General features: G+C 44.4%; 1 protein-coding gene across 2 annotated transcripts; it reads left to right on the plus strand.

The window, feature by feature from the left end:
* Window positions 1-34314: 34314 nt before the first annotated feature.
* On the plus strand, window positions 34315-49244 carry Fam50b (family with sequence similarity 50 member B). 2 transcript variants are annotated; one of them, XM_048429550.3, is made up of 3 exons: window positions 34315-34359; window positions 46402-47474; window positions 48572-49244. In XM_048429550.3, exons 2-3 carry the CDS (start codon window positions 46483-46485, stop codon window positions 48582-48584), a joined length of 1005 nt encoding a protein of 334 aa, XP_048285507.1. In that variant the 5' UTR covers window positions 34315-34359; window positions 46402-46482; the 3' UTR covers window positions 48585-49244. The 2 variants fall into 2 exon arrangements, with proteins under 2 accessions (XP_048285507.1, XP_048285437.1); XM_048429480.3 differs by lacking the exon at window positions 48572-49244 and having other exon boundaries at window positions 46402-47490.
* The last annotated feature ends 22845 nt before the right edge of the window (window positions 49245-72089 follow it).

Below are 72089 nucleotides of genomic sequence, written 5' to 3' on the forward strand. Positions count from 1 at the left end.
CTGCTTCCTGTTGTCTGGGGCTGCTGGAATCTTTGAGGGACTCTGAGAAAATTAAGATAATGGTCAAGTCCTAGGGGAGCTAGCTGTTGTCCAGTTTTAGTGTGATGGGACAATGGAAGGCTTATCTGAAGTCCTGCCTGGAATAGCCTGTGAGGCTGGACCATCTCTGGAAGCTGTTCTGGATGCAGAACTCTGAGGAAACTGCTGCAGAGGCACTCTGAGAGACTGGATCACCTGGACCACCCATCTTCACTGGTGTCTGGTCCCCTTGTTCTGAAAACACACAAAGTTTGAAAGATAACATATGTATGTATGTGTGTATATATATATATGTATATATATATATATATCTTCATTTACACAAATATGGAACTGCAGTGTGCGCAAGCCAGTTAAAGATGATTTTTTTTGTCTGTTTTATGTTTGAGCAAGTAAAATATATGTCACCTGTCTTGTAATTATTCTGGGTTTATTTCTTTATGTCTGCAGCCTGAATTTTCCTGGTGTCTTCCCAATCAAATCTGATCTCTACCAACCTTGAATGAATCTTCATCCTTTCGTTTTCTGTGGAAACAAAAGCATAACCTCTTCCTTAAAGTAACATATTTTTTTTGACTTTCAAGTTAAGACATTTTAAAATATATATATAGGTTGATTTAATTTAGTAGTTTTTACAATTTAATGTCTCTCAGCAACTATTGTTTGCTCATCAGCAATCAAAAAATTTAAAGTCAATACAACACCGTGCTCCCAATTCCCTGTGTATTTCCCGTCTCTACATGACTCATTCCTTTTTATTATTTATAAATGATTTGCATTTTCTATGACTGCCTATTCTCATTTTCTTGTCTTTCTTAAGCCTGTGCACATCGGTAAACACACTGCCATCTGTTTAGAGGTTTTTCCATCTGAACCTGCTTTACAGTGAGTGTATCTGTAGCCTTCTCCGTCCGCATGAGCAAAATCTTAAACCACTGAGCAGCTTACTTAGCTCATGGTGTGCTGGCAGCCCAAGCTCGCAGCAGTGGCCAAGAGACATGTCTCTGTAACCTTAGCGACACGAGAGATTGTAGGACTCGTAAGCCACATTTGACTGTTTTTTGTGTGTTTGGACACTTTTTAAAAGTTTTCTCAGGTTTTATATGGAAATACATGCTCCCATCTCAGATGCCATTTGTAGGTGGATACGATCATATTTTGTTTGTGTTTTAACAAATAAAGCTTGCCTGAAGATCAGAGGGGAGAGCTAAGCTGCTAGAGGCCAGGTAATGGTGACACACACCTTTAATCCCAGGACTCAGGAGACAGAGACAGACGGATCTCCATGAGTTCAAGGCTACCCTAAGCTACACTAGATTGATTCAGTCTCAAAGAGAAACACCGCCAGGTTATGGTGGGCCACACCTTTAATCTCAGCACCAGGGAGGTGGAGATGGGAAGTGATATGGCTGGGTGGAGAGAGGAATGTAAGGCGGGAGGAGACAGGAGCTCAGATGCAGTCTGGAGATGCAGTCTGAGGATGCAGAGGACACAGTCTGAGGACAGGATAGCCCCTTTAGTCTGAGCATCAGTATAAGTAAAAGACCTCTTGAGTGGCTGGCCACTCTGCTTCTCTGATCTCTCAATTCTCACCCCCTAATATCTGACTCTGGATTTTTATTAAGAACAATTAGAATCGTACTACAGGCAGATTGTTCTGTCCCTTCTACCAACTCCCAAATCACAACATGGAGACTTACTAATTATGAAAGCTTGACCGATAGCTTAGGCTCGTTCCTAACTAGTTCTTATAAATTAAATTAACCCATATCTTTTAATCTACATTCTTTTATGTGACTCGGTTACCTTTACTCTTTACTCCCCATGCTGCTTCCTCTCTATCTGACTGGCAACTCCACCTTCTTCATCATGTTCTCTCTGCCTAAAAAATTCTGCCTAGCTATTGGCTGATGAGCTTTTTATAAACCAATCCAATGACACATCTTCACAGTGTACAAAAAGATTCTTCTACAGCAAAGGAGAAGGAGATGGAGGGGGGGAAGGAAGGGAGAAAGAGTAAGGGGATAGGGAGAGAGAGGTGGGGAGAAAGAGGGACACAGGGAGATAAGAGAGTTGGGCCTGGTATTGGCTTTTGAACCTCAAAGCCCATTCCCAGTGTCATACCATCGAATCCTTCCTGAACCAACTAGGAATCAAACATTCAAATATGTGAACCTATGGGGACCATTGTCATTCAAAACGTGGTAGGATAGTTTCACACAGAAGTGGGTACCTTAACATGTCAGTAGTACTAAGGTTGAGAAACCCTGAGGTAAACCAAATATCTCATACAGATATTTTTAAGCTCTTTAGAGTGAGTGTGTGTGTGATTCAATCCATAACTGACCTCCCATTTAGCTTCTTTCTGGCATTGCCTTAAGTTATACATTGGATCCGTTACATGATAATAATTGATGTTCAACTGTAAGGTGATTTTGCTTTGAGGAAGGGATGAGAGCTACATGTGATAGGAAATGAGGCACATGAATTTTAAATTGTGACTATTAATCAACAATTTAATGATTAATATTGGCAGCAAACATTTTCTGGAAGAAGATTAGGAGAAAGAGGGAGGGAGGGAGGAAAGGTGCACGTTGTCTAACTATAGAGATGCACTCCATGAAGTTGCGTCTGCCTCTGATCTTTCATCACATGGTCTCCAACTCAGAGCCTGCACAAAGATGCTTAATAAATGCTGGCATGCTGAGTCAAGTAGTGTGTCAAGGAGTTTTGAGGAAAATCCTGACCTCAGAGGGCTCAGTCTTTACTATTAATAAAAAAAATCTTTAAAATTACTCCATTTCCTCTGAAGTGTTGTGAAATGATGTTTATTTTGAGTTATTGTATGCAGATTACAGAGTGGTGTGTGCGTGTGGGTGTGTGTGTGTGGTCTGTGCGTGTGTATGAATGTATGTGTCGTGTTCTTTAGAGTACCCAGATTTTCAGATCACATGTGAACCTATATAAATAATTACACAATGTATAACTTCCAAGGTCATAGTGAGGACAATACAAATTTAAAATATCTAGGGAATATTGCTTAGCAGGACACTTGTCCCTCTGCTAAGGTTGTGATAGAGGAAGAGGAGGAAGGAAAGGAAAAGGAGTAGGAGTCTGTGCAGTTTAAGATGATGGCTCAGGTTGTGTCCAAAAAAAGATACCAAGCTAAGCAAGAAATACAATTTTTGAGGTCAGGACCTGGGGTTCAAACAAGAAAGTCTGTGGGTCCTGCAACTGAGTGTTAGAGCTGAAGTTCATGTTCCTGGCCATGAACTCTGCCAACTCTTGTCCAGTTATGGGTCCTTCCAGACCTGCTGTCTCCTGGGAAGACTGCCTTCTCTTCTCCGGCCTGCGCCTTAATTCATTTGTCTGCTCTTTAATTCCAGGTTTGAAGGAGAAGCTGAGGGTCCCAGTGAAGACGTGGGTGCCCCAGAGGGAGGCCTTTCACTTTGTTCGCCGTAGCTCTTAGCTGGTGCTGGATGAACCTTAAGGCAGCAGAATCTAAGCCAGCATAGATAAAGACCATACTGGGGATGGCTGTGAACATTGCGGTTCTTTAAAGTAGTGATGGTGAATTGCTGGACAATAGCCTTGACCCTCCTGACCCTTCAGATGGCCCGCTTGCCCTGTAAGTCACACCTAGGAAAGGTCCCTCATGGAACCTCTTGTTCTACAGTATCTGATCCAGACAGTCACTCTCCCTGGGAGTTCACTTCTACCTTAACTGGCAAATGGTCCAGGCAGTAGTAGCTCTACAATCTCAGTTCCTCTTCATTTGCCTCGGGACATGCTTGCCCAAGAATTCCATCCCTTGCCTTTGCTAACCTTCATCAGGGACCTAGAGACAAAGTGACTGAAGAGTCTTATAGTTTCTCAACAAATGATAGCAAAGGTACCTGTAACCCCAATTACGTGTCCATCACTTTTGTGTTTATATAAAATATATAAATCTGTGTGCTGTGGTTTGGACGGGATTTGTGCCTGAAGATTCTTATGTCCTCAAGGTGGCAATTCCGGAATGAGATAGAACACTACAGAGTTTCTTAGGAGTTGCTTAGAGCAAGGTAGTTAGATATTACTGAGGTTACCACCCACATAATGCAGCCCTTATGGGAACCCTGTTAATTCTCTTAAGAATGGGTCTTTATGAAGCATCAAATTGGCCCTTCCTTGATCTCTGGCTTTTGTTCTTATCATGTGGTTTTTTTTTCTTTCTTATGACCTGTTATATATGATGGTCACAGAGACCCTCACTACAGGTGAGCAAATTCCAATTCCATCTTTTAATAATCCCTTAAAACACCCACCTCTCCACTACCATTGTCAGTTGAAGAAACAGAGACAGATTCCAACCAAAGCCCCACTTGACACAGCTAGTGATTACATAGGAAAAAAACAGATTAGATACACTTTGTGTGTTTATCTGAAAACGTAAACTTCCACTTATAGCATTTCTGCAGGGAAAAAAATAACTTTGCTAATTGCCAAAAAGTGCTTCTTAAACTTTAACCCAAAGTCAATTCATCTGCCTCATACTTTACTGATGGCAACCGGGGCTCCATGAAACATTAGCAGGAAAGCTTTTCTTCCACCCTTCCAATCCTGTCACCCAGCCATTACCTCCTCCCTCACATCCTCCCTGTCTCTCCCACCTCAATGACCTGACGCAGTCCCAAAGAAAGTTCTTGGATCTCTTTCTTCCTAGACAGAGCTTTTGGAAGGCGCGTCTTTCTTAGTGGAGGAAGCTACCGAAAAGAAGCTCCCTGGAGTGTGCCAAATGGTGAAGTAAGAATTACTCAGTTTTTTTTTTTTACATAACAATAAAGCCAGAGCCAGCAGCACTTCCTAGGGAGTTATTAGTAATAGGAAGTGAATGTTCCAAGAGCAAAGCCGATGGCAGGATGCCCGAAGGGTGTGGATGGAGGAAAACTGAAAATGTCTTCGCAAGTGGGACCTTGAAGTCCTGAGTAAGAATGACAGAAATGGTGAGGTCACTCACTGTTCGTGAATGAGTAGATACACAGCTACTGCAGGTCAGATCACAGTGATGTCATCGTCCTGTGTTAGAAAGCATGATCGGTAGCCTGGTACAGAAGAGTAATCCCACCTGTAATGCCAGTACTTGGGAGCCTCAGGCAGGAAGACTGCAAGTTCTGGGTCATCCTCGGCCGCACGGCAAGACCCTGCCTTAAAACAAACAAATGAAAGAGCACGGCCATTTTATTCAAAATCATTATCAAATGGGCCATCATTTCATGTCCTTGGGAACTGATGTTTATGACAAGGAGTACTCAGACTCTCTTTGGTACCTTTCAAGCTGAGATAACTGTGAGTCAAAAGGGTTTGCCAATGAGCAGGGACCCAGCACAGTGCCACAGATAAATTTTAAGGGTTTGGAGAATGCGTCATTTGTGTGTTATGGCTACAAAATCAAAACAGAGCTCCGGAGGAAGAATGGCATGAACAGCTGACTCACCTCGAGGCTGGTTATGGTAATGGCCAGCTCTGGCAGGAAGAGCTGCCCCGGGGATAGGAGGGGCAGGTTGGACAGCGTGGTGCTGAACTGGGCGTGCATTAAGGCACATGTATACACACACAATTTGTGAAGGTGCTTCCTCCAGACATGTCCTTGGGTCCTGGGGACACTTGTGGATCAGAGTGGGCAGCAGATGATTCTCCTGGTCTGAGCTCCCAGGGGCTCCCGAGGCTCCCGAGAGGATGTAGCTATGGAGAACAAGCCATCATCAAGTGGAATGTGCTTCTCCAGGTCACTGCAGAGAGAAAGACAGTCCATCCTCTGTGTGGACAATTTCTACATCTGTGGATTTAACTAATGACAGATGGGAAATATACCGAAGCCTGCAACGAGCAAATCTGTATGAACTATACAGCAGAAAATTATTCATATAGCATTTACATGGCTTTATAAAAGATCTAGTCACGATTAGTGTACATGAAAGGATACGCGTAGGTTAGATATAGATATTACACCATTTTACACAGGGGGCTGGAGCATCTGTGGATTTGTATCTGGGGGTTCATAGAACTATGTTTCCATAGATGCCACAGGATGACTGTAGACATCATTCTATCAAGAGAAAATAGAAACAATGCATATAGAAAGGTGACTAGTAAGAATACACAGTTCTAGTTTCTTAGACTTAGATAGAAGGACTTGTAAGGAGCTGATAAAAATCTCTACCACGTGACTGTGTTATTGGGAAAAAAAAAGAATTAGGTTATAATAGATAAATGGAAGAGTCTGTTCCACTCAGTATCCACAGTGCATGGGAACAGAGACCTGTGGATGGTTGAAGCATCTGACAAATGCTGAAATAGCCAGGGATCCCAGGACTTAACAAAGTTCACACTAAGGTTGGCAGGTCTCACACCCAGGAACTGCTGAATCCAACCTAGATCCTCTGTACCTCATACCTCTCCCAGAGGTAATGCTATTTACTGCAAGGCCCACTGGGATGAGACCCAGATTCTCCCTAACATTTAGTGATTTCCAGATACCAGGTGTAGAAGAATGGGGGAGAGGGGAGCCCAACAAAACACAACGACAAAAACCACCTGGTCCTATTGAATAAATGCAATTAGTTTTATAGTGGCATCCACCTCGCTGGGGGCTAAGTGGTTAAGAGCCGTTACTGCTCTGGTAGAGGCCTGGGGTTCAGTTCCCTGCATGGGTGTACAAGCGCTGTTTCTCCAGTTCCAGGGGCTCTGACACCCCGTTCTTCCTTGGACTTCTGCACACACATGGTAAAGACAAACTCCTTCAAGCAAATACACATATAGAGAAAGAGAGAGAGCACGGATAGTCATTTGACTCCTCCCACTTGCTGACGTCACGGTCTTCTGCAGGCTCCTCCCTCCCTCGGCTCGCTTCCTCTGATGACTCAGCAGAAGCAGCTGTGGCTGTGGAGAACCCTTGTCACCGTCCCAGAAACAGCTTCAGGCCATTTGAGCTCAGCAGCTGAACCTGGGGTTTAGAAGAACAGGAAACCCCTTCCAGAAGTGTCAGAAATCATCGTGATGCTGTCTTCAAACACTGCAGCTTGCTACACTGCATCCCCTGGGCTTGTCACAGTGGAGGTTGTGAGTCAGAAGGTCCCAGGGTCTGAGATGGCATTTCTGCCAAGCTCCAGGGTGAAATGGGACCTGCTGGTCTTCATTCAGTTAAGGGATGAAGAAGTCCCTAATCACATGAGCTCCATATCCCATTCCCCACTCTCCCGCCCCCACTCCTGTCCCCTGGAGTAAAATTCCTACTGAGGCAGAGATGGAGCTTGAGTAATCTCTCAAAGGCAAAGGTAAACCTGAGTGTCTATTCTAAGTGACTGCAGCCCCAGACTATTGGCACAGGGCCTTTTACTGTATTGTCTCCAAATGTTGGTTCTTAGTGCTACGGAATTGTCTTTTCAAACCTGGAAAGTTATTCTTTGAAGCAAATTCACCAATTTAGAATTCTCACAGAATGATATAGACACTTAGACACTAAGAACTTATCAAGAAATGTGTTTATGTAAGTAAGTATGTATGTATGTAAGTATGCACATGTATGCATGTATGTATGTATAAAAGCATGTGTGCACATATGCCTGTAAGTATGTACACATGTATCTAAGTATGTGTGTATGTATGCATTGCTTACTTTTCTCATTGCTGTCACAAAACACCCAACAAAACAACTTAAGGAAGGAAGGAAGGGTGATTTTGACTTGCAATCTGAGGACTCAGCCCATCATGGTGGCAAAGACTGAGATGGCGAGCGCCACTCTAGCTGAGGCGGCAGGAGGGCACAGCAGCTGGTCACACTGAATCCTGGCAGGACGCAGAGAGAGAACTGATGCTCAGATGGCTTTCTCAATCTGTCTTTTTTAAAAAAAATTCAACCCAGGCCCCTAACTCATGAGAAAGTTCCACCACATTTAAGGTAGGTGCCCCCTTCACTTAGGCCTCTCAGAACACAGCCTCCAAATCATATCCAGAGGTGTGTCTCCTAGGTGATTCTAAATCCAGTCAAGAATACTATATATATATATATATATGTGTGTGTGTGTGTGTGTGTGTGTGTGTGTGTATAGTATGAGTGTGTATGTGTGTATACCATCGTGTATGCAGACATGTGCTGTATACAGTGACCATAGCACACACTGGTGGTCCCATGAGTCTATCATCTGGTGACATCATAGGTAGCCTGATTTTTGTAAGTATGCACTGTGATATTTGCCCAACAGCCAAGTTACTTAACTACCCAGCCTTAGGCCATATCCCTAGCACACGATAAATGGGGGATGTGCGAGGGTTTGTGAGACTAAAAGAAAAGAGCAGGCAGAGCTCATACAACAAGGCGGTTTTGGCAGCATCAACAACATCTAAAAATTTTGTGATATATCCACAAATTGCCTACTTAATTAGAAATGTAACTTCTATGACACGGGGTTTGCTATGTAGCCCAGGCTGGCCTCACCATTCTACACCTCCTGCTTCAGCCTCCTAAGCGCTGGGGATTCCAGACATGTCCCACCACACCCAGCTTAAAAAAAATGAGTCTTTAGAACAAAAGAATCATTTTTCACTGACTTTGTGTTCCTCCCAGAATAAACAGTGCTCGCCAACTCAAGAAGCTTTCCCAGCCCTCTGATTTTCCTCCACACAGCTGTCTCCTCGCCACTGCTCCATGACCTCCTGAGATAAGGGAGACACACACCTGGACTCAATGCAAGTTTGTGTGATTCTGAGCAAGTAGCCAAACCCTTCTGAGCTTATCCCTTCCCTGGTCCAATGCAGAAGATACTGCAGTTCAAATGCCATTTTCTCAGTGGAATGACCTCCGAACATCCACTTTCCTCCGGTCCAGGACAGTTTAGGTCAGCATTGTTTGTTTTAATTCTTAGGAGATATTGTTTCCCAGATGCAATCTTGCATAAATTAGTATAATCATTTGACCCCCCTAGAATTTAAGCTCCTGTTTGCCAGCCTAATGCCAAGTACATAGAGGGTGTTTGGTTATCTGGTGGGTGCTGAGTTAGATGTATAACACAAGAATGAATACGGATCTTACTGGGTTAATTGGTTATGGAGATTGTCATTATGGTAAAGTAGAGAGGCCTGCAAATTAGTTTCCTTTCTCCTCATCAAAAGTTCTCTTTCCTTGAATCTGGGCAGTCCCAACCTTCACTTTGATCAACAGAACGAGGCAGAAGTAATGCTATATAACTCCTGAGATTGGATCTCTATTAATCTTCAGTTTCTGCTTTTGCAAAGTTGGTTGGAACAGGACACACTAGCTATGCAGAGGCCACAAGAAGCAGAGCTAAGCCCGGCTATCGCCCAGTGGAACTCTCAATCAGCAGCCAGTGCCACTGAGGCAACGTGAATGGGCAACTATGGACACCTAGGCCTGGGGTATCTTCCATATGTCTGCAATCATAGCACCTCATGTGGAAGATCCACCTTGCTGAGCCCAGCTAGCCCCATAAGACAGCAAGAGATAATAAATGGAATATTATTATTTTAAGTCATTTCATTTGATACGTAGCAATGTATTAACTACCAGATGTGGGGGGATGAGACAAAAATCCACTCATGATAGATTTATCAACTGATAAGTTCTTTCCTATCTGTCTATGATTTTCGACGTGAAACTACCTCCACCACTTCATCACCAACGCCACTCCTTGGTCTAACTCCCTGGCCCCCTCTCCTCCCTCTGCTATACTTCTCCTACTAGGACCTTCCCATAAGTCCATTCTATCATGCATGGCCAGCCACAGTCCCATCACTGACACCATGGAGCCTTCTTCACCATCTCTCTGTGCTTACTGCTTGCTTCCTGCCAAGAACTGAGCCGACCACAGCTAAACCTGTTGTCATAGAACTCTGCCAGGTATGACATGACTGTCTTGAATTCAGCACTGTTGTGATTATATAGTCGAGACCCTCACGTTATTGACCTACTAGCATTCTCCTATGAAAGGGAAAGAAGGATTATGAGCCATCAATTCAGGCCCACCCACCCCTCTCTGAAGATATACAAGAAACTGATGAAGGGGAGAGAATTCTACAGTTGTGGAGGTACCAGTAAGTTGTCCATTCTCCTAAAAGTCATTCCAATAAGCTCATCAGTTCGCCAAATTAGACATTGATGGGAAATTTTATTTGGCCTGTTCTTGGTGTCTTATTTGGGGTGACGATATTTTTGTTCATACCATTCCAGGAAATTACACTTTGGTTCCTGAACAGAGAGACAACAGGCTGAGGGAAGAGTTTTAGAATGGTTGCTTTGCCCCTGCTAGGGGTCATAAGCCATGTAACTGAAGATAAGCCATCTGAGTGAATAACATCTCCCAGGTAATATGGCCATCTTTCTCCATATGGTACAGAAAGGCATACCTCCTTGTTGTTGTGTTGAGCCTGCATTAGGTGACAAGACATGTAACTAAGACTAAGTTTATGTCCAGTGGAAAAAGTTAGGGTGAAAAGTTTGTGGGAGAAATTCAGATGGGACTGTTTTCCCCTTTATAATCCTTTATTAAGGATTATATAATATCCTTTATGGGGATATGAATGTGGTCCATCCTGGAAGAAGAGGGTTGCCTTAAGACCAGCTAACAGACCAGAGGTTGGTGTGGGAGGTCTTTCTGTCTATGTGTGGCTTTTATTGGTTAAGGAATAAAAAACTGGCTTGGCCTATAGCATGGGAGGAGGAAGGCAAAGTCAGGGAGACGCCATGTAGCCACCAGCAGGAGACAGATGCCAGAACTTTAGCCAGTAAGCCACAGCCACATGGTGATACACAGATTAATAGAGATGGGTTAAATTAATATGAAAGAGTTAGCAAATAAGAGGTTAGAGCTAAGGGGCCAAACAGTGTTTAATTAATAGCTTCTGTGTGGTTATTTTGAATCTAAGCTAGCGGGGCAGCTGGGAAAAAACAAGTGGCCTCCTCCACCAAGAGGTTATACTGTAATCCTTGAAAGTAACATATATGCAACAGGGTGTAAGGAAGCAAGTGCAGAAGTTGCACTGGTCCTACTCTGGGTGATTCCATGAGACAGCCTCAGCTATCTGCCCAGAAAGAGCTCATCTGCATTGGAGAGGGAGTACAGGAAAACCATGAGACATGTGAACGGCATCCCCCACAGTCGCCTCCAATTGGGTATGGAAATTCAGTAAACGAGAGGATGAAATGGTGGTACCACTGGATTGCTGTTTCTTATGGCTGGGGTGGAGCATAAAGAAAAGGCAATTCAGATTAGGTGGGTGCTAAATGGACCCCCTGGGATCCAAACTGTTGGGAATAATCGAAGCCTGAAGATCAAGGAAATGAGGTAGAATGTGAGGAGAGAGATGGGACTGTGTTCGCCAAGAGTTAAGAGAAGTGGTCTCAACAGAGACCCCCAAGACACGCATGAGGACGCCACGGCTTTGCCAAGCCTCCCTCCCCTCGAAGTCATGATTTTACAAGGGAGAGGCTTTGGAAGAGGTGAGGGATAGAGACTAGCAGTTTGTCAGGTTCACAAGGCGCTGTACCAATCGAGAGGCGATCAGAACGGGCAAATGCAGAAGACAGAGCTTGTCCGGGTCGCCCAAAAGCGAGCGTAGCAAACCTACGACTCCAGGGAAGAAATCCAAATGCTGGGCATGTGAGCTTCTGGGAAGGTGAAAAGTCTGAAGGGAAGTTTAGAAAGGTGGTGCAGAGGAGCCCAGCTGTGCCCACTGTTGGGGACAAAGGAGACCTCGGCAGTGGGAACCGCCTCACTGCTGATGGGGTGGCCAAGTTACCAGCTGATGAAGACCATACGGGTGACTGAAAGTCCCAGGTTGAACTGTGGACTTACTGATATTTTACTAATGGGCAGAGTACAAGATTAACTAGATACTGGGCTAAGTAGATACGGCATGGTTCCTGGAAACCTACAGGAGCACCAGGGTCGATGCGCATCCATAGCTAGATACAGATATGGAGACAGCGCAGTAACCATGACAAGGATTTAGTCTGTCCTAGGAGTGGGCAAATATCCTCCTTGGGAGTCTGTTATATACAGTTCTCCCATGGAAGTGGAGATTTTTCATCAAGCCGTGGGCCATTTCAGCAGCCAGGTGTGGCCAATGTGAAGTCAGCCAGCAGCTGTCCTACTGGCCTAGAGCCTGTCAGTGACAGGCCCGCCAGACAAGCACCACCTAACTCGTGATTGTCCTCAGGCCCGGGAACACCCAGCCAAGCTTAGGCCTTCTTGGGTGGAGAGACCTGTAATAGCCCTGCAGCAGCTTTCCGGGATGAGGAAGCAGGATGGCTCACAGAGAATGAGTGTGAAGTACAGAGCTAAATAAGGCAATGCCTCCTGTCCATTCTGCTGTATCTGACAGTGCTCGATTGCAGAGACGATTGGTATAACAAGTAGGACCTTTTCATGCTGTATTAGACCTCGCTGACTCTCTTAAGTGTTTCCTTAGTTAAACTTATAGAACCTATAAATCTTAAGATCATTGGCACTTGCTTGGAATGGTTGGTAGTCGGCCTTCAGAAATGGTCTTTGTAAAAAGGTAGCATTGCAGAGAAGATATCATGCTAGCTTCAGAGTGTTGAGGTTTAGAAAAGCATCTGAAAGATGTGCAAGCACCCTTGAACAATCAAGGATGGGAAATCAGCCCATGCAGGGCACAGGAGCCAGGCACAGCTCTGAAGTCTCAGGAGTTCTATGTCTGGGTAAGGTGTAGATGATATCCAACAAAATGATTGAAAGATATCCTACAATAGCCTATGTCTGTGGACATTAAAAGGATAGTTAATGAGTCTGAAGACAGTGGGTGGAAAAAAGACATTCCCCAAAGTCATAAAACTAATGAGCACAAGTTTCCGTGCCTGCATGGGCTGTTGGCTGGGGAGGCCACTGAGGCCCCACACACAATGTAGGCTACAGTCACTGAGTCACTGCTGGTGCTTATATACTAGAACTAGGTGCAATTTGCCTCTTCTGAAGACACCACAGACTTTGATGCTAGGGTACAGAGAAGTCAACCTGGCGTTGAGATGAAAGCTCCTCCCTACTGTGTATTATTTGTTTCTTGAGGGTGTTCTGCAATGTATGGGAGGATTATTGCCAATTTTGGCCCCTTCCTAGGTCCTATTCAGCTGTGGAGACAGTATGTGAACACAAGTAGCATGCTAAGCAAACTGTGTCCACAGATGAAATGGTGGCGCTCTAACTGCAGTAAGTAGACGTTTGTTCATGCCGCACTTGTGATCCCAAGGGATACTGCTCGTAGGTCTCCTAGCTATAAAATATGGCTATCTCACCTCAAGGTGGCCTATTCATCTTCCTAGGATGGGACCAGAGCACCAAACACTTCACTCTTCTCATAGTCTCTGCCCTTGGCTTTTACTTGTGAATCTTCACCAGCCAAGTTCTTCTGCTGGTTAATCTGGTGATGCACTCAGGCTATCTTCCCGCAGTTGCTATAAGCGCTAGGAATCTGGTCTTCTAAGCATCTCCTTGCAGTTGCTTTGCTTGCTATCTATGAAGGACCAATATAAAGCACAGAGTGAGAATTAGATGAACGATATATATATATATATATATATATATATATATATATATATATAAGTGTAAAGGCACTTGGTGTTGGCTCTGTGTAAACATTAGAAGCTGTTATTGATATGAAGTTGGCAGGTTGTTTTTCACTTTACATGAACTAAGCCTTCTGCTCAGGTGTCCTGCTCTCCCCCTAACACCTCTCTCTCGGGGCCCCACTCCCTGAATCACTGGAGCTCAGTATTTATTTCTTAGCATGTACTTAATATTATTGACTCTAGTAGACTCAGACTTGAAAGTTTGGGGGGTTTTGTTGTTGCTGTGCCAAATTATATTTACTAGAAAGTAATTTTACTTTCTAATTCTGATGGAATAAAAATGACCAAAAAGTCTTTCTCCATCCCAAGAGCTTCTGACACAGTTCAGCAGTGGAATATGGCAGAAGGGATACTGCGCGGGCCCAGGGAGGACTTCGGAAGACCTCATGACTTCCACTGGTGCTCCTGAACTGTCCTCCTGGGATGGATTGACAGCTGATTATCAGCCACAGAGTGACACCAGCTTTGGCCAGCCTGGATGCACACTGCGGAAGACTGAAGCCACCAGAGTGACTCAGATAGTCTGCCTAACTGAACTCAGACCAAATAAAATCTTCACCGTGTAAAGACTAGGCAGCCTATGCTAAATTGCGGCATTATGGATAAAAATTGGGCTTATGTAGCAATAATATACGAGAGAGAAATTATTTCCAGAAGTAAGGAAATGACATAACAGAGATCTGTACATGTATGATGTCATCTTTGAGAAGTTAGTCTAGAGGAGTGAGAAGCCTGTTTACAACAGTAGGAAGAATGGAAAAGAGGGCCCTTGTGAAGGGCAGAAGGCCACAAGGCTCTAAGGTTGGTGAGGGGATAACACAAGTTAGGTGGTAGAAGAGAAACTAGAAAAAATGTCCCCTGAGATAAATTAGAAACAACAAAAAGCATTTAACAACCAAAGTAGCTAAGAACATCTCTTTGTAGGCTACTGAGGTCCTGCCCTTAGCAGCAAATGACAAGCTGCTACATGACAGGTGAGCAGAATTGAAGCAGGGTTGTAAGAACATAGAGGATTCAGAGCTTAAAGAGTCAGAGAGTCTCTGGGCATGGTAGCACACGGTCTTAATCCCAGCGGCGAATCTCTATGTGTTCAAGGCCAGCCTGGTCTACAGAGCTAGTTCCAAGACAGCCAAGACTACACAGGGAAACACTGTCTTCAAATACACACACACACACACACACACAGTGTCATGAGTAAAACTCAACTAAACACAGAGGTGCTGGCCCATCTCAAATCAAATGTATACTGTGGTTTTCAGAACGTGGAGCCAACTCTGTCTTTCAAAGAGACCCAGTGAGAACAGCAACATCTTAGACTATAAAGTCCATGGCAGATCACATTGTAAAGAGGCATACATATGCTCAATGCCATGAGCACACCCACACCGCAGACTGGGAAAGAGCCTAAGCCCCATGGATCTCTCCTGTGGGCAAGGAAGATCTCTCAGAAAGTAAGCTAGAGGTTTGCCCCTGAGGTGTGTGGGATGAAGGGCTCTGCACCTGGGCATAGAACTCAAGGGCCCAGGATGATTACATGTTTGCAAAAGGGCAAATGATGTAGGCCATCGGGTGAAACATACAGTTTGAAAAGACCACAGACACTTCGCAGCCTTTCCCAACTAGAGATGGCATTTACCACCACCACCCAGTGATAGACAAGAGATCTACTAATGGGCTGTGTCTGTAGCCCCTTGCTTTCACGACTAGAACTCCTAGAGGTGACTCTAGTGTCTGAGCAAGGCTGTGAGAGGTCTCACGGTACACAGTCTTGGTACTACCACACAAGAACCCGAGCTTTTGTGGCCTCATAGGGAACTAAATCGCCCTGGCCAGCACCATGGCTGACTGTCAGATGTGGGACCGAGGCCTTCTGTACTCACCGTGGCTGCAGCTGCAGTGATGACCCCAGGCAAGGACATCAGAAGGTTTCCAGCTGTTCGCTGTCAGTTGCTGAATCATGGGATCTGGAACAAAGTAAGGAGGATTTTAAGCTATATTGCTATTATGTTGCAGGATGCCTTGCTACATGACAATACATCATTAAGATTTAAGAATCTGGATATGGCAGCACACAGAAGCCTGTATATCAGCAATCTGGAGACAGGGGCAAGAGATTTTTCAAGTTTGAGGCCAGCAAGAAAGAATATATATATATATTTCGAGAGAGAGAACAGAAAATGATCTGATGTATTGTCCCAGTGATCTAATCCAGAATGTGGGGACAGGTGGCACTGTCGTGTGATTTCACTTTCCCTCACCCTTTCCTGGCTCTGGGGATGCTGTATGTAGACTTAGGGGCAGCCTTGGAGGGAGTTTTCTCCTGTACTGTTACCCCAGTTTCCCAGTTTCTCCCAAAGAGGGTCAGACTGTAAACAAAGACAGAGATCTAAAAGATTGGAGCTCTGATTTCCCACAAAAGTGCAATTCTCAGGTTTGCCACCTGTCAGCCATAACTCTAAAATCTGTGATAGTCATGCTGAAGCAAATCTTGCAACACAGATTCTGACTGAGTGTCCTAGGCCAGCTGAGAGTCCACCCTTCTGATGGATGCCCAGGCAAGCCCCTGCTCAGTGTCCAAACTCATCACGGAGTAGGGATAGCCAAGAGAGACTGTCTGAAGCCTGGTCCAACCTGCTCAGCCTCGGCAGGGTTGCGTGTTAGAGCTACCTGTGGGACATCGTACAATGCTGGTGACATGGTGCCATCCCCAGGGTGCAGCCTGTGATAATACAACATGTTTCCTTGGTAACTCCTGCTCTGAACCCCATGGACTGCTCTTGACCCCGATTGAGGTTCTATATTGACAACATTGAGAGCAATTGGAACCATCTTGAAGTCGGCAGGGGAAGGAAGAGGCTGCCATGACCGAGGCATGCCATCCAAGGAGAAGCAGAGAAACACAGGGGTCCAGGCATAGTAGAGTGAACACTCTTCCAGGTCTCTGAACAGTACTTAGCCTCTCTCTCTGCCCCACCTCTTCACAGATAAATAGAGCCTTCCAGCTACCTCTGTGGGAAGCACACAATCTGGCTAGGAGAATCAGTAAACGGAACTCTTATTTACGTGCAGAACATCAGACAAAAATGGCCACAGAGCAGGTTAAGAGCTTCAGTGACTGGGATTCATGTTTGCCAGATAAAAATCCAGATTGATAGATGTCCCTTCTGGGAATACTCGAGAGACCCTTGTACCATCTAAAATGGTTCAATATCAGTAACACTGCCTTCTGCCCCTACTGTAAGGCCAGGACCAAATGGCTTCATTTTTAAAGAACCCAACTGTAAAAATCTAAATGCTTCCAGAATTTAATATACTTCTCAGAAAACGCTTTGTTGTTTGAAATGAAAGAACCTCATTTGAGACAAATTTTTAAATTGATTTTATTGGACTATACATTTTTCTCTGCTCCGCTCTCTGCTTCTCCCCTCCCCTTCAACCCTTTCCCATGGTCCCCGTGCTCCCAATTTACTCAGGAGATCTGAGACAAATATTTTTTAAACCTCTTTTATTCTGTAGCAGGGTGTGTGGAATCACATCAGATCAACAAATCTAGGGATGCAGTAGATTTATTTATTTGTTCATTTTAAAAAGACATCTTTGTAAATAATCCTTGTAAGGCTGGACTTTGTTCTATCATTCATGAAGTACACAGTGGGAGAAAAATAAACAATTTCAGCACTAGGGAGTTACAGACACTAGTCTGGGTGTTGGGGGTTTTGTTTTCATTTTGTGGAGGGCCGGGGCAGGAGAGGACACCGTAGCTGATGTCTGCTGGGTGGCAATGACGATGTGAGTGAGAGACCGAATTAAGCTGTTTTCTACCATTGCAGCAAACACCTGAGATGCCCAGTTTAAAGAGAAAGGTCTATATGTCAGCTAGCAGCCTACTGTTGGTTGGCCCATTGTTTGGGGTCTTGGTTTAGGCAGCAGGTCACGGAAGGTAGCATGCAGGGAAACAAAGCCATTTACATCATAGCCAAGAAATGAGAAAGAGGAAGAAAGGGCTCCGGGGCTATATCCCCTTCAAGGGCATACTCCCAGTGTCCTGAAGACCTGAAAAGTGAGCACCAGTCCTGTCCTCAGCCATCTCTCTGACCTTGGTTCTCAGCATTCGGCAGTGTAAGAACTGCCAGAGGAACTCTGGTAAGCAGACTCCTGGTTTGCCATGTTCTGGACAAGGGATCAAAGACTTCATCTTTTACCAGCACCCAGCCCACCCTAGGATTCTGCATCAGGACACTAAATCTGATTTAAGTTGCACTGCATTGAGCTGACCAGCACTGACTGCTGTCCTGGGGCATTGTATGCACGTGTGTTCTGAGGCACAGAGCACAAACATATTCAGAAATGCTGTTGCATCCATGTGCTGTGTAAAGCCCACTCTCTGCCCACAGAGACATTAGCCAGTGAAAACAAGCATCTTACTATACAGATTGAGAGGAATAGAATTTCCTATGGGCAAATATATGTAGTGTCACCCTGTGCTCACTTCTGCTGACTGACACCTGCCCTACATGGTCACACAAAGTCCCCCCTCATTGTCATGACCACGTTAAGTGAGACCGCTGTCAGGTCTTCCTCGATAGTTGGAAATTACATCTCCCACAGCCCTGTAAACATCCTCGGGCCTGTTCTTTACGGTAATTAACATTTGGTGAATACTTTGATGGTTGCACGTGAGCATTCAGAATGCCACGGTTGGTTCCCTAATGGCCCCAATTCCATGGCTCTGTGGCCAAAGGGCAAGGTTTTTGGGTCAAACTGTCCTGGCTGAACCTTGAGTTTTCTCTGTATTTGAGTGAGTCATTTTCTCACCCTCTGAACAGATGGAGCAGTACTTCACTAGAGGATGTTATGGGAGTTAATAAAGGGACAGAGGGACAACCTAGTCTTTAGTCGGCTTTCAGGGAATTCATTCCCTCCCAAGTGTTGACTGAGCACCTGCTGACTGCATGCATCCCAATAGATTGCGATCTAGAAGTTCCTGGGAGCCACAGTGCAACCGTGAGTGAAGAAGATACAGGCACCCCGCTTTGTTTGGCACAGCCTTCCCTGTGATGGTAGACATCATTGTGATCATTATTGTTTCCAGGCCATTGATCCCCTAGGGCGGTATTGAGGTTACCCACATGTGGGAAGTAGGTAAGGATACTAAGCTACGTACAGACACTCAGGCCCCTTGTCTAGGCAAGTGCTCACAGCTCTGCTTAAGTTTATTGGAACTGATCATAATCCTTGTGTCTGTTAATACAACATTGTGTCTGTGACTCTTTGGATAAATGATAAAATACAAACCCATCACATATGCCCCTGAGTTTGATCTCTCGGGTGGGAAAGGAGGCAAGGCTCCCTGAAAATGCTTATCTTTCCCAGGAGAGGGACATGGAAATCTCCCACACCGAACTGGGATCCCATGCAGAACCCACATAGCCAGTGGGTGCACAGTAGATGAGGCCCTCAGGGCTGCATGGCTCCTTTTGTTGTACAAACTTTCAAGTATCCCATTTAGAGCCAAGTGGCTGTGTCTGAAGAATTGCGAAAGAAAATGCCAGAGATACTGAGGGCTAAAGGAAAGAAGGAAATATTTTGGAGGCAGAAAAAGCCAAGAAAAAATAGTTTTAAAATCTATTTCGAATAAGCACTAGTTACTTAAATATTTTGTGTGTATAGATTTTCATTTATACTAAGGGACCTGTCTGACTCCATTTTGAAGACAGGGACATTAGGCTGCATTTTTAAAAATAATTTTCTTATTTACTGTGAGAGTTGACCTGCTCTGTTTCCTGGAACCTGACCTTCCCCAATCCATGACCTTGATTTGATTTTGAGACTACCCTTATCCTCCCTTACCCCTCTCTAATCACATGGTGGGTGACCATGTGATTTTTTTTCTAAGATTTTTTTGTTTTTACTTATTGACCCCTTGTCTCCCTTCTGTAAAAGGACTCTTGTGATTTTCCTCCTTAAAAGGAGTCCAAGAGACGGATTTGGGGTTGCTCCCTTTAACCTGACTTAGGAGGCAGTCACTGGCCAGCTCTTGGGTGCATCTTATAAAAGTCAAGCTTGTTTCAAATTCGGCTCAAATTATAGTCGTGGTCCTGTTCTCGCCGTTTGGATTAGCGGTAGCCTAGTCACAGGTTCTGGAAAAGCTATATGAGACAATCATACCTAATTCCCACAATAAAATCTGATTCTTCACACTTAATAAGTGTGGAATAAATGTTAGAAGTCTATTGGCTTGAAGTGGGGCCAAGCTGCCCAGAAACTCTCATGTGTGGTCTTGCCCAGTTGGGCTGCAGTTCTGGGTGACCTGTAACAGTAATGGGTGAGGCCGATGTACTCAATGGCTTGGCAATCCAGAAACCATAACGGGTGGTAATTAAAATCGCACACATCAAGCACCCGAACTGTGGTTAAGAAGGCGTGTGGTAACGAGCTAGCTTCACCTTGCACTGTAGCAGAGCTGGTGGTGGATGAGGGAAGAGTTAGCCCCAGGTCAGTGCAGAGCTGGAGGGCCTGTGAGACCTGTTGGGAAGCCGAGAACAGAGGCTGCGGCTCGGGCCTCTCCGGCGGCTGGTGCGTTTCGTGCGGCTATGGCGGCTGGTGTGGCTCATGTGGCTCGTGCCTTATTCAACTAGACCGTCACTTATCAGGCCTCTGCACAGGGCAGAGAGGAGACAGAAAGGCGACTGCTCCGACTGCTCCGTGGATGCATTGAAAGCCCTGGGAATGGGAAGGGAGGGACAACACTGAAGACTTCCTCTGGCTCATTGCTGGTTTTCAACCAGGGAGCAGGCAACTTTTTATTTTTATTTTTTATTTATTTATTTATTTAATTTATTTATTTTGTAAAAACAGACAGCAAACACATTTTGACCTCTGAACTCTGAGATCTCAGGTTCTCAACTCTGCTCTTGTAGCACAAAGGTTGTGTTCCAATAGAGCAGGCTTCATAAAAGCCAGCAGCCGCTGGTTGGCCTGCTCCTGTCTGATGTGGACCCTTCAGCTAGAGCCAGGCAGAAGTTAACAAGCACTGTCTCAGTCCCTGCTGTAGGCCTGTTTATGTGCAATGCTGATACTATTGGGTGATGTCAGTAGCTACACGGTGTAGTCCCCTTGCCTCTGGCCTTCCATTCTGACACTGACCTTTGCTGGCTGACTTTGGGTAAGACGTGAGTGTATCTTGTCATCTAGAAAACATCCCCACCAAAGCTGGATGTGGTGGTGCATGCTTGTGATCCGACCATTTGGTAAACTGAGGCAGGAAGATCCAAAGTTCAAATTAACTTGGGTTACACAGCAAGACTGTCTAAAGAAATAAAAACAAACAGAAAGCAAACGAAGCGAAACAAAAATATCTGCCTCTGGGTGGTTGAGAAGAGCCTCAAAGTCAGCCTCCTTCTTCTGCCACCCTCTTCCCTATCCAAGCAGGCATTGCTCCCACTCGCTAAGAAGCAGTCTGAAAGACTGGGTAAGCCAGTGCTCATCTGCAGCCCGAGAACTTAAGAGATGAAAGCCAAGGACCAGGAGCTTGAGGCCAGCCCAGGTACAGGAGCTCCTCATACCTGAAGGCAAGGGCAAAGCCCAAACAGCCTAGGAGGATTTGTGTCCTCAAAGTTAAATTCTCAAATGTCCTCCAGTCAGGACGACCTTTATTCAAATGCTGTTTTCCAAAACTCCTTTTTAAAAGCTGCCTTAATAAAAGCACATTGTGTGTCTTGGTATTTGTCCTGAGCGTTTTTCCACTGGCATTTAAAATGAAGGGTTGTTGTGCCTTCTTTCATTTCTTCTCGCGTTCTTGGCAACAGTGGATCCGTACCGATGGTTCACCCTTTCCGGGCCCTCGGAGTTAAAGACTTGAGAGTCAGCCAAGAAGCCAAATAGCTTCTGTCTCTTGTTGTCTCTCTCCAAGATCAGGACAGCATGCCAAAGGGATGACCTCACCACAGAGCAGCCGGCCCTCTGCTTCCTGTTTCTTTCCTCCTGAGGAGCCCTGAATCATATCAGCGGTATTGCTGGACTGGAGGCTCATTTCCCCATTCTGAGAATGTCTGGAGTTGGAGGAGGTGAGAGCCAAGTATAATCAAAATAAATCCCACGCTGTTTTCTCCCTGCAGGGTTGGACCACGTGGTGCACGGTCCTGAACGAAAGCACACCATCTGGTTTGATTCAGCCACACACCCTGCTCCCAGGTCACACCCTAGTGATCTCTTGTGACATGCTGAACACTCACTGTGCTCTGGGCAGGTTCTGTAAGTGCTGACTCTTGGCACACATGGACTATGTGCTCCAGGGGAAGGTTTCCTTGAACATAAACCCAGATTGATATTTCAAGACTATTATGAATTAGAGAGTACACCAGGATCAAGGTTAGATTTTCTTGGTTTGAAATCTCCACCCTTAGGCAGAAGCTTTGATAAGGAACAAAGAACCTGGACACAGAAATTTGAAACTAAAATACGTAATGACTTAAGGTTAGAGAGATGGCTCAGTGGTCAAGAACACTGACTGCTCTTCCAGAGGTTCTGGATCTGGTTTCACAACACCCACATGGTAGCTCACAACCATCTGTAATTCCAATTCCAGGGGTTATGGCCTCTGTGGGCCATACACATATGCTACATAGACATGCATTCAGGAAAAACACCCATACACATAAAGTAATAAATTGAAAAAAAATAAAAGGTCAATGTCTTACAGTGATGAGATTGGTAGAGGATGGATCAGAGGCAGGAGCTAGCCACATACTCACTTCTCTGGAAGAGACTCTTACCTGTTCACAAACACACATTGTCAAATTTATTGAGCACTTACTATGTGAGAGACTCAGCTCTGAAGATTTTGCATATACTAATTCATTTCACCTTCATCATAAGCCTATGAGGTAGATACAGTGGTTGGCTCCATTTTATAGATAAGAAAAGAGGGGCAACAAGCAGCAACTGTTTTAATATCAGACAGATGGCAAACCCATGGGAGTCGCTGCCATGCATGCCTACAAACTATTAGTAACTGATGAATGCTTTCCTAGGATATTTTAGTATTTGTCATGTTTTGAATATGAAATGATTTCATAGATTAATAGAGTAATGTGTGTCAGGTGATAGAAGGCTATGTTAGACACCTTTGTCACCGTGACAAAAGACTCAAGAGAACAGTTAAGAGGAGAAAGACTTGCTTTGGCTGATAGCTTCAAGAGGCTCAGTCAATCCATGGTTGCTTGGACCATGGATTGGGTGGAAGATCATGGTAGCAGAAGCACCTCGTGATGGGAAGGAAACAAGGGAAGAGGAACAGGAGGCTGGAGAGATGGGTCAGCAGCCAAGAACGTATTCTTCTCTTGAAGAGGGCCCTAGCTCATTTTCAGCACGCACTTCTGATAACTCACAATTGCCAACTCCAGGGCCTCTAGTGCCCCCTTCTGGCCTCCACTAGCACTTGCACTCACATGCACATACCCACACACACACACACACACACACACATATACACATAACTACAATTTTTTTTAAGAAGAAAGAAGGGATCAGGAATCACAAAGTGGGTTCTCCAGTGGCATACTTCCTCCCTCTATATCCTACCTCTCTTAGAGATTTTATCTCCTCCCCAGAAACTCTACCAACCACATACCAAGTGTTCAAAACAAAGCAATGGCGGTGGTGGGGATCATCTCATACTCAAATAAAGAGTACAATATTGTAAGCATGCATATAAATTACTAAAAGCTATGCAGTTTCAGAAATACCATGGATGTTTTAGTATAATGCTATAAGATTAGTTTTGAGTTTGACACTCATGTTCATTAGAAGCACACTGTCGTGACATGAAAATACATAACTCAACACAAATGTGATTTAAACACATACAGGGGCATGTGATGCCAACACTTGACATTTCTAGGGCTTGAATCCACACCTGTAGCTGCTTCCAGAAAAAACCTCTGTAATTCCATAGGTGTGACAGTTGCAAACACATGTACCCTTGAGACCACTAAGTGATGCTAGCTTGCTTTCTTTCTCTTCTACCTTCCTTCCTTCCTTCCTTCCTTCCTTCCTTCCTTCCTTCCTTCCTTCCTTTTCTTTCTTTCTTTCTCTTTAGAATATTGGCCAGGCCAGACCTGTCTATTTCTAACTGACTTCTCTCTGTACCTCTTCTGTAGATAATAGTTATTTGTAGTTGTATACTAAATATGGTCGTTGAATTCTGCTATTTCCAGCAACAGTATGTCTAAGCATGGAAGTGCTCACCAATCCAGAGACCTATGCAAGCCAGACAATGGATCACTTTAATGAAGAACTGTGGGTCCCCCTTCCTGTCACCAATGAGCTTTGTAAGCTTCATGTTTCATCTGACCATAACACCTGCCTCTCCAGAAGCCATGCCATATTCTCTCAGGTAAGCAAGCTGTGTTTGTTTGTCTATTTATTTATTTATTTTTGAGGCAAGATTGCTGTAGTCCAGGATGGGCTCACATATGCTATATAACTGAGTGTGATTTTGAAGGTCTGATCCTCTTGCCTCTACCTTCTGAGTGTTGGAATCAAAAGCATGTACCACTCTACCCAGCTTTGTGTGCTGCTGGTGGCTGAACTCAAGCCGAGACATGCACTCTACCCACTGAGCTACAACCCCAGGCCCTGCTATGCTCAGTTTTAAGTGAGAAGTTGTAAATCACAACCATGACTTTTGCAATCTTTTGTACCTTCCAAGTCTTCCCCTCTTATTTGCAACTTGTTTTGCTGTGTGTGGGTGGTGAAGTCCACTGCAGTTGCTTGCATGCTGTGCACACAGTTGCAGCTCCTGACAGTGCCTGGCATATGTTAAGCAAAATCTCCTTCCAGACAAAATCATTTGCTTTTGTTCTTCAATTCCTTTGTTTTCAGCTTTACTTCTTTTATAATTTTTTTTTCCCCAGCCAAGTGTGGTAGCGTATAACTGTAATCCAGGACTTGGAAAATGAAAGCAGAAAAAGTTCAAGGTCATTCTTGGTGAAGGTCATCATTCTTGATGGGTTTGAGGTTAACCTGGCCAACGTGAAATAGAGTCTCAAGAATGGAAAAAATTTTCAATTATTTTTATTGACACATGCTTATGAGACATTAGGTGGTGCTTCAGTATAAGCCTAGGCATGTGCAACCTTTGGACACTGTGATACGGTGCTGTCTTCTTTAAAAAGATCAAGCTACAAAAGAAACAACTGCAAAAAAACATTATCTTCCTTTAAATAAGTGTATAATTTTGTGTTGTATCACATTCATAACTAGCCTAGGCTGGTACCTACAGGCTATAGACAGGGTGTGATGATTGGTTCGAAATAGCTGGCATATTCATCACCTCAGACACCTACCAATCCCGTGCGATGAGGAAATTTGAAATGTTCTTTACTGGTGACTTGAAGACATTCCATTTGTCACTCAGTGTGATACAGCACAGTAGACATTATTTTCCTACCCAGCTGAATTTCTGCATTGTACACATAACCATCCTTTCTCCTTGGCTCCTTCCTATCCCTCCCAGATTCTGCTTTCCTGTGATTGCCGTTTTTGGTTTATATGTGTGAGTAAGAGCACGAAGTGACTGTATTTCTATTCCTGGCTTATCTCACTCAACTTAATGCCCTCCAGACTCATCTATGCTATACGAGAGGGCTGCATTCTTTCACTGCTGTGTATATAGGTCTCATTTCCTGTATCCATCCATCACTTGGCACCTAGGACATAGTTACCATTTTTTAAAGTAAATACTTTGGTAACACAATAGTATGGTTATACAACCATCAACTTTCCCTCTCAACAGGCTTTTCATCGTCCCAAATGGAACCTCAGTGTCTAACAAATGCTCTCACCTCATTCCTTTCCTGCCCAGGCCCTAGACACCACCGCTAGACTTTCTGTCTCTATAAATCTGATTATTCAAGGTGTTTTGCATAAGAACCATTTATTCAGTGCCATTTTGTGATGGGCTTATTTCACCTGGTACCACACCTGCCTAGTTCATTGTCTTAGTCAATGTTCTATTGCTGTCAAGAGACACAACGACCTTGGCATCTCTTATTTTTTAAAATAAGGCATTTAATTGGGGCTTGATTGTCGTTTCAGAGATGTAGTTCATTATCCTCAGGCAGGGAGCTTGAAGGCATGCAGGCAGACATGGTCACCAAGACTTCTACATCCCAATCTGAAGGCCACAGGAAGAAAGAACCCCTGGGCCTGTCTTGATCATTTGAAACCTCAGAGACCACCCTCAATGACACACTCTCTTCAACAAGGCCACACTCCCTAATCCTTTCAGTTAGTGCCATTCTCTGGTGACAAAGCACTCAGATACATCGCCTATGAAGTCCATTCTTATTCAGGCTTCCACATTCATCATGTCACAGCACATGTCAGAGAATACTTCCTTCTTTTTTTATTTTTTACTTTTGAGCTATATATTTTTCTCTGCTCCCCTCCCTTTCTCTCCCCTCCCCTTCAACCCTCTCCCATGGTCCTCACGCTCCCAATTTACTCAGGAGATCGTGTCTTTTTCTACTTCCCATGTAGATTAGATCCATGTATGTCTCTCTTAGGGTCCTCATTGTTGTCTAGGTTCTCTGGGATTGCAAAATGTAGACTGATTTTTCTTTGCATTATGTCTAAAAGCCACTTATGAGTGAGTACATATGATATTTATCTTTCTGGGTCTGGGTTACCTCACTCAATATGATGTTTTCTAGATCCACCCATTTGCCCGCAAATTTCAAGATGTCATTATTTTTTTTCTGCTATGTAGTAGTTCATTGTGTAAATATACCACATTTTTTCTTATCCATTCTCTGGTCAAGGGGCATTTAGGTTGTTCTGGTTATGACAAACAATGCTGCTATGAACATAGTTGAGCACATGTCCTGTGGTACAATTGTGCATCCTTTAGGTATTGCTGGGTCCTGAGGAAGGTTGCTTCCTAATTTTTTGAGAAAACATCATACAGATATCCAAAGGGGCTGTACCAGTTTGCACTCCCACCAGCAACGCAGGATTGTTCCCTTTAACCCACATCCTCGCCAGCGTAAGTTGTCATTAGTGTTTTTGATCTTGGCCATTCTTACAGGTGTAAGATAGAATCTCAGAGTTGTTTTGATTTGCATTTCTCTGATAGCTAAGGATGTTGAGCATTTCCTTAAGTGTCTTTCAGTCATTTTAGGAGAATCCTTCCTTCTTTAGAGCCATTGCATTTACTGTCTACATGTCATGTGTGTGTTCATCCAGCAGTAGACACCTGAGCACAAGTTACTTCTACTTCTTAGCCATTGTGAATAACACTTTGTGAACACGGATGTATAAATGCCCAGTCCCAGTTTTCAACTCTTTGCAAGTAGATGCCAAGAAATGAAATTTCCGCAGCACACAGGAATTCTAGTTTTGTTTTTTAAGGAACCCCCATACCCCTGTGCTTAGTTTTGTAAAGATGAACATGGGATTGGTGGGTGCTGTTGCCTATTCCTCTGCTCACAATAAGTCAACATTTCCTGACAAATCTGAAGTCAGGGGGAACCTAGGGGGGTGCAGTTTTGTGTTGCCTTTTTTATTTGTCTACTTTTCAAAAAAAAATTCTAAGTGAACCCTAAGATCTCCTTAAAGATCTGATCAGAGGAGAGTCTATTATGAATATCATACAGTCAGCATTATAAATGATGGAAAAATAATTAATTGGGCATAGCATGCTGCTTAAAGATTTTAAACATTTAAGATCATTGCTTTAGCAGCCCCCTTATCTTTTATTTTGTCTGATACAGTTTCTTGCTAGGTAGCCCTTAATGGCCTTGAGCTTACATTGTGTTTCTTCTGTCACCCATGCTAGGAAGCCTACTCCACTGTGCCCAGTGACTTTCCTTTGGTTTGTTTAATACAATCAATCTCTAGCCCTTCATTTCCAGAGTCATTCACTTATTTGATCACCATGAATCCCCTGGCATTTGTACCAGGGCCAGGCAGCAGTGAGTCTGGACTCACTGTCTTCCTCCATGACAATCTGTGTCCCTATCACATAGCTGTAACCTACACAGCATGTGCCAGGGTCCCCAGGAATGAGACACTGGGAGAGATATGTGAGAACAGGCAAGAGCAGACGAAGTCATGGAAATCTTGAGAGCCTGTCCCACACTTCTTTTCTGTCCTCTTACACTGTGGTGATACAGGTCTCCGGTTCTCTAGAGCTTTCAGATTAGTGAGAAAAAGAAGAAATTTGGATTTTTGTTTAACATGAATCTACTAAGTTTAACATGAAATTTCCAATTTTTGAGTGATAGTCATTTCTTCAGGCATACGAGTTAGGAGCATCACAGCCCCCCCCCCCCCATTTGCAGGTTAGTGAGGCCCAGGGGACCTGCTCCAGTAGAGCGTATAAGTATGCTGTGCGCAGCTTGTCTTTCCAGTGTGTTTGTCAGGAATGAGTGAACAGAGAGACGGAAAGAAGGCTCAGCAGGAAGCTAATGAGGCTGAACTTCATGGGTCCAGCTTGCCCAGGCCCATGAGCTGGGGCCATGTATTTCGCAATATTTTTTGAAGTAAGAAACCAGCCATAATTGATTAGGATTCTTGTCTTTTCCCCATGTCTTGGGTGTCATTAAACTGTGTAAGGACATTCTTCAAAAGAGTCAGGTAGAAGAAACTTTTAGTGTGAGAGGAGAGAAGTGTATTTTTGTGGGTAACTCAAGTAGGGCCCTGGGTCACAGGATTGCTCCACTCAGATCAGTATCTGATACAAGAAGTGAAGGCCTTGAGCCTAAAAAACTGGCCTGGCCCAGAGCCCCTGCCCTATATTCTGTGCCATATGAGAGCCCTAGAATTTCCTGTCTGATACTGGGAACCTGTCTTAGACTTGCATGGACTTCTTACCTGCCCTTCTTAGAAAGGCAAACTCCATTTGCTGGTTCTGCTCCTCCAACCTCAGTCTTCAAGAAGAGATTATTCATGAGAGGTGTGCATGCAATGTGGGTGTGCTTATGGTGAGGAACAAGAGCTTGGAGTGTGTAAAAAAGTCAGGGGTTTGCCTTCTGTGGAGATGCTACATCGAAAATGTACCTGCAAGGACACTATGAAGGCATAGTTTTTAGGGAAAGAAGTAAAAACATAGTTAACACATACTTATTAAATATATGACATTTAACATGTTACATGCTTAAAAATAAATTTACTCATATCATTTATACTGTGTTAACTTCTCCCAGGAATATGTGAGCAAATGTCTACTCCTGTCAGATGAGGTACTTGCAACACACCAAAGCAATAACCCCACTCAAGTCAATAAATTTATCAGGCCTACATACAGAAGCATGGGTGATGGATTATTAACAGAGAATGAGTGATTCCCCAAACAACTGCACCAGAAGAGTCCTGGAGTTGGACTTTTCTTTGGGCCTCCAGCTCACAAAACAAACAAACAAACACGGAAACTCCTATTAATTATGGAAGTTCAGCCGATAGCTTAGGCTTGTTTCTAACTAGCCCTTAGCAGTTAAATTAGCCCATGTGTATTAATTTACTTTCTGCCTTGTGGTTTTATCACCTCACCTTTGTAGTGCCCATCCTGTTTGCGCTGCATCTTCTGGCATTTCTGCCTTCTTTCCCCCAGCATCCTCTCTTCCCAGAAATCCCGCCTAGCTATTGGTCGTTCAGCTTTTTATTAAACCCATCAGAGTGGGTTTAATAAAGAATAATTGTTTAATAATGAAGATTAAACACATCTTCACAGTGTGCAGATAGATTATCCTACGGCAGAGTCCCAATGTAGATGATGGCTTTTCCCCAGCTGTAGAGAGAGACATCCACTTCTGGTGATCTTTCACCTCCATATACTCTAGCCCCTCCAGAGACCTCATGCAGCTGTGACAGAATTAGCTGCAGCTCAGATGGGACTGCAAGAGGGAGAGAGGGGTGACTGAAATCTCAGCTACGGGTCTAATGACCCTTCCCACCCTCTCTTTCTATCAGGCAATGTCAGCAGACCCAGTCTTGAGGGCCATTGCATTCCCTTCTGATTAAGAAGAGAACGGCTACTATGCTCAGAGGATGGTGTTCCACAAAACTTCATCCCTCCCTCTGGCTCTTCCCTTCTTTCCTCCTCTTCTTATGAGCTATTCCCTGGAGTGGGTGATGTGGAACTCTGGTTATTTTCTTCTCTTTGTGGTTAAGCTACGGACAGCAGCAGCGGCTTGTTCTTCCACAGTTTGACTGAATGGAAATCCCTGTCATCACTTCTTCCCACTGTAAAGCAAATCAAAACTCCCCTCCATGTCTCTGGCTGAAGATAGACATACTTTATGACCAGAAGCACAAATATTTAGAAGGAAGCTCAACAGCCATATTGTTCCTGTTTAACAATAGTGGCAGCTTCCCTGCTACAACCTATGACCTCCCCAGTCATAGTCTGGGCTAGTCATCCAGGCTCACAATACTGGATGTGAAGTCCCTGATGAGACCAAATGAGAAAATAGTTGGTTGCTCCCATAACAATCGTGCCACTACTAAACTAGTGGGCCCTTCTTATCTGGCGTATTGATGGTATAGTAAGCTTGGTCTGCAGCTCAGCTCAGTAGAACTGTGACAATTTACCCTCATCAGGCCGTAGAGTGCCTTCTGTCACTATAAAAGCAAGCCAGCAAGAAAGGAGCTTCCAACTTTATCCAAGCTTTATTTCTCTCCGTCCTACAACCAAAACACAAGGTATCCTTGTCACTAAATGGGGATCTTCTCATATAGTTCTAGTAAGCAGCTACCAGCAGCAGTAATAACCTGTATTGTTTAGGAAGAGCCTTTGGGAAACCCCTGACTAAGAAAGACCTTGTAGGGAGGCAGCTGCCCCCTAATGATAGAATTTTTATTCAAATAGCTTTCTGCTTCTGGGAATCTCTTTTTCCTCTCTTTCAGGGTATGTTTTGTTCAAATCCTTTTTTCCAGTCCCTACAGGTAGATGGAAGTACCCTGGAGCTGGTTGTCCTCAGTCAGGCTTTGTCATATGCCCTTCCATATCTGCTATCCCTGCTGTGGCCAATCCATTACCTGCCAGTTTTCTCTTTCCATTTAGGAGGTCATCCATAAAGCCAGACCTCTGAGAACAGTCCATTTGTTGGCACAGACAGTCACAGGCCAAGATTCATGACTTACTACTGCCCTAACCCAGCCCTCTAGCTACTCTTTCTTTCTCCTGTCTCTTGCTACATGGTGTCTATGTTCATTTGTGTTATGACAGCTATGTCCCTGTCTGGTATTCTTACTTGTGGTACTGGTAGGCCTTTAAGAGGATGGTTATAGTGTCCCACCCAGTACCTTGTCTTGTTTGGGCTGCTGGTTCAATTAGTAGAGGGAGGCTCAGTGACTTGAATGCAAATGGCACTGGGGATAGCACTGTAGACACCACATCATATGGGAAATCTGCATACCATAGCCTGTGTAGAATTCAGGTCTATACCACCTTCCAAAGGAGGTTTGGCAGAAATATCTTCAATCCCACTCTTAATTGGACAAGCTGATTTTGCTGTTGCTGCGTGGAGCCAGTGGTAGAGTCTGTATTGCACTCTATGTGTCGCTAGCATTGCTGCTCTCATGCCCTTTCCGTCACTGGATGCCATTCTAGTCCTCTTTCCAGCACTGTGTCATTGGGTTCTTTCTGCCACAGCCCTCAGCTGTGTCCCCTGAGTTTCTACCAACTTCCAACACAAGAGAGCACAGGGCTATCTGGGCACAGAACTGTTTAGCCTGTAATATACTTATTGTAACTCAAAGTCTCTTGAGCCTTTCTGTCCTAATCGTACATGGAACCTCTTTTTTTCTTAAATCAAATTTTACAAAGAATCCACTTAAGCAGGGAGAGTCTGAAAGTGCACTGGTACCTTGGGGGCACCCCAAACACCAGCAGTATGCTGATATACTTTGGGGGCTCCCCAAATACCAGCGGTGTGCTGATACCTTGGGGGCTCCCCAAACACCAGTAGTGTGCTGATACCTTGGGGGCACCCCAAACACCAGTAGTGTGCTGATACCTTGGGGGCACCCCAAGCACCAGTAGTGTGCTGATACCTTGGGGGCACCCCAAACACCAGCAGTGTGCTGATATTTGGGGGGGGCACCCCAAACACCAGCAGTGTGCTGATATCTTGGGGACACCCCAAACACCAGCAGTATGCTGATATACTTTGGGGGCTCCCAAATACCAGCGGTGTGCTGATACCTTGGGGGCACCCCAAACACCAGTAGTGTGCTGATATTTTGGGGGCACCCCAAACAGCAACAGTGTGCTGATACCTTGGGGAAACCCCAAACACCAGCAGCATTTTATATTCACAGACATGGGCTACCATAGGATTTTCTCCACAACCTGACTCTTAAGAATTTCATTGCCACGCCTGACCCCTGCACATGGGTAAACTGATACCCTATCCTTGTCCTTTAGGGGCTTACATATATCTCAGACCCTTTTGTAATGGTAAGGCTCAGAGGTTAGCGCGATATAAACAAAGCCTTTGTCCAGAGAGGGGCCCACAGTGCCATACAAGCCCCACCCAGAGGTCCCTGCTGACTTAACTTTCATCTCAAGTCTCTGGAGAAACAGTCCTCTCCTGCTCAGTGGACAGATTCCTCACACACTGCTAGTCCATGCCCAGCATCCTCAAAGCCATTTCTACCTCAGTTTCTCCCCTCATTGCCTGATTCTTCCTATGTGGTTCAAGTTTTAGTACAGATCCAATTAGCTCTCTCTTTTCCTTGTGCCCCCCCCCCCGCCAAGCAATAAGAAACGGTAAGCCAACACCTCTATCTCAGCTTTTGTTCTCTCCATCTTTTCTAAGACAGTTTAGCATTTTTCTCTCCATTATCCACTCTTCCTGACAATTTAAAAGCAGGGTGAAGGTTGGCATCTACATTTTATTTTCAAACTATAATTCTTTCCAACATGGGCAAGTTCTTTTTGAGCAGACAGCTGAGTCTCAGTTGTATGTCCTGTCCCTCCCAGCAGCAGCAGTGAAATCTGCCAAACAGTCTGTCCCGCACATACCATACGCTGATGTTCGGGGACTTCCGTGTATTTTCTGGTTCATCAGGCATTCTAAGGCAGTCCCTATATGTGCTCCCTATTGGAGCATGTTTGTCAAGGGGGTATACCAGCACATATGACATAAAGGAAGATAGCCCATCAGGATTTCTTCAATGGTGTGCCCAGACTCTCCCCAGGACAGATAGCTCAGACAGTCTCAGTAGCAGTCTTATCACCAATAGCAGAGCCACTGCATGTGCTGCTACAGCAGAGGCACACCGTTCCACCACATGAAGAGCCATCACACTAGGATTGCCCTCCCAAATGCTCCACCCTTAGAGAGTTTCAATTACATGTCTCATTGCGCAGAACAAAAATTACAGCTACTCCTCCCAAAATAGTGCCTTAGCAGGTCAATGCCTCACACTATCAGAAGTTTGATCGAATTAGAGACAAACATGCTCATGTCTGGGGTGCTGGGCTGTTTGTTGAGGCTGTAATTGCAGTGCAGGACTTAGCTGCTGGAGCTGGACTTTTCACAGGACACCCCAAAGGGAAGTAGCCTGGGAAAGAAATAGGCAACGAATAAACCTTCTCTGTGAATATAGCCAGCTCACTAAACTGTGAAGATCCAAGGGGTAGAGATGCAGACCCCTCAGCAGAAGTGTCAAGTAATCAGGAGCTGTGTTTTTAAATCTTCACACAGATTGAAACACTGTTAGCCATTTTAGTGATGGATGCTTTCAGGGATATATCTAACAGCTATGTGAAGAGCAATCCAAAGAGTTGGGGCATAGTGTGGCATAATCCTTCCCGTCATTTAGGAGGCCAAGGCATGAAGATTGCAAGTTAGAGGCTAGCCTGAACTGCGTAGGAAGACTTTGTCTCAAAAAAAATCAGAAAATAGACAAAGAAGGACATTTCATAGAAATTTGAAGTCCCTTGAACTTTCATAGCTTATACATGAAAGAAATTATTAGGTTCCCTCCCCCAGTGGAGGGTATATGTAGGGTTTCCCCATATTGGACAGTTCTAAGACATCAAATAGAACCATCCACTATGAGGCTGTGAGCTCTGAAGTAAATACTTTCTCTTGATTTCTATTTATTTATTTAGAAATAAAATTACATACATTTATATCTTTATCAGTCCTAAAACCTTGAAATTAAAAAAAAAACTTTTCCAAAACCTCAAAGTTATTCTGTTCAACCATCCTACAAGTAAGATGGAGTAATGGCTTTGTGTTTTCTCTGTAGATAAGATCACAAATACTATCATATGAAAAGGCAATAAAGCCACGCAGTCAGGAGAGCGCCAGTGTTTCAGACTGGTGCATCACCTGAGCTCCTTAGTAACAACCTACACACAACGAGTCAGTAATTTATAACAATCAAAGGCCCCAGTGAGCAAGAGCAGTCCAGGAAAGCTTCAGGGGAAAGATTAGATTTCAGTTGGCTGGAGAGCAGGGGCTGGCAGCGGGGCTAAATCAGCCAGTAAATCCAAGTCGGCAGTTATACATTACCACCACCTGACTGGTCCAGCCTCTATCCTGATTGGTTAGAGCCTGCCAGAACAGTTGGTCAATGTTTTGCATATTTTCTGTGTCAGTTAGAACAGACAATATCTGTCAAAGCACCAAAAGGAACAATCTTGGCTCATCCATCCAAAGGTGAGGATTGGCTTCAGTCCAGCTGGGGCAGATGTGGGAAGAACAGTTGTTTACACTCTAGTAATCAATCGTGAAGGAAGCTATGAATGGTGAGCAAAGGAATCTATCCATTATCTTGCAAGCAGAGGAGGCTGTTGAACCTTCTCAGGAACATAGAATTAACATTTTTATTGTAACTTAGGAATGCTTACCAGAATAACTACACCAGAAGAAATGAGGAAGATATTTTAAAGGCATTATTGTAATAATCCAGGCATGGGTTATCAACTATGGATTGGAAGAATAGAAACTGGGGCTTGAGGGTTGCATTGGTTGCTTTTCACAAAAGTACCTGGCCAAAAGCAACTTAAGGAAGGGTGAGGTGTTTGTTGTGGCTGGCCCTTTGACTCACCATTTTGTACTGACGGGGAGGCGTGGTGCTGGGAACAGAAAGCAGTCCGTCAGAAAGCAGAGAGAGGTAAGCGCTTGTGTTCATCTGGCTTGCTTTATTCCTCCTTTCTATTCAATGTGGGACTTGAGCCCATGGCATGGTAATGCCTAAGGATAATTTGCTTTCCCTCAGTGAAGTCTTTCTGAAAATACACTCATAGACATGCCCAGAGCTGTATTTTCTATAATTCCAAATCCTGTTGGTTGACAAGATTAATCATTAAGTAAGAAGCCCACCGCCTTAACGCAAGTCTGATACAGTTATGTTATAATAGATTGTATATCAAATACATATACTCATGTGCTCCTGTTAAGTTGCTCTGAACCCCTCTTTTCTGCCACTGCAGTAGTAGGCAGTTCTAGCCGAGCAGCCTCATGCTAGGGACCTGCGACTGTGTACTCTCTGATTTCTCCACTGCAGAGGCAATGCACTTGACACACAGGACTGCCGATATCCATGGAGTAACTGTCGACCACTGAGAATAGGAGCCTGGAAATAAACGGTTTCTCCATCCCATAGTGCTGAGATTTATTTCAGAGCGCTTCCCAAAGTCCCTATGGGATCTAGGTGGTCTGTCTTCGGATTTAGAGTGGAATGTGTTAAAAGCTTGGTCCCAGATTGACACTACAAGATTATGGAAGGCTTGAGCAGTGGGACCTAGTGGGGGCTGGGAAGTGCTGGTTCCCCAGCTTCATCTGCTGTGTGCACCCACAGTGAGATCCGTTTGCCAGGAGGGGAAACTCTCAGCAGTATAAGACAAAGTAACCTTTCTCCCCTTACAAGCTGATCACCTCGGGCATGTTGTTGTAGTCAGGGAAGCTGACTGACTGAAATGCAGTTTCTTGGCAGCGTGGGGCATGGAGGTATTGTCTCTTATTAAGTTAACACTTCTGTGATCTTATCTTTAGAAAAAACATCTGGCCTGTAATATGGTCGCTCAACATTGCTTTCTTTTATGTGGCCCATGCTTTTTATTTTAGCTACCCCAGCACCAGGGTAGACCTTGACTGCCTTACCTGAAGAGACCATTGTCCTGGCCACAGTGAGTAGACAAAGCAAGGAGAAATCAGTCAGGAGATCCAAGTCCAAACTCTTAAGTAATCAAACAAGACAGCATGTGGGCCCTAGAAATGGCTAGAATCATCTTATGGATAATGAGTCCCAACTGTTTCTGTTTCCACAGAAAGGAAAGGGGTTACTAAACTTCTGAGTGAAACCTCATGCGTATCCCAGATAGCCTCACATAGTTTCTGATAAGTGCATTATTAAGTATTTTTTTGAAGCCAGTTTGAGGCACGCTTCTCTGGCCTGCTTGTGGAAAGGCTCTCAACTGCTAGTGTGCACGCAGACTTAGAAGTTATAGGTCTATAAATCATTCCCGTTTGCTAGTTTCACTATTACTCACGTGGCTGTGAAGGGCCATGGAGCAGGTTGAGCTAATAGTCTTAATGCTTGTTTTGATTGTATCTTATAGAAAAAAATTAAAAAAAAACACAAAAAACTAAATTCTTTGCCCACATTATGTTCAGAAACAGATTCCAACTAGAATATATAAGTGAAGAAACAAATAAAAATAGAAAACGCAGTTTTATATGTAAAATTCACAAGTCATCAAAGACTGCTAGAGACATAAAAATGAAAATGCAAAAATTCCCTATGTAAGTGAAGTTAAGGCAAACAACAAATGGGGAGAAACATTTGACACTTATATGACAGATTAGTGTTATCTATGTATAAATCCTGGTAAATCAATAAGAAAAGAACAACTCTCAGTAGGGAGATAAGTAAGGATCTGGGGTGCCGCTCAGCAATAAAATGCTTGCCTAGCACGCATGAGGCCAGGGTTCCATCCCCAGCACCACACACACACACACACACACACACACACACACGAATGAAAAAAACAAAAAACAAAAAAACGGAGGATGATGGTAAAACGTGTGACCACAAAATTTAAGCAACATAAGACAAGAGGCTAAATTTAAGGTCAAAACCAGGGTTACTGAGTTAATAGTGGGTACCTGTAATCACAACTAATGGATATTAAGCACCAGAAGATTACGTCAGAAGTGTATAATAATGACTATTACAGGGTTTAAAACATCAACAGTAAGATGGGGACAAAATGAAGCAATTTTCAAAGATCAGGTAGAAACTTCAGTTTTATCATGAAAACAGGTATCTGTTGACGGAAGTTATCAACATATAGAATAATCCCATTCACATTAAACTACATACTAGCATATACATCAAAGTCTGTGAAGAAAGCCCAATTTATTAATAATGGTTCTCACATTTAAGATCACTCAGAGATCATTTTACAAAACTGCCAGAATATTTCACCAAGTGCCAAACTAGTTTCATTTTATAATAAAGAGCTAAATGAGAACAAGTCTGGCAGAAATCCAGGCTAGGAAATCTGTACTGGGAGCAGTCGTTTTGGGGAGAGGAAGACAAAGAGCTGTGAAGAGAAGGAAGGAGAAAAGTCTCTCTTTCCTGGAAAGTTGGAGAAAAGAATCTTCCTCAACCAAGAAACCAGGCATGGAGAGGCTTCGAAGGGACGTCCTGATGAACGGAGATGGGTTTTACTCTGACTGCCTCCCAGCACGAGTGCCTGCCACAGAGGCTCAGAACTGGCTTCTTGGAAAGTGTGAGCCGTGGTTCCCAGGGCTTTGCCGGGCTCTGTTTGTGAGGGTCAGTGACTTCCTCCTCCTCGATTGCCATCCCAGGGTTCTTGCACCCTCAGCCCTGTTGGATTGACCTTTTGGACTGAGTTGATAATACGCCAGCACTGTTGTGAATGGACAAAGTCTAATTAGATTGACACTGTAAGCTTGCGTCTCCCGCTCCTGGAACTGGAGTTTGGAGTCTCTGGTTAATAAGCCCTGCTTCCGGAAGGCGGTGTGTGATGCTAACAAACAGACCGTGGCTTCTCTTTATCCTTGTCTTGTGGTGAACTTAAAATTTGAGTTGTGGATTTGAGTTGTGAATCCTAATCCTATCCAAGTGGAAGGGGCCGGAAAGTCTCAGCTTGCAAGAGTACAGATGGAAAACCAACCAACTAACCCTGAAGCTTAAAATAGTCATGTGACCTCCCTAAACAGCAAATTTGCTTTACTGTCAGTATGAGAACCTAGTATGGCCATCAGGGGTCTCAGGCCTCAGGCAACACTACTTCCACTCTGCCATGCTTCGTCTCTGGTTGCCAGGTGCAGAAGATCAGAGCCTCGTGGATTTGGAAAGCGTGAACTTTGGCACTTTGATTCTAAATAGAGCAGGAAGACGTGGCAGGGAATATCTTTACCGTGACACCTGGAGTTGCCAATATCAACAGCATCACAGAGTCACGCACTCAAACAGTGTAACATTTCTTTATTCAGTCACCAAATATCATTGATGCTGTTAACCCTCCAAGTCCTAAAGCAGGAAAACAGAAGTGCCGCAGGAGCAAGGGGTGGGTGACCTAGTCCAAAACCATCTGTGACGAACCATCTCAGTTGTCAACTTGATAAATAAATTGAGAAACACCTGGGAGATTATAAAGCACACTGTGCCTGTGTGTGTCTGTGGTGACATTCCCAGAGAGATCCCTGTCAATATTCTACTGGGTAAAATTTCTTCTGTTGACACTATGAGTTCACAACACACAGAGAAGGTACTGTCTGTTTTTAGAAATTTCAGCAATGTGGTTGTAGTGGTAGATCAGTGGCACAGAGATTGTCTGCCTTGGGTGATGACCTGGGTTCAATCTCTAGTGAAATTACCTGGCGCGAGTGAGAAGGAAACACAGAACACGCAACAAACCCACTTAGGAGTTTATGGGGAAGTGTACAAGCCTGGTGAGGTCAGTGTGCAGAGAGAGAGAGAGAGAGTTTGAAGATGGAGCATCCAGCTTTTAAAGGCCTCCTAGCACATGCGCACAGGGAGATGACATGGCTATGTCATACGCAGATGACGGATCTCATGCATGCGTGCAAGGGCTCATGCAGCTGTGTCATACATAGATGATGCAACCATGCTGCGAGTGGGTTATGTGGGGTCCTTTAAGATTCCTGGGGTCATTAGAAACTTCTGCCTGAGGGTTTGTCCAACATGTGTGGCCCTGGAACCCAGAAGTGTCAGCCAGAGAGAAAGAGAGAGAGAGAGAGAGAGAGAGAGAGAGAGAGAGAGAGAGAAGGAGGGAGAAACAAAGATAGGGAAGAAAGGATTGATTGTGGTGGCAGACTGGTTACCTAAAATTGCCAATTCCGAAGGAAGTTCAGCATTTATTTAGATGGGAATTTCAAAACAATTCTAAAATAACTCAAAGTCGGCCATAAATCTAAATGGGAAACTACAAAACTTTTAGAAGAGCTCATAAAAAACCGATTTTATGACCTTCGTTTAAATACCAAAAACATGATCCATAAATAGATAGCTGATAAATTGGACTTCGTCAAAATTAAAACTGTTTTTCTTTTTCTACAAAGGACATCTACAAGCCTAAAAGACAAGCTAGAAATCCTTGCAGGTCACATGTCACATGAAGGAATTATACACAGACAACAGGAACTCTCAAAACTATCAAATAGAACGACAAAACACCGTGCAGTTAAAAATTATGAATTGTTAATTTCTAGAAATTTCAAGTTTTCTGGGCTGTTGTTGAATCATGTAATTAATTTTTTATTAAAAAAATTTATGTAGATGAGTGATCTGCCTACATGCATGTCTGTGTACCACACACACACAAATGCCTGGAGAGGCCAGAAGAGGGCACTGGATCCCCTGGAACTGGCGGTACAGATGTTTGTGAGTTGCTTTGTGGGTGCTGGAAATGGAACCCAGGTCCTCTGCAAAAGCATTAAGTGGTCTCCTAACTACTGAACTGTCTGCCCAGCCCCTGGATGCAGATAACTGAAACTGAAAAGCAAAATCAAGGATAGAGAAAACTACTGTGCATGAGTGTGCACAAGCGAAGATCCATAGCGCTGGGTGCCAGAAAGAGGACAGCTTCACTGTAAAGTAAAATATTAAAAATTGTTCGTGTGTGTATGTTGGGGGAGGGGCTTGTTTCAGCTGCTGAGCTGGCAGCAAATTCCTAGTGAGCTAGCCTGGTGGGAATGTGGCTGTCTGCTTCCCTTCTGACTGCAGGACCACTGGTGGTAAACTGGTGCCATTCCATCTGGCTCCTTTTTTACATGAGACTACAAAGCTGGGCCCTCAGGGCTCCACCTGCTGGGACAGCTCCACTGCTTTCACTTTAACTTTTTCTTAAAGATGTCTTTTACAACAGAGCTGCAGGAAGATCTCACCCAGATCAAAAGCCAATCAATCCTTTCTCCTTCCTTTGTTTGGTCTTGAAGACTGAACTTTCAATCACAACACTGAGACAGGAAGTCCTGGGCTAAGAGTTTCGTTGGAGTAACTGATAACACAGCAGAATGTGGCACTACAGCCAGGGGGTGGAGGTCAGGGTGGTGCATAATGGCAGAGTTCAGGATTTTATTAGCTCCAGCTGTTTGTGACTGCCTGGACCCCTGCACGGAGCTGGAGCGCCACCCTAAAACTGGACCAAGCTCTGTGTCTTCAGGCAGCACTCTGTGGCGATCAGGAAAGCAGCCCCAGAGCCTGCTGGGGCTTAAAGGTATGCCACCATAGGTGTTCCCGAAATGAGGACTACAGTTTACCAAAACGTACAGGCACCTGGGCATTTGTGGAAACTTCCATGGCTGAACACCAAAAAGAATGGCCTGTGTTGTATGCATGCATAAAAATTAATGGGGGATAAAAGCCTTCGATAAAGCCACATTTCTAATTATAATCAAAAATCAACGGCAAGCAGCTAGTCACATATTTTCGCTTATACAGTTTCAAATCAAAGTGATGAGTGGCAAGAACGAAGCCAGCAAGTTGTTGTTCTGTTTGTGTTGCTGTTGTTTGGTTGGCTGTTTTGGTTTGTTTGAGTTTGTTTTATTTTGTTTTTTTTTTTTTAAGAGTTTTTAGTTTGCTATCACAGACAGTGGAATTTATGGTGGAAAAGGTGTGTCTACAGAAAGGTCAAAGAGGTCAAAATGGAGGAGGTAAGAAGATGATTCAAGGAGTCAAAAGTTTCTGGATTTCTTATTCTGTGTACATATTGCAAAAGTTATCCTGTCTCCGAGGCAGTGTCGTCCATGTTCATAGCCTATTTAGAGTCTAAAACCTAACAGCAATGAGCCAAGCGAAATACACAGAGGTAACCACAGATGATATCAAAACTCCTCTGGGGCTGGTGGGTCCCTGGAGAGTCCTGATAGCTGGGAAAATCATCGGTCCTGTTTTCTGTGAAGGGTGGAACAGAAACGTGTTTTCGCAAAAGCTCTAGGGTATTACAGGGTAGTAGCTCCCTGAGCAGACAGTTGGAGGTAGATAATCAGAATGCTCTGACTGGTTAAAGGAATTCTCTACCAAATGACTGAACGCATAAGGGAAAACTTCACATGGAGTCAAATAGCACATTGTCCTTACTGACACTAACAAAGACACCATAGTAACCCTGTGAACACACTGATGGAGTAAATTCTGCTTTTCTTTACAGCTATGGCTCCCCAGGAGAGCCCTCTTGTCCATCGGGTCAAAGCTAGGTTCTAAAGCACCTTAATATCTTGAAATTTAATTTCCTGAGTGGGCTGGGTTATCATTCCCCACATACTTCAAACCAAGACCTTGGTATTTCAGGGTGATCTCCCATCTCATTATGATCCTGCAGAGTAGCCCCAGAAACAGGATTTCCCTCATCCAACCCTGCAGTTCTTAGGTGTATCAACTCCTCTGACACTCAGAATGCTCTACTGGGTCTTAGCATTAACTACATGAAGTGTGGCCTTCACTGAGCCAAGGACAAAGACCCAAGAAAGCAGCTGCCTCTGCTCCAAGGTGAGAAAAGATACAAGTTTGTAGGCAATCATTTATTCTTATGTTGTCCCCTGCCCAGGACTGAAACTGCTTTCAGTTTGGCAAAGAAAGACCATGGTGGTGTTAGGTCACCAATAATCCTCATCAGTGACAATATCAAAAACAAGAGGAAGGGGCTGGCAAAAGGCCAAGTTGCTTCACAGGCACATTCTAGGACTGCCTGGGGGCAGAGAGAGAGAGAGAGCTCATCCTTCCACTGACTTGGAGCAGTTTAAACTTGTCATGGAAAAAGCTGGAAAGGGTAGACAGTGTTGGAGGAAGATGCTGAATGACAGGCAGTGTCTACTTTTTTCTTAATAACACAGTCACTCCTCTCTGCTTCAAGTAAATACTTAACGAGGCCACCCCTGGCCTGTTTAAAACATTTACTTTTTTAAGAAAACTATGATTTGGACATGAAGCAATGCCCAAAGGGGCCTTACTACTCAACCTTGACTTGACCTTGGTTCCAATGGCAAGGTGGTGTAACATGCGGGCCTATGGGAGCTTGCTTGATGGGGTTTCTATCTTGCCCAGTTCCTGCAGTCATTAAATCCCAAAGAAAATCACACACAGGTCTACATAGGTTATAAACTGATGGGCCCATGAGCTCAGGCTTCTTGTTAACTCTTATGACTTATATAGCCCATTATTCTTATCTATGTTAGCCACATGGCTTGGTACCTTTTTTAGCGGGGCAGGTCACATCTTGCTTCTTAGGTGGTTGAGACAGGACTGCGGGAAGAGCTTCCTTCTTCCCAGAATACTCCTGTTCTCATTGCCATACTTCTGCTTCCTGTCAGGTTGTCCCACCTATACTTCCTGCCTGGCTATGGCCAATTAGCATTTATTTAAAATGTAATTGACAGAATATAGAATTGTCCCCCACCAGAGTGGGGGCAGGGGTGTTATTGAATGGGAGCAGGCAGAGGTCAGCAGGTGCAGAACTTCAAGGGATGGTAAATTTCTGGTTTCCTGGTTTCAATTACACATATCCTTGCTGTGGGATAATACTCTTATACACTGTAAAGATTTGTCACTCATATTAGTTTAATAAAACACTGATTGGCCAGTAGTCAAGCAGGAACTATAGGCAGGGCAGCCAGACTAAGAGAATTCTGGAAAGATGAAAGGCAGAGACATAGTCACCATTCAGATGCAGAGGAAGCAAGATGAAAATGCCTCACTGAGAAAAGGTACCAAGCCATGTGGCTAAACATCGACAAAAAATATGAGTTAATTTAATTTGTAAGAGCTAGTTAATAATAAACCTGAGCAAATAAGCCAAACAGTTTAAAATTAATAGAAGCCTCTGTGTGTTTCTTTGGAACTAAACAGCTGTGGGACTAAGCAGGACAGAAACTTCCATCTACATAGCCTGATGCAAACAGGTATCAAAACTCTTCCCTTGTTTTCTGTTGTGTCTTGGTATCCTGTCGGGTGAAACTTACAAGCTGTGTTTTGATGACACATGATATTGAAACCAAAGATGCAGCACGTTAGAGACAGGATGGTGCTTTGCCTCCCTCTGTTTTTCATACATGTTGCCCTGACCTTGCTTCCTGGAGGCAAGCTGATTAGAGGCTTGCTATAGTAAAGCCTCAAGACCAGTTTCCTACAGTTAACTTGATCTTAGAAACCTCTTTCCCAGATAATATATTTAGAGAAAGTACTGTGTTAAAGTGATCTAACAAAGCAAGTGCTGGTGGCGGAAGATACAAAATAATCCCACACTAGTTCAGAATTGCGTATAGTAAACAGTTATTTATTTAGGGAAGCCTCATAGATCACTGTCCTAACGGGGACCAGAGTCTAGCAGATGGAAGCAAGAGCTGGAAGCAAGAGAGCGAGTGCATGTTTTACAGCTGCTTTTATAGTTTAAGAGACCATGCCCAAGTGGGCTGGTATCTTAAAAGTTATTGGCTGAAGGAGTTGAAGGAGCTCCCACAGCAAAGAGCAATCTAATCTACATGTTGTGACATTGTGAGAAGTTAGGATTCTGGTATCAAACAACAGCTATGAGAACTAAGAGGTGTGGCAATGAAGGATCCCCAGCCACTGGGCCATATCAGGGGTTACATGGAGATGGAGAAGGAGTAATGAGATCTCTGTCTTGGAGAATGGGACAGCAGACACATTGGGGCAGTGTGGCAGAATTTCTAGATGGTGTTGAGTCCTCATAGAGGCCTATAGTCATGAATTTAAAGTAAGGCTGGCCGGCAGTTTGTTTTTTGTCTTGGTCAATCAACTACTTGGATGTAAGGGCTGATAGATACTCCAGGTTTAACCAGAATTAGGGTTTCTTTTTTCTTTCTTTCTTTTTCTTTTCTTTTCTTTTCTTTTTTTTTTTTTTTTTTTTTTGGTTTTGGTTTTTCAAAACAGGGTTTTTCTGTTTAACCCTGGCTGTCTTGGAACTTCCTCTGTAGACCAGGCTGCCTTGAACTCACCGAGATCCACCCGTCTCTGCCTCCCAAGTGCTGGGATTAATGGTGTGCACCACCACCGCCTGGCCAGAATTAGGATTTCTTAGACGAAATTTCATCAGGCAAGAGGTGTGAAGGGTTAGGAAGACGTTTGGTCCTTGATGGGTAGGAAACACAGAAGTATAGGAGGGTGTGACAATAATGGGTGGGTGCAGAGAGCCTTTGGATGTGGAGGTCTGGGCTAACAGAGGACAGTTGGAATCCAGAGAGCCAGAGAATATGAATGCAAAGGAATGATGTAGGGAACTGAAGATGAATCTGTTGGTTGTGATAAGAGCTAAGGTATCACCATGTGGACAGGAAAATGAGTGGACAAGGGAAGAGGTTGTTAGAAGTGAGATGAAGGTGGTGGGTGGTCCCTGCCGATGACATCCAGGATAGCAATGGGCTAGGATGGGAGAAGGCAGCAACTGAGCCATGCACTAATGATCTCCAAGGACTTAGCAAGACAGGGAATTCGAGCAGTGGGGACATCAGCAGGCCAGGGAGCAGCACAAACTCCAGAACGGCTTATAACAGCAAAGAAAACAAAGATGCTATTGAGATGGTGAGGAAATGGTCTCTCATGTAGATTTTCAGTATGAAGGAGAATGTCAAAGCAAGACATTATCATGGAGCTATGTGGAGAAATGCTGTCCTCAAAGGAGACCTGAGCTTCAGTCTACTCCCAGAAGGTTAAAGGGGATGTCCTGTGACTTTGTTGATACATTGTGTTCCAGAGGGCATGGGGGACCAGTTTGGGGTATGGGAACAGCTGGATAAGAGGATGTCAGTTGTCATGGGGTGTGTGGGTGTCAGAGTCCATGGAGTAATGACGGAGCTCCAGAAGGGTAAGGAAGGTAGAAGTAGTACTGGTAGAAAGTAGTCAATTCAAGTTGAGTCCATTAAGTTAGGAGGTCTCTCTTCTGCTGAAGCGAGGAGAAGGTACTTTGTGGTTAGCCTGCTTCTGTTGCATGCAGTTTCTCTGAAGTCTTTGTTCTCACATCAAGGGAGGGAGGCTTCAGTGTTGATTTGTTTCTGTGTACTTTAGCACTGACACAAATTGAGTTCAACTAGCACTCCATGCAGAAATCACTCCTAGGACTGTGGTAATGATGGAAGCTCATCAGGACCTGCCATGACCATAACATTGATGGGAAATTAATCTAGCATCACCATTTTCCAGGGAGGTGAATGTAGGAAAGCTCCCAATAACTCTTTTCCTTTCCTTGCTTTCCAACAAAGACAGGTGCCATCCTGCAGGGCCAGCTTTCCTCATCAGAAGATAGTTTCCATGGCCAGTTCTCACCAGCCCAGGCACAGGCTCTCTTGTGCCCTGTTCTTACATGGCTATGCTGGAGCAGACACCTGGGCAGCATATGGTATGGGGGTTTCTCTGTAGGTTAATCTCCACATGCAGCTCCTCAAATCCACCCTGTACAGAAGTCACGCACGGCTATCTCAACTTGAAGTAAAATTGCTTCCTTGGTGACAGCAGTTGCATTTCATGGTTTCAAGGGCCTTACATGGCCAGTAGTTGCCACACTGGGTCACCTCAGTGTAGTACAAATAATAAAAACATAGAGACAGATATTGGAGTTCAACCTGAAGACCAGAAAAGCAGAACAGCCAAGCCACTAAAGCTCTTACCTCTAAGAAATCCTTTGACTTTGAAAGAGACCAGGTTCCTACCTGATCCCGGCTTCTGTTTCTCTAGTGCTGGCATTAAAGGCCTGCACCACTACCACCGAGTTTCTATGGTGCACTAGTGTGGCTACTGGGATTAAAGGTGTGTGTCAACACTGCGTGGTCTGTATGGCTCACCAGTGGTCTGTATGGCTCACCAGTGTGGCTATTTCACTTTCTGATCTTCAGGTAAGCTTTATTTATTAAAATACAAATGAAATATCACTACATCTCGGAGACAGAATCATCCGACAGAGAGGAAGGTCTATCACAAGATGATGGTGTAGATCATTAATGACGCTGCTGTGCTGGCTCGATTCTCAACCATTTGTTTTTGGTTTTGTTTTGCCTTGTTTTTTTTTAATTTTTTTTATTTTTTATTTTTTTTCCGAAACAGGTTTTTTTGTAGCTTTGGAGCCTATCCTGGAAGTAGCTCTTGTAGACCAGGCTGTTCTCGAACTCACAGAGATTCGCCTACCTCTGCCTGGGATTAAGGCATGTGCCACCACCGGCCGGCCTCAACCGTTTGCTTTGCTTGTTTGTTCCTAGGTGTGGAATCTGATGTCAGACGCGTAAGGCTAACAGAGACAGAGACTGAGCTGGTCATAGTCGCTGTGCTGGGCTGCAGGCATGGCGCAGTACAAGGGCACCATGCGGGAGGCCGGCCGGGCCATGCACCTGATCAAGAAGCGGGAGAAGCAGAAGGAGCAGATGGAGGTACTGAAGCAGCGCATCGCAGAGGAGACCATTATGAAATCCAAGGTGGACAAGAAGTTCTCGGCACACTATGATGCCGTGGAGGCCGAGTTGAAGTCCAGCACGGTGGGCCTGGTGACCCTGAATGACATGAAGGCCAAGCAGGAGGCCCTGCTGAGGGAGCGAGAGATGCAACTGGCCAAGCGGGAGCAGCTGGAGCAGCGCCGGCTACAGCTGGAGATGCTGCGCGAGAAGGAGCGTCGGCGAGAGCGCAAGCGGAAGATCTCCAACCTGTCCTTCACTCTAGATGAGGAAGATGACGGCGACCAAGAGGATGGTCGCTGGGCGGAGGGCACCGAGGCCCACAGTGGTGGGGCCAAGAAGAACTTGGGCAAGAACCCCGATGTGGATACCAGCTTCCTGCCCGACCGTGAGCGTGAAGAGGAGGAGAACCGGCTGCGTGAGGAGCTGCGGCAGGAGTGGGAGGCTAAACGCGAGAAAGTGAAGGGCGAGGAGGTGGAGATCACTTTCAGCTATTGGGATGGTTCCGGCCACCGGCGCACGGTGCGCATGCGCAAGGGCAGCACCGTGCAGCAGTTCCTGAAGCGGGCATTGCAGGGGCTGCGCAAGGACTTCCGGGAGCTGCGCGCAGTGGGCGTGGAGCAGCTCATGTACGTCAAGGAGGACCTCATTCTGCCACACTACCACACCTTCTACGATTTCATTGTGGCCAAGGCGCGGGGCAAGAGCGGGCCGCTCTTCAGCTTCGACGTGCACGACGATGTGCGGCTGCTGAGCGATGCCACGATGGAGAAAGATGAGTCGCACGCGGGCAAGGTGGTGCTGCGCAGCTGGTACGAGAAGAACAAACACATCTTCCCCGCCAGCCGCTGGGAGCCCTACGACCCCGAGAAGAAGTGGGACAGGTACACCATACGGTGATGCTGAGTCTCGGTTGATAGCCTTAATCTCTTATTACCCAAATTCAATAAATACAGAGGGTCCCGGGAATCGGATGTGTTGATTCTGTTGCCGGTGTTGTTTTTTGTATTTTTAATGTTTCTGTTGTACTCCGTATGATAAGGGACACGGTTTTTTGTTTTTGTTTTTGTTTTTGTTTGTTTTGTCTAAGTATTGTGCTCATTGACTTGGCAGGCCGACAGACTGGGTTTGATTTTGCGCAATGTCTTACTTACTGTGTAGCTGTGAGCAAGTCATTGTGCTCAGTAACTCAGTTTTCCCTCCTGTACTAGGAAGTAACACTCCACAAGGCCAAAGCGAGGAGCAGGTTAGTATTTGTAGACACTTGAAGCTCAGTAAATACCTGAGGTATTTATGGGTCCGGTTGCTTTACTTTAAAGAATTTCTGTGTTCCCGCTCTGAAATGCCAAGACTAGGGTAGACCTGCACATCACTGCTGTCAGGATCAGTGCAGGGTGGGAAGAGCCTCACAAAGCCCAGCAAATGGCCCCATCTCTGGGCGTCCTTAACTGGATGGTTTAGCCAAGGACTTGGGAGACCAGAAAGCTAGTATACAGCTTAGAAGATCAGTATCACCGATTTCCCTTAATCCAAACACTCCAGTAGGACTCCACATGAAACTACTATGAATTCCACCCTTTACATTTTTATATTTTATTCATTGTTGAGTGTTGTGCTAACTTTCATCTAAAATATGATGCATCACTCTTACAGAGTTTTTAGGTAACCCTCTTTAATGTCAAAGACCAAGACAAGTGCTTGGGACGAACCTCTTTGTTTCTGGTACCGAATTCTTGTGCCTGCCAAAAACAAGAATTTTCCAACGTTGGTGGTCTTGGGCACGGCTTGACTTCAGGATCACATATACACTTTCCTCAATAGTCAGGCTGCACCCAGAGCTTTTTCTCAGGGCAGAATAGAGGCATCAGTTTGTTTTGAAGCCCTGGGGTCCTTGATGAGCCACCAGGCTGGGAACAAATGCTTGAGGGAAATCTTCTCTCAACCCCTGACACCGATGCACCCACCCTGTCTCACCCTGCAGGAAGCAAGCCTGAAGAATTTAGGGCCTCTGAAGTGTTCCTGATTCACTTCCACACACCTGTCCTCCCCAGAGTCTCAGGCCCCACCCTGGACCTGCTCAGCCAGTGTGTGAGTCCCAGCAGGATCCCTGTGTGACTCAAGCTTCCTGAGACTGAAGGAATCTGGCTGGTCGGATGTCTACTCTCTGGTCAACACTTCGGTCTCTCAGCTCAAGACCTAGATTCAACAGCTGCTGGTGGTCTGCAGGCCCGAGTCCTATTCTCCAGTCCTGCTTTCAAGTAAAAAGTAGCGCCGAGCACATTCTAACTCCTGCATCCACTTTTTTGTTTAATTGTGTGTTGACAAGTTACATATATTTATGGGATTAAAGGTCATATTGTAATTTTTGAATTACAATAAAAATAGTGCAGGGTGATAAAATTAAGCTGTTTGACCTAGACATCTCAGGCATTTTAACTTTTTGTATTGAGGACATGAAAATGTTGTTTTTAGGCATTGAAATGTATAGTATCTAAAACAGGTATAGTCAACATGTTGTGCATTTGTCTTTAAAGTTCAGACTTAGCCCCCCTTTCTGAGACTTGGACCCTCTGACTGTTTTCCCATCAGCTGTCCTCCCCTTTTCCTGAATAAAACTCTTTTATGTTCCACATGTGAGAACATGTGGTATTTTATCTTCATGTGTTTGATTTATTGCATAATATTCTCCACTCTACTTAGGCTGCTGAAAATAAGACTTCTTTTCCAGAACTAAGTGTATTCCTTTGAGTATAGACCACATTTTCTTCCCCTCTCACATTCAGATAATGTAATGGCTTTTTAGCAGAAACTGGAAATGTACTTCTACATCCCTTAGTAATACATGTATCCCACTGCCTCTTGTATTGTCTGTATTCTGGTACCAATCCTACCCTAACCACATACATGGAGCCTCCCCACCCCAAACCTTCCAGAAGTAAAGAGCAATTTCATATAGATTAATAGTCATATGTCTACAATATGATCATTATAAATACCTAATCATAATATATTGTGAAAAATATTATTTTTCTGGAGTTAGCATTTCTTGTTTTCTATTTTGCTTGACTCCTGTGTTGTTATTGAATGGGCCTCATACTTTGTATCCATTGTATTCTCCTCCTCTTAGTAATAGGGGCTTAGTGCAGTGTTGTCAACCTGAAGTTATAGACATTCTCCAGTGATAACCAGCTTAGCTGGGAGAGAGTGACAGCGGAAGCTTGGCATAGATGGTGCCTTCCACACCATGGAGGACTGTTGGTGGACCCTGGGAGGTACGGAAGAGCAAGGGGTTTCAAAGACAAGAAGGAAGAAGATTGCATAGAACATCTTGAGATGAAGAGAGCCTCGGCAATGAGGAGAGCTGCAGCCGTTTGTTAGTGGAGTCTGTGTCAGACAAGTGTTCTTTCCTCATACACCAAACCCAAATCTTCCCGTCTTGAGACCGAGTCGGCAAGCATGCCAGCAATCTCAGCTAACTGAAAACTGCTCTGAAGCCTTCCCATCCACCCCCATTCAGGTTGGGCATTCTCGACGATGAGAGCTGGTATTCTGGAACCATCCTGCTCAAGCCTGAGGGTCACCACCACTTTTTCTGTCTTTCTTGACTTGCTTCCTCTGTTCCATGACTGAAGATGCTTATGAAGTGTTAACATTGTGTGGGGCATGACAGCGCACCCCTATAATCTCAGGCAGTCCAAAGGCTGAGGCAGGAGGATGGCAAGGTCAAGGCCAGCCTAAGCAGCTTGGGAAGAGCTTGTGTCATAAAAAGGAAATATTAAGAAGAGAATGGAAATATAGCCCCCATGGTAAAGTGTTTACTTAGTGTTCTTGGGGCTGTTAGTTCAATCCCTAGTCAAAACAAGCAAACAAGCAATTGTTTCTAGAGCTTAAATTGCTAAACTCGTCTCCCCTATAGCCTCTTACATAAATGGAAATGTGGCAGGCTGTACACATTTCTCAAGATATTAGAGGCAAGGCCCACAGCCTTACCGCTTCCATGTCAGTTCCATGAACCACACTACGTCAGCAGATGCTCAAGCACAGAGCACAGAGCTTCACATCAGACCTAGGAAAACCACCAAGACCCCCTCCCAGGCTTCCCCTAGGGGAAGGCCAGACTGGCAACCTCTTTCCTTTGCTTCCTCAGAACATGTGCTCTTCTCTGCTGATCTCTGCTTGCCCGTGCAGACCTGCAGCATGGGCTTCTCCTCCAAGACAGACAGACACCCCCCTGCTCTGTCCAACCCACGCCGTCAGAAGTCTTAACCCACAAGTGACTTCTCACACCCTCTGTTTCCCGCCACATCAGTAGGCATCACATAATCCGATAGGTGAGACCTCTTCTCTCTTTCTGTGTGTTCCTCTCAAGACCTCATGACTCCTGCCTCCCATGTCCTCAGAAGTCCCCTGGACTTCATGAACCATTTGGCTTGACTGGATGAAGGTAACCTCTCTCCAGAATGCCGTAATATAATAAGGACCTAGTGCACCCAGACCCTCACCTTTCCAGTGGAATTCAAGACTGAGATAGACAGGACTAGCGGGCTTAGATTGGATCTAGCAGGAAAGTCGTAACCTTTCCGCAGAGGTCATAATGCCCCATAAGAGTCTCCAAACACACACCACCCCTCCTACCCTGTCACCAAGCTGACTCTGAAGTTATGTTTTTCACTATACCACCTCTAAGATGAACTCTGTGTTCTGACTGAGACATTACATTCAAAATTCCTTCTTTTGGCTTGTGAATTATCAGCCAGCTCCATTCATTCGCTCTTAGAGGTTTACAAATGGTTAGTCATAGTAGGAACCAGCATTCAGTAGATTGCACCAACTATTTTCAACCTCGACTACTATCATTAATTCCATTTCTATGCAGATCCTTTGAGACAAACTCTGTGATCCCCATTCTACAAACGAGGGCCTGAAAGGCTTTAGTGATTTCTTGGAAATTATTCAGGTAGTATGGGCAAAACTGAGGTCCAACAGTTTACCACCCTGGTTTTGTACAGAGTCCTAGCTTTGGTAGTGGCTCAACCATTTTGGTAGCCATGGGTCACTCTCTAGAGCAAATAGGCTGTACATATATCTTCTAGGGGATCACCACTGTTGGATATGGGCCTGCCCTTTTAAGACACTGATCATTCTAAACTTCCAGATTCCCATAGCCTGAAGAAACAAGGCCATACACACACCCCTCCCCGCAACCAACACTCCCCCACCTCTCCCTACAACTCCCTACAACTCCCACCTCTCAAACTATCCCTCTTAATGAAACTCCTTTTAAAGAGGAAGCCTCTCCTTCCCCTTAATGCCACATTCATGTTTCTCTGCTATCATGTACTACTCTTTTCTAATGCCTTCCACCTCAAGGCCTCGTCATGGCTCCCATGTTCATGAGGTCCATTCTTGAAGGGTAATCTTATGTCAGCTTTTTTTTTTTTCAAACCAACCCACCTATTGCCTCTTCTTCTCTACTGATCATATTACTGTTGCTGTTACATTGTATGGCAAAAGGACAGGCTTGCCAATGCACTTTGTCATTGTCCTGGCTGCTGTATCTAGGGACGTGTGTGTGTGTGTGTGTGTGTGTGTGTGTGTGTGTGTGCGCATGTGTGTTGCCAGGAGAGGGAAGAGAACAGGGGGCAAGATAGAGGAAGCTCTCTGATGTCTCTCCCTACAAGGAGACTGACTAATCCCATCACAAGGCCCTACCCTCATGAAGGCATCTAACCTTAAATTACCTCTCACCTCTAAATGTAAATTCATTGGGATTTAAGGCTTTGACATATACATCAGGGTGCAGGGCATGATTATACCACACTGGCTTCTGGCGTGGGGATTAGGGCCAGGATTTGATTTTAAGGGGAGTAAATTCCCACCCTTCCATCTAAGGGAGTCAGCTTTATGTCATACTGAGTTGGGTGCGATGCTGGTGAGCAGTAGACAACAGTGAAAGCATTTCTGCCGTTTGGAGAAGTAATGCTTAGCACAAGTAGCTGCTGCCAACATCTGGGGGAGATGACAGCTGAACCTAAGGAGTTTGGTGACTGGCGCCCAGAGAGGTAAGACAGGGGAGGGCAAAACTAGACTTTCCTGCCAGGTCTCCCCCAGCCTTGTTCCTCAGAGCCTTTGGGAAGCATAGGGGCCCTGGGCGTGCCATACACATTGTTGGAGAATTTTTGAATCCTGGAAAGGAGGAGACCCTACGACCCTGCACAGGCAGTGCCTGAGACCCCAAATGATGACCAGTGGCATTTTCAAAAGTGTGCAGGGGGTAAGGACAGGAAAGACATTGAATATTTTGTAAAACTAGTTTTCCATTAAATGAATACATTTATATGGAGGTTGTGATTGGGGGGGCAGGGGGAGAACTAGAAAATCTTTAAAATGAAAACCTGATCATTGAATGTAGTGGGAGGCTGCTTGTTGGTTCCTGGCTGCCCATCTAGCTTAGATCCAAAATAATCACACAGAAACTGTATTAATAAAATCACTGCTTGGCTCATTAGCTCTAGTTTTTTATTGTTAACTCTTACATATTAATTTAACCCATTTCTATTAATCTGTGTATCACCATGTGGCTATGGCTTACCAGCAAAGTTTCAGCATGTCTGATTATGGCAGCGACTCCATGACTTCTCTCTAACTCTGCCTTCCTCCTCCCATGCTTTAGGCCAAGTCAGTTTCTTTATTCATTAACCAATAAAAGCAACACATAGACAGAAGGACCTCCCACACCAATTGTAGATACTGAACTTGTGTGTGTTGGGGTGGGGGGATAGATCGTTATTTTGCCACAGAAGGAAATGCCCATTATGCCCAGAATATCCCTGCTGCCATTGGAATCTAAAGGTCTGGGGACCCTGGAGTTAGTTCAGTAGTCTCATGTGACAGAATAGAAATGAGGCCCACGACAGGGAAGTGCCAGCCCCGGAGTGGCAGGCCTGGTTAGCAAAGCAGCATTGAGCCAGAGAGCTCTGATGCCCGGTTCCTTCTTCCCTTCATCCTGTTTCATGTACCCTGGGGTGGTATAAAGAACTCAGGATTTCCCAGAACTCTGACTGGGTGATATCTCTTTATTGAAAATAAAATGAAGGTCTCTTGTTGGTATGTCCAGGAGAGATCAATTAGCATTTGCAGAACCCTACATCCGCTCTCTTGGCTCTGCCTTCTTTAGTTGGGTAAAGCTCTGTTCCCTTTCTTTGACAATAAAAAGGTGTCTTTTGATTTCTTTTCAGCTGCTTTAGGGGAATAGATACAACAACAAGCTTGTGCAATCTGGGATAAACAATCCTCTCACCCAGGGGCAACATGAGGACCACCCAGGCTTAAATGTCTTCAAATAAAACCATTGGAACAAAACTTGCGAGCGTATAAATGACAGGCTTAAACAGCCTGATTCAAATGCATTTGTGCTTTTCATGGTCTGAGCAAGAGGATTGGAGTTTCCCACTTCCTAATAGTGGGATGGCAACAGGAAAAGACATTTCCTGTACACACATATTTTTGCCAAATGTTATAGTGTATGGTAGACAGAAGACAGCTTCTCTCATGTTTAACTCATCTTGGATATTTACCTCTAAAGAATCCATTACCTTCAGACCAAGTCAGACTTTACAAAAAAGACCGTGTGTGTGTGTGTGTGTGTGTGTGTGTGTGTGTGTGTGTGTGTCTGTGTGTGTGTGTGTGTGTGTGTATACACATTTGGATATGGATTTTGGGATGTGTACACAGGAAGGTGTTGTCTAATAGGCAAGCTGTAACTAATGGGATGGGCAAGACAAGGCAGGTGGACTTAGTCACCACTTAGAGCCAACTTCCCAGCAGGCCTCCAGTCAGTCCCCTGACGCTTCTACACCTTTATGCCGTCAATAGGATTTTGATGAAATAACTGCCTTACACAGACGATGAGGTCATAAAAGGTACAGGCTTTGCTCTCTCGTTTGCTCATGACCAGAAAAGCCAGCTGCTATACTCTAAGAAGAATGAGAAAGCCTCATGGAAAGGGTCACTTGGCGAGGGACAATGAATTAAAGTCATCTGCCAGCAGCCACCACAAACAAGGCCGCAGTGCCGGAATCATATCCTCCTCCCAGCCCATCAGGCTTTCGGACGACTTCAGGCCAGCCAGCAACCCGACTGTCTCACGGGAGGCCACAGCCGTACGCAACTAGTGCATCTGTATTTACAGACACACATTTCTCATCATGATATATGCACGCCCACTTAAAATGCACGGCTCAATGATCTTTAGTCTGTCCCCTGAGCTCTGCAAACATTATTAGCACAGTATAATTCTGGAACATTTTTGTCCCTCCCAAAACAGTTTAAACTCAGTGCTGGCTCCAGACTCCAATCCCATCCCCCTTCCCTCCTCTGGGAAGTTGCTGTTATCTGTTTCTGTAGATTTTCCAATCCTGGACATTCAGCTCCATGAAATTATGCAATGTGTCGTCTTTATATCTAATTTATATCCTTTACCATGCTTTTTTTCCCAGGCTCATTCATGTCATCCTATATATCAATATTTATGATCAAATAATATTCATCACACAGATTTACTATATTTTGTTTATGCATCTGTACTTTGGTGTTGAATGTGGTGGCTTGAATGAGAAATGTCCCCCATAGACAGATATTTGAACATTTGATCCCCATTTGTTGGTAGTTTGGGAGGTATGAGACCCTCACACTGGGGGATGGACTTTGAGAGTTCATAGTCTCACCCTGCTTCCTGCTTGGTCTAAGTGTCATGACTGTATTTGAAGATGTGAGCACCAAGCTTCTTGTTCCTGCAGCTTTCTGTTGGACTCTAAGGATGGAGAGTAATCCCTTTAGGAGCAGTGCTGGTTAATTTTATGTCAACTTCACACAGATGAGTCATCTGAGAGGAACAAGCCCTACTTGATAAGATGCTTCCTTAAGATCAGACTATAGGCAAACCTGTAGAGCACTTTCTTAATTAGTGATTGATGTGGGAGGGCCCAGCCCATTGTGGGTGGGGCCACCCCTGGGCCGGTGGTCCTGGGTTCTATAAGAAAGCAGGACTGAGTAAGCCATGGCAAGCAAATCAGTAAGCAGCACTCCTCCATGGTCTCTGCATGAGCTCCTGCCTCCAGGTTCCTGTCTTACTTGAGTTTCTGCCCTGGTTTCCTTTAGTGATGGTTCATGATGCGGAAGTATAAGCCTAACAAACCCTTTCTTGATCAGCTTACTTCTGGATGTGGTGTTTCATCACAGCACTAGGAACTTAAACTAGGAGAGAACTTTCAGCCAAAATAAATTGCTTTTGGTCATGCTGTTTTGTTGTGGCAACAGAAGAGCAACTAATGCAATAGGCCTTTGGGTTGTGTCCTCTCTGGGGGTTTTATCAAGAATGCTACTAAGGAACGTTTGTGCAGAAGCTTTTGTGTATGTATGATCCTGCAGTTATTTGGGGGGTTATATTTGGAAGTGGAATGGTGAGTCACGCAGTAGCTGTGTGTAACTTTTAAGGATGTTTCCCCAGCAATCACACTATTTCACATTTCCGGTAATGATTTTGAAGGTTTTCAGATTCTCCACCTCCTCATCCTTAAAACCCATCTTTCTTATTAAAGCTGTCTTTGTGGCTATGAAGTGGTGCTCCAATGTTATATTTATAGTTATTAATATTAAGCATCCTTTTGTGTTTATTTGCAATTTGTGCATTGTCTCCAAAGAAATGCCCATTTCTTTTGCCTACTTTAGAAATGTTTCATTAATATAAAACAGGGAGCTCTAATTAAGGAGGTGTGAGCGGGAAAATATAAAAAAGTAGGGTAAAATAACAGTAAGGATATGTGAAAAGTCATAAGGAATCATACTATTAACTATCTACCTAAAATACCTATTATATACATTAGTCAGTGTGATATATATATACATATGTGTGTAGTTTATATATTTACACACATATGTAGTTTAAATGAAAATTTCCCATCTGGACTAACAATGCACCCTCCACGAGTCAGAGACCATCTACCAAGAACCCCAATACCAGGTCTAAGATGTCCTTTTTTGAGCTGTTGGTCAGGGTTGTACAAGAGATTCTCAAAACATTACTAGCATTTACCATTGTCCTTGGTTCCTCCCACAGGCAGAAGAAGGTAAGTCTTCATTTCTGAAGATCTCACACTTCAGACACAGAGCCCAGAGTCCTCTGAATTGGAACTGACCTGAAAACCTCCTCCCCTGAGGACAGGCTTTCATGGTATCAGAAGGCACCATGCAAGTTTCCAAAGGAAAGAGCAATCAACAGTCTTACCTAGCTATGATACCTATGAACCACAAGAACCATCAGCATGGCACAATAAGTCTAAGGGTGCTGGAGTGGCATGCATGCCTTGGTGGTAACCAACAGCTCTTTAATTGTACTTAAGACTTGCTCAATATGAAGGTAACAATGGAGTACTGGTAACCTAGGCAACTACCTAAGACTAGTTAAGTCATGGATCTTAGAAATGAACCTACAAACACTACCTTACTAAACCAGCACAATCCCTAACTACATTCTAAATAATTGAAGATTTCGCAGTGCTTGGAGACTACCTTCCCCCGACAGATGTGCTGGACAGATGTGCTTACAGTCCTCCTTCTGTGGGAGTCTGACTGGTCTACCTCAGGATAACTTGGGGCAATTTTCTTGGAAACCTCAACCTCTGTTTTAGGAGTGACTCCAGCCTCAGGTTTTATTAAAAAAACAATTTTGAATATAGTCTTTGGCTTCCATTGTTTTGGGGTAAAGTTAGGTCGCAGGGGCAGAGGCAAATCACACTACTGCAGCTGATGGGTTATTTTTCTTCTGCAGCTCTCACAATTCTCTCTGTATCTATCGCCTGCTCTCACTTCACCCCTCCATACTTGTCTGTGACCCTGTTTTTATCCTACTTAGAATTGGTTGAGCTCTTCAGATATATAGATTAATTCTTCTCAGTAAGTTTGAAATTTTTAGCCATTACTTAGAAACATGCTTACCTAATTTTTAAAAAAACTTGTTAGAAATTACCGTTCGATCATTTTGTATACATATACATGTGTGAGCATGTGCCACAGCACAGTGGGAGTCAGAGAACAACTCGTGAGAATTGGTTCTCTCTTTCATGTTGGTCGGGAGATCAAACTCAGGTGCTCAGGCCTGGCAGCAGGTGTCTTTACCCACTGAGCTGCCACATCCACCCTTAAGTTATTTTTGAAGTTAGCATATGAAGTAATGAGTTTCATTATGATACATCATCTTACTTTGTCCTTTGTCCCCCTCTTCTACTGTTTGCCCCCTCCCTGTGGCCTCCTCGATTCCCTTCCTACCTTCAAATAGCAACCCCTTCAGCTATCACTTTTGTTGATTTGTTTTATTTAGCCGTGTGTGTGTGTGTGTGTTTTCCTTGCATGTATGTCTGTTCACCAGAAGTGAGCAACACTTCTGAAAGCCAGAAAGGATATCAACTCCCCTGGGATTGAAGTTACAGCAAGTTCTGAGCCACCATGGGTACGGGTATCAGTCCCAATCCTGTGGAAGAGCAGCCAGTGTTCTTAACCACTGATTCATCCTCAGATTAGACCTCCCTCTTGTTTTGTTTGTTTGGTTTGGTGGGCTTTGTTTTGCTTTGCTTTGTTCTGTCTTCTTTAGACAAACTCTCACTAAATAACTTTGACTGACCTGAAACTCACTATGTGGACCAGGCTGGCCTCAAACTCATGAAAATCTACCTGGCTTTGTCTCCCAAATGCTAGAGCTAAAGGTGCGTGCTACCGTGCCAGCCAGGCATTACTTCTTTGAACACTTTTAAAATTAAGATATTTTTATTTCCTTATTTGGAGAGTAGGTACACAGATGACTTAGTAGATCTGTGGAGGTCAGAAGACAACTTTGTGGGAATCCATTCTCTTTCATCGGGTTCCAGGAAAGGATCAAACTCAGGTTGTCAGCCATGGCAGCAGGTCCCTTTTCCTGCTGAGCCTTCACACCCACCCTGAACACTTCGTTCTGTTCTGTTCTGTGTTCTCTTTTTGGTTTACTCAGTATACATGCATTGGTATATTAAATGCTGTCCACCATCCCATGAGGCTCAGTTTATTATTATTCCTCTTTGCATCCATCTTTACCCCTGCATCTTTTTTTGTTTTTATTTTCCTTTTTTCCCCTCCCCGCTCAGATCTACTGTCAAGTCTGTGACTTTTTCACTTCAGTTCTTATATTTTCATTTGGTTCTATGTTCCAGGCACGATGTACATCATTTTCTATTTCATAAGACATGAGCACCTCCTTCCTCTGGTTCTTCAGAAGTGGTCTCCTGTGGTTTTTTGAACGTGGTTGTGGTAGCTGCTTTGAAGTCATTCTCCGTTACACCCAACATCTGCGTACTTTCCAGGTCCTGCCTGCTGCTGAGTGTTTCCTGTGCCTGGGCTGCTCTTCTCTGTCTCTCCCTGTGACTCATAACTGCTGTTGAAAGCTGCACATTTCAGTCCTCAGGAGGCACCAGCTCCGGATCCTCATCTCCTGCCTGGACACTGTTGTTAGCCCATTGACTGTATTGTCTTTGCAGTTTTAAAACTCTTTCTGCTCTGCTCAAAGCCCTAGATTTTTATCTTCCAGCCTGATTTCTTCTTATAATAACACTTAGTTGTGTGCCACCACTAATCACTAGTTAGTTATTTTTATTGTTTTCAATCATGATGCAGGATCCTAAGTCAATCTACTGTTTTATACATCTAAAGCAGAGCCTGGCACAGGGTGGTGTGTGGCCACTGTTGAAGCTAGCCCCAAGGTGTTCCTCAAGAGAGATTACACTGTGGAAAAGGGTGGGGCTGTCTTCTGCAACTGGACCACCTACATCCTCCAAACTGAGCAGGAACTGGGTATGTACGGATGAAGGGAACTAATGCCACTTCTAATCTGTGGAGTTAGGTCCTCAGGGCTGAGGATGGGACTGGTTGCCAAATCTACCTGGAGTAGTGCCTCCACCTCAGGAATCTGTCAGAGATGGGCGTGTCTGAGCACAGCCGAGCTGTTTCTCCACCAGTAGTGCTGGGAGGGACTGAGGGGCTGAGCTTGGCATCATCCTCACCACATCCCTTCTGGGTTGGGGTGGTAAAATGGGTTCTGAGAGCTCGTCACCAGCACTCATGTGCCAACATTGATGCATTCATATACCCTACGTTCTGAAAGACTTCCACAGCTGGGAGCTGTCCACCCAACTCAGTTGACTGGTAATGGCTCTTCCTTCCAGGAAACTAGGGGAAGCAAAGGCAGGGCCTCTGCCCAGCCCCAGCAGCTCACTGACAGAGAACTGAGGGCCGCAGCCTCCCTCCTCCTCACTGCTTCTGCAGACGTGCTGAGTGCCTGTGCTTGCTCTTGTCTCCTCTGAGCACTTTGGTCAGTCTCTAGAGAGTTCTTCTACTGATTCGATTTTGCTACGTTTAATCAGTTTATAGATATCTTTATGGGGAGACGATTTTCCTAAACTCTTTACACTGCCTTATGCTTCAAGACACATTTTTTAAGTAGGGAAATAAAAAGTCCTATGTATATGTATATGTGTGTATACACATATATGCACATATATAAACTCTCAGAATGCATTGTATGACATTGTGTAAAAGAGGGCACAGGAAACAGATACAGGATTTTTTCTCATGTACGTGGTACTGAAAATATCTCCGAGAAAATGTATAAGATTCTAGAAACTATTGTTTTGCTTGGAATAAAAGACCAGTGCGGCTAGGAGACAAGAGTGTGGAAGACACTTTCCACAGTAGAGCAGGCTGTACCTTTTGAATTGTGAGCCATACAACTGTGCTGCCCACTAAAATATAAAACACACAATATAAATGTCAATGAAAAATGAAGTGAAGTTTTGAAACTGCAGAAGACTCCTGTGATGAAAGCCTAGTTCTGAGGAGGAGATTCACAGCTTCAAGATAAATTGTGGGTTAACTTCATCACTTTTAACTAGACAAAAATGACTACAATCAAGCAGAAGCAGGCGGATTGTGTTGAAATGAAGAAACCTTCCTGGAGAGCAGGTCAGGATGACTGTCCTCACTCTGCAAGTGGTGCTCCTTGAGGGAGGACACCCCAAGTCAGCAAGGCCAAGAGACTTGTGTGTGCCCCAGCCAATCCCAAAGGCTACATGATGGACATCTGACTGGTTTAGAAGATCTAACGTTGGAATAAACTCAAGCTCAGCGGGAGGGGCCGTACTTCAATCCTTTTCCTTCAGAGCTCTACCCCAGGTGGAGCTTTGCCCCACAGCTTCCCATCAAATGTCAACATCCACCTGGTAAGAGAACAGGCTATAGTAACCTAGGCCAAAGTCTCCCTTCCAGAAAACAAAAGCCTTGCTCATTCCTGAAGCGCTTTCTCTAAAGCGTGAGTGCTGCACGCTTTATCGCAAGTGCTGCTTTTGTAGTCGGACTCCCACACTGTGATAACACGCTCTGCCACAGGTCGGTTTCTTATTGGGGATGGATGAATACTTTCTCATCTGAAGCTACTAAAGACAAAGCTGAAATGCCTGCTCCGATGGGGTTTGTTACTTAACAAGAGACAACTGAAGCTAAGCACCTTTCAAAGGGTTGTAGCAATTAAAACTCCCGCCACCTTATAAAAGCATTTCCTCCTACACCACTTTTCAAAAGTGTTATAGTGAAAGTTTTATTTCATTACTGAAATTCTCTCTCTCTCTCTCTCTCTCTCTCTCTCTCTCTCTCTCTCTCTCTCTCTCTCTCTGTGTGTGTGTGTGTGTGTGTGTGTGTGTGTGTGTGTGTTGATACAGGGGCCCTGGCTAGCCTACAACTCACTACATAGAGCACCCTAGCTTTAAACTCTCAAAGCTCTGGGTTTAAAGACAAGAACTGGAATCCCCTGCATTCCAAAGGCGGTGAACTATCTCTGTAAGGAGCCGTCTGGATATCACCATCACAAGATGGCGCTGACAGTCCTGCAGCTTGGAGGTAAACAAAGTCCTTCTTTGGTATTGCCGTGTGGGGCTGAGCGCCCTTTGCTTGTACATGCGCAATTGAGCCTTGCCCCTAGCCAATCCTAAGGCTTCAGGCATCAGCAGACTGGTATTTACCAATCAGGACAGTACTCGAGTCCCTTCAACCTATATAAGCAGATGCCGCTTGGCCTTCCGCGCTCTCTCTCGCTTCCCGCTCTCCATTCATCCAAGAGGCTCCAATAAAGTGTGATTTGAGAAGACTCCTGGACTTCGTGGTCGTTCTTCCTTGCTGGTCAAGGAGCGCGCCACATATCTCTTCTTGCATCTTGGCCTTTACAGTTTTTCATTGGGTTACCTATTCACTCTCTGCCTTTTCTGCTGTTGGGTTTTTTTCTCTTTTCTGAATGCTTCATAAATTTTTTGTTAATCTTTGTATTTTTCATATTGCAACATTTTATCTGGTATTTTAGTTCTGTTAAACACCGCAGTAAGGTATGGTGGCACACACCTGTAACCCCAGCACTTTGGATGTAGAGGAGGGGGGATCTGGGATACAATGCCAGCTTTGAGGATATATTCAGCTTGAAGTCAGCCTTGGGCATTTTGGGGGGGCGGTTGTTTTTGTTTTTTTGTTGTTTTTGTTTTTTGGTTTTTGGTTTTTTTTTTTTGTTTTTACACGAAGATTTATTTTTATTTTTACTTATGAATGCCCGGCCTTAGCTGGGCTTGTTTCTAGCCAGTTTTTCTTAACTTAAATTATCCTGTCTACCTTTTGCCTCTGGACTTTTACCTTTCTCTATTTCTGTATACGTTGCTTTACTTCTTACTCCATAGCTTGCTGTATAGCTGGGTGACTGGCCCCTGATGTCCTCTCCCCTTCTCCTTTTTCACTCCTCAATCTCTCTTCCCAGATTTCTCCTATTTATTCTCTCTGCCTGGCAGCCCCACCAGTTTCTCTTTCCTGCCTAGGTATTGACCTTTCAGCTCTTTATTCGACCAATCAGGTGTTTCAGACTGGCAAAGTAACACAGCTTCACAGAGTTAAACAAATGCAACATAGAAGAATGCAACACATCTTTGCATCGTGAAACAAATGTTCCACGGCATAAACAAATATAATACATCTTAAACTCACATTCCGCAACGCCGGGCTACATGAGAGTCTCTCTGAAAATAAAGATTAAAAAAAAGAGCAGGACATGGTTTATAATTTTATTTTTTGCGCCAAAGCTTTTTCATCTCTATAATTTACTCATTTCATGCTTTCAGTAGCACCTAAGAGCATCACAGCAAATGTTTGTCACTATAACACGTCATCTTCGCCAGTGGTTCTTTCCAAGCTTACGAGCTATTTTCAAGTGTGCGTCTCCTTGCCATAAGCTTCAGGGAAGGGCCTCAGCACTAGCCTCAGCACCAGCCTTGCCCGTTTTCTTTCCATCGGACTTCCTGCCTGCCTCTCTGACTATCAGAAGTCTTCCACCGTGTCCTCAGAGCTCCTTGACCTCCTATCACCCATGACCTTGGTTTCCTCTTCACTTTACCCACTCAATAGACCCTCTGTGGCTTAGAGATGAGCACCATTTGTCTTGCTGTACCTTCAAGACGTCCAATTTCAAACCCTCTCTGCCTTCTTAAGCCCCATTTCTCTTTACTTCCCCATAACCTTCACTTCACGCTCAGCAAAGTCTGATCTGGTAGCCCCTCCCTACTGCTCTTTCTGGTTCAGTGCATCCTGGGTCCTGACTCACCTTTCCACTGCTCTCCTCTCTACTCCCTGGGAGCCTTCCCTTTACCTTGAAATCCACCCTGTCCAGAAAAGCACCACACTTTGGTGTCCATGCACCAAAGTGACCAAGGGTATGATGGGTTCAAGGTGTGGCTATCTATCTGAACATTTTGGTTCTTCCATGAAGTTGCCTTGGGGAAGAGTACTTATTCTCCCGGATTGCTAAACAACTAACTGTAGGGTAGACCAGTATGATGGCCATTAGCACCATGTTGCCATGAGAAGTGTGATTTCTTTTTAATTGAAGCTATCCGTTAGTTCACCAAAAGCCCCTGCGTTAACACAAACTCAGATACACAAATATGATTATAAAGGGGATCCTTATGAATAACCACAAGGACTCCCATCACTTAAGAAATGTGAAGGGTTTTGGGAGCTCTGCACCATGAGTTAACCAAATGCAAAGGTGGTCCTTAAATACAGTGGTTCAGCTTCAAATATGCCATCTGCTGTGCATTCAGCAGATATATGGTCAATACAGACCCCGCTTGGATTCTTTCCATGCTAGTAGAATGAGCTCCACTTCTTTCTGTGTGTCTCAAACAAGCCACGCCTAGACTGGGCTGTACAGAGATTAGGTGGATTTTCTACTGATAACATTTTCACCTTGCACTTCATTTATCAGGGCACTTTAGTATATCTCCCCAACACCTAGACCAATAGTTTTCAAACTTCTTTAGCTAGGAGGTAATATGTTTCACACACACACCCCCACTGAGTGCATAGGCCCCACCCCCAAATACACATGCATTTTCTTACATATAATTGGACTAGAAGCTGTAGAGAATGGTACGCCACTGTATGCAATGACCGATGTTTTCAATTCATTCTTATGACGAGAAACTTTTTTTCTTTCAAAGGTAGCTGGACAAGCCTCCCTCCTCTTTTTCATTTGCACCAATTAGCCAGTCATGTCATGTGAAGCTGAGTTCCCATCAATGAGATGAGGCAAAGTCACTACCTAGATCAGAGATAAAAGACAGACTCCAATTTGGTGAAAGTGTGGGTCAGCACAGTTTGGGTTCTGGTGCACCTTTTGGCAGAAAGAGAAACCATCTAGTCAAATTACTTTTGCTTTGTTCTTTAGAGTAAACGTGAATTTGTAAACCCCACTTGCCCAAGGACAGATAACTTCCTGGAATGCTGGGAGCTGTGGTTCTTGGGAAATAACAAGTCACATGTTTTACTCCCCTAAACAAGTTTATTTGCACCGGATGAGCTTCATTAGATGTTCACAGGAGGTGCACAGGCAGGAAATATGTCAGGATGTATGCTTGCCCCGGATTGGACCTGATGGGAAATATGGGCCTTGGGGTTGTGCCGTTTGAAGCCTCTACACAATGTGACTCCTGGCCATTTCCTGGGAACTCGAAAACGGACCTGGCCAGAGTCCATCATCCTGGCCAGTATTTCGTTGATGCTTGCTTTAAATTTGGCTCAGAATTGTGGGACTGGTTTTTCTCTTGTGATTCTCGGGTATAGGAATTCTTGTGTTCCTTTGTGCTGCACCAAGATTATTCATGACAAATGCATTCATTCCCATTCCATTTCTAGACATATGAAATATTCAATTTAGCCCATGACACAGATTTCCTGGCCCATTAATGTGTGATAGCCACAGTCTGGAAAAGGCTATGTTTTCAGTAGCCAAGATCCGTTTTACCTTTTTTGTTGAGAGATAGAAAAATGAGAGACAGAGAGATAAGACAGTTGACTCCTGGGCTCAGAAGAAAAGATAAAACTCATGAAAGGAACAGAACTCCATGGGTACCAGAAGACACAAAACAGAACAAGAGTAGATGGTGGCAGAGAGTGTTTTGACATCAGACATGGAGATGCAGAGTTTGGAGTTTGCCCAGATGGTTTTTGGTCTTGCTTTGGTCCAGCATTTCCTCACCATGCCCCCTTCCCTATTGTTTTATCATTTGCTGTTATATAATAGAAGTATGTGTTTGTTTTTTGATTTTGATTTTATAGGGGATTACAACTAAGAGATTGCATGAATCTTGGAAGAGACTTTGAATTTTGAACTTTTAAACATTGTTGGAACTGTGATAGACTATGGAGATTTTTGAAGTCGAACTAAATGCATTTTACATTATGATATTGTTGTTACAAGCTTATGGAAGCCAGGGAACAGAATGTGGTAGTTTGAATGTATTTGGCCCCCATAATCTCAGCACTATTAGAAGGTGTGGCCTTATTCGAATAGGTGTGGCCTTGTTACAGGAAGTGTGTCCCTGTGGGGGCAGGTTTTGAGGTCTCCTATGCTCAAGATACTGCCCAGTATCTGAGACCATTTCCGATTGTCTTCTTATCAAGATGTAGCCAGCACCATTTCGGCCTGTGTGCCGCCATGTTCCCTGCCATGATTATAATGGACTGAATCTCTAAAACTGTAAGCCGCCACTTTAATTAAATATTGTCCTTTATAAGAGTGGCGTGGTCATGGTGTCTCATCACAGCAATAAAAACCCTAACTAAGGCACTGATAGTTCTGATATTGCAGAAAATCTACTCAGTGTTTTCTCTAAGTGAAAAGGTAAGAATTCTTGACTTACAATACACTTCTTTCCCTTGGGCTGGTTCCACTCCCTGTCAGCAGCAATCCTCAGCAAATATCCCATGACTCTGGCATCTCTAACATCTTGGGGTCTCCAAGGCAATCCAGGCTTCAACTTCACAGCTTCACGCAATGGCCACTCTAGGCTCCATTCAGCCCACCCCCAACCCCCAGACACATGCTTGGCAGGAGCAGCTTTCTTTAGGTGCAGGGTCAAATTCTATAACTTGTTTCTTCTTTCCTTAACTCTAAAGCCAGACTCATGCGGCAGAAACTGACAGGTTCTGCTGCTTGCTAGAGCTGGAACATGGCCCTTCTCATTCATTTACATCTTTACCAGCTTTCTGGCTTTGATTGTTACCTTCACTGCCTGAGCTTGACTGTTCTTGAACTTGCTCTGTAGACCAGGCTGGCCTCAAACTCAGAGATCCACCAGCCTCTGCCTTCCCAGTGGATAAAAGGTATGTGCCATCACTGCCCAACTCTAAGCTTTTCTTTAATTCCCTTTCACAAGATGGAAATTTAGCTGAGTGGAATTTTGCCCTGAGGTCACCACTCCCTTTATTCTATTTCTTAATCCATTTATCTCCTTGAATTTGGGATTTAGTTCCATTCCACTTCCTGGTATTCTTTTTCTCCTCAAAATTTACATTTTGTAATTTACCCTGCTCGGCTTGCTCCTTTTCATTATAAATCTTCATTAAAGTTACCACTAATAATCACACAACAGATCTATACTAGTTTGTTTTGAGATTTTTCTCTGCCAATGGAATTAATCCAAAACTCTTCACTTTAGCCTCAGGCAGACTCTTTGGACAAGGGCCAAAGGCAGCCGCTTTCTTCACCAAAATATCATGAAAATGATCACTAGACAAAATACTAAAATTTTTCTCTTCTGAAACCTCTTGAGTGAGCCCCCCCCCCAGTTCAAAAAATTCATAGCACCATTGTCTACCATGTTCCTACTAGTATGGCCCATATTTAGGGTTTCTATTGCTGTGAAGAGACACCATGACCATGACAATTCTTCTAAAGTAAAGTGTTTAATTTAGGCGGCAGTTTACAGTTCAGACGTTCTGCCCATTATCATCATGGCTGGAACATGGTGGCGTACAAGCAGACATGGTCCTGGCTACATCTTGATCAAAAGGCAATTGTAAGTAGACTATAACATTGAGTGAAGCTTAAGCTTAGGAAACCTCAACACGGTGACACATTTCCACCAGCAATGCCATACCTATTCCAACGAGGCCATACCACCTAGTAGTGCCACTCTCTATAAGCTTACTGGGATCAATCACATTCAGTTACATATAATCACAACCAATATTGTTTGTCTCATGCTGAGACACTCCAATGGACTTCTCTTTGCGAACTGAAGTACCACAACAAGAACAATGGGTATCCGTGTATACAATGTCTACACTGGACACAAGCATGATTAGCATCCCGTGGGGATACAGCAGGTGGTGAGGGATTCCTTGACACTACTCAAAATACTGTGCCATTTAAAGCTTACAGACTGCTTACTTTTGAAGTCTTCCATTTAATGTTTTCTTTTCTGTTTTGCTTCTGTTTTAGTTTTTTTGTTTTTGTTTTTGTTTTTTGAGACAAGGTTTCTCTGTGTAACCTTTACTGTCCTGAAACTCTCTCTGTAGACCAGACTGGCCTCAAACCTGCCTCCGCCTCCCAAGTGCTGGGATTAAAGGCCTGTGCCACTACTGCCTGGCCCATTTAATGTTTTCAGACCACAGTTGTAACAAGAGCAATTAAAACCTTGGGAAATGACATTGTAGACAAGGCTTATTGCTGGGGGTCCCTTTCATACAATCCTCACAAATTACAAAGCCATGTTTTTTAGGTCATCTCTTATTTGGGTGATCCTAAAATGATCCCAGAGACACTCTTAGGCTCACATCTGCCCTCATATTTGTTTTTCCCCAGCACCCCCAGAAAGAGAGAGGTGGGAGGGAGGGAAGGAGGGAGGGAGAGAACTCTGAGTTGGGACTAGTCTTGAGAGGGCCAAATCCATGGAATTTGTCTCACTCAGTGACTGATGTTCAGCAGTTGATGAGTTGGCCACTCATCAGCCAACTAGAAGGTTACTGACCAGAAGAGGGCTACAAAGAAAAAGGTCCTGTTCTGCATGGAAAAGGAGATCCTGCAGCCCTGTCCTGGCTAGAAGAGAGAGGCTGCTCCTGGGAGGATGGTGAGGGCTTTGTTCTTAAGAGATGCGGAGGCTGGCCCCGTGAGTGAGTGTGACAGATGTTCTTTGTTATTCTGCAGCACATGGGTCTTCCATTTCCTCCTTCTTCCCTGGGTAAAATTTTGTGGCATCGTCACACTTGTCCTAATGGCCCATGTCTAACATCTGTGTGGTTACAAATGGGGACATGCTCATTTGTGGACTTACGGAGTTTGAATACCATCAAGACGGCAGGACTTGCTGCCCACGCAGGAAGAAGAGGAGCTGGGCACAGCTGGAGTGCAAAGTAGGTCAGTTCACAGAGCACAGGAAGTTACCAAAGCAGTGGGAAATTAGGGGCAGAATTTTAACCAACTGTCCCAGAAATTGGTCTAACCTTTGCCTCCTCTAGAGCTTTTACATATTTTTAAGTTGCTATTTATAGAGTTTTATTTTGTACTTTGTAAATCTAACACATTTGTTGCAGAGAATTTTTCAGAGAAGGGAGAAACATCACTCATAGACTACTAATCAAGAAGCATGTATTATCATTTTGACAGTCTTTCTTTCTAGTCATCTTGATCGTGGATGCCTGTATATGGGATATATATTTTTGTCATTAAACTATATGTACAATTTTTGTAATTTTTAAAAATATATTACTCATCTGATATATTCATCTGCAAACCCCTTCTTACCTCCTTATTACTCCAGCATGTTGGAATACCTGAACATACCTAAATGCTGCCTTCATGTAAAGACAGCTTTGCCCATGCCTTCCCATCTCAAGGCACAGAAAGAAATCAAAGTGCTAAGATCTTCTGGAGTCTTTTTATGTACCAGGTTTTCTGGGCCAGACAAGGTAGTTCAATGTAAAGCCTTTCTGTATTCCCATGGAAACTGAGGGCCTGGAACAATCTCGAAAACCTGTGTGCAGTGGCCTCCTCTAGTGCTCTTACATTTGGGCTACTAGATAGAAACTGAGGAGACGATGGAGACATCCCGAATCCTGTCAAGAGAAGGAATGTGACTGCAGGAACCACACTAGAAGAGAGGCCCTTCTGCAGAGAGGAAAAGGCTTGGCTGTCCAGTGGTTAACTATCTGTCCACAGGATGCTACCTGCTCAGATGAGAGCCCTACAAGCTTAGAACGGATTCCTTCTCAGAGAAGAGTCCCCCAAGAGTCTGTGTTTCCTTGCAGAGGTGAAACACGATGGGCCTGTTCTGTATCCTGGGTCTCACTCACAACCCCCGCCCCCACTTAGATATGCTAGCAATGGCACAGAGAAACTATCAGACTGGACTGCTCCATAGATAGAAAGGAAGGTTTATTGTGGATCAAACTGCCAAAGCCATCTCTTGGAGTGGGGTGGGGAAGGGGTGGTAGAGGAGACAATGGTGTGAAAGCAAGCAGATTGAATATGACATCAGCAGGGTGGGGGTCTGAGCTGATTCAGGCTGTCCACTGCCCTGGAATTTGGAGTCCTTGCCTGACACAGTTGACCTTTGGGGCAAGGTTAGAGGATGTTGCTGGAGGATGGAGGGTGACCCTTGGTGAACAGAAATCTGCCTTTAGACCTGTTTAACTGTCCTTCTGTTTAGGGTAAAGTCACCAGCACTGCCCTTTGTGTGTGTGGGGCGGGGGTGTCTTTGGACCTAGCAAGAAGCTCTGTCAGCATGCAGTCTACAAGTTCCAGACTTAAAAAATGCATTGGTCAGGGTTTATGTTACCACTGATTTTTAAAGACAATTCTCAAGACAGTGAGCTGCTGGGTATTTTTCAGCATATAAAGCCACTGATAAAATCATGCGCTATCAGCTATGAAATACCACAGTAGAAAGAATTACTTTGTTCTTCAAAACCTACTTCTATCTTTGTGCAGTCATTTCCCTTCAGGGTTTTCCCTGGGCCAGATTAACTGGGCCAGATGGGTCATTGTGATCCGTGCTGTTCAGGGGTAATTCTAATCTGCACCAGCACTTTAAGACGGGAAGCATAGGAGGCCAACAGTAACCTTGATTTCCATTTTCAGCAGGTAGCCGAAAAGCAGGAAATGAAATCAAACTGCTGTCATTGTCTTCAGCATAAAAATGTAGGGTTGTGTCCCCTCTTTTGCCATTCTCATATGATTCCACACTGTAAGAATTTCTGTTTTATATTAGGTCTTGGAAAGAGACACCAAAATACAGTGTGTAGAACCTGGGTGTCTCTCGTGTGAAGCTGATACTGTTTGGATCTGCGTGGTCTCCAAAACCTTGTGCTTTGAATGTTGGTTCCCTGGTGCCTTTAGCGGGTAGAGCCTTGTTGGTGGAAGCAGGTTAGCAGGCCGGGCCTTTGAAGGTATTAGCTGCTTCTGGGTCCAGCATGCTTTTCCCTTGCTTCTTGGTAAGCCATGATGGAGGGGCCTCCTCCATACCTTCTCACCTCCATGTCTTCCATGATGGACATGAGTCCTCTGAAACCGTGAACTGAAATAAGTCCTTGGTCCCTTCGAGTTCCTCTCAGGCACCTGGGCCACAGAGATGCTTTAAGAACGAACGTACAAACCAATGCTGACTGAACGATGCACCGGTGGCTCCCAAAGCTGAGTGAACTCGAGTCCCAGGAAGTCACCTCCAAATCGGTGACCCTACCAGATCCCCACTTGGGGAATCAGTTCAGACCTGCAAATGATTTTACTACACACGTGTGAGGGTCCAGTCTCTGAGAAACACGGGGGGAAGTGAGAGCAAAAGCTGTTGCCTCTTAGTCTTGGTGAGAGAAGAGATGATGAGAAAGTGGGGGCGGTAAATATAGAATTCAAAGAGAGAAATCCAGCAGTCACTAGAGCTGTGTGGGGAGGAGAGGGATGACATTGCGTGTCTGTCCATTTAGAGAATGGAAGGGTGTGTGCTTGTGCCGAGGTAAGAGGGCTAGTCGAGAAGGATGGGTGGAGACAGCAGAATGAAAGGTGCCCCATGGAACTAGGGTTCAGACGAGGAACAGACCTGACTCCCAGCTCACCCTAGTACACGACAAGCCAGTTTTGCAGAGTATGAACATTCTGCCCTTGAATTTGAAAGAAGCCAAACTAACGTGTTGAGGGGACAAAACAGGTGGCTGGTGTCCTCGCTGTGTCACCTGTGTCAGGGCACTGCCCTTTCTGATGTGCTGCTGGGCACTTAGGCTTTCGTTGACCAGTTACCATGGGAGGGGAGAGATGCCCAAGATAAGCTCCAGTGCCAAAGTGCGGATGGTACCAGCTTCTAAGAAGGGATGGTCCCTCAGGGCCCAAGAGGAGCTGCTCCATCTTCTTACCGAAGCAGAACAACAGGAAGAGGGCACATATTGCGTATATGTATTACTATGTGAATTTACATTTTCTTTCCAGGAAATTTAGAAGATGGAGATAATCCGAGGGGAGAATCACTCATAGTCCTACCACAAAGAGTTGGGTGTGTTACCTAGCGACATTGTGAGCTGGATCACAGTGTTGAGACTAAAACCCAGAGCCTCTCACGTGCATGGCAATCACTCTGCAACACCAGCTCTCTCTTCACTCGTTTTGGAACAGGATCTCACTAAACTGGTCAGTCTAGCCTTGCACTCACTCTGTAGCCTAGGCTAGCCTTGAACTTTCAGTTATGCTGCCTCAACCTCCAGAGTATCTGTGATTACATTACAACCCGAATCTTTCCACTACCTGGCTGGCTGCTAACTAACTGGCTGGCTGCTAACTGGCTGGCTGGCTGGATGATAACCAACAGTTGTGGTGGAGCCCTGGGGTTATAAGATACTGACAGGCATCCTGGCCTCTGCCTGTCAATGCTAGTCACACTCAGAGCTCAGTTGACAGCAAAAATACCATCAGGAATTGCCAAATATTCTTAGAATGGTGGGGCAAAGCCTCAGTTAAAACCCACTCTCTTAGACTCCTAGGCTTGCTCGTTCAGGGAAGAATTGGCCACCAAACCATGTGACATTCACACAGTGAAACAAGGATATTTATCACATAAAGAGAAACT

The sequence above is a fragment of the Myodes glareolus genome, chromosome 14 (genome assembly GCF_982192425.1).
Source record: "Myodes glareolus chromosome 14, mMyoGla1.1, whole genome shotgun sequence".
In the NCBI taxonomy this organism is placed as follows: domain Eukaryota; kingdom Metazoa; phylum Chordata; class Mammalia; order Rodentia; family Cricetidae; genus Myodes; species Myodes glareolus.

Bases quoted from the DNA above. Each gene is read 5' to 3' on its own strand.
- Fam50b (XM_048429480.3), top strand. From the start codon at position 46,483: ATGGCGCAGTACAAGGGCACCATGCGGGAGGCCGGCCGGGCCATGCAC.